The 72,089-nt window shown below is 40.2% G+C and overlaps 1 protein-coding gene and 2 long non-coding RNA genes across 3 annotated transcripts; 1 reads left to right on the top strand and 2 right to left on the bottom strand.

The window, feature by feature from the left end:
* Positions 1-10,118: 10,118 nt before the first annotated feature.
* Positions 10,119-10,660, bottom strand: LOC143746405 (uncharacterized). Its single transcript, XR_013206536.1, has 3 exons — positions 10,429-10,660; positions 10,302-10,356; positions 10,119-10,186 (listed from the first exon to the last, which is right to left on the bottom strand). It is a non-coding gene; the product is annotated as an uncharacterized LOC143746405 (long non-coding RNA).
* A 35,817-nt stretch (positions 10,661-46,477) lies between these two features.
* On the bottom strand, positions 46,478-53,070 carry chst15 (carbohydrate (N-acetylgalactosamine 4-sulfate 6-O) sulfotransferase 15). The gene is made up of 7 exons (XM_077239394.1): positions 52,651-53,070; positions 50,221-50,560; positions 49,829-49,972; positions 48,996-49,152; positions 48,668-48,824; positions 46,954-47,101; positions 46,478-46,793 (listed from the first exon to the last, which is right to left on the bottom strand). The coding sequence occupies exons 1-7, from the start codon at positions 53,068-53,070 to the stop codon at positions 46,609-46,611; spliced, it is 1,551 nt and encodes a 516-aa protein (XP_077095509.1). The 3' UTR covers positions 46,478-46,608.
* On the top strand, positions 46,699-52,816 carry LOC143746998 (uncharacterized). The gene is made up of 6 exons (XR_013206645.1): positions 46,699-46,822; positions 46,930-47,068; positions 48,206-48,407; positions 48,670-48,742; positions 50,244-50,389; positions 52,681-52,816. It is a non-coding gene; the product is annotated as an uncharacterized LOC143746998 (long non-coding RNA).
* Positions 53,071-72,089: the final 19,019 nt, after the last annotated feature.

Below are 72,089 nucleotides of genomic sequence, written 5' to 3'. Positions count from 1 at the left end.
GCCCTGGCCGCCCGATGGACTGTCAGCTTCGCCCTGGCCGCCCGATGGACTGTCAGCTTCGCCCTGGCCGCCCGATGGACTGTCAGCTTCGCCCTGGCCGCCCGATGGACTGTCAGCTTCGCCCTGGCCGCCCGATGGACTGTCAGCTTCGCCCTGGCCGCCCGATGGACTGTCAGCTTCGCCCTGGCCGCCCGATGGACCGTCTGCTTCGCCCTGGCCGCCGGCTAAACCATCACCCCCTGTTTCTGTTCCCTTCCATGGACCTGGCCCCCCATCCCTCCCCCTGATCCTCCACCGTTCCACCTCCCTCCTGGCCTCTTGTTTTGTTTGTTTTTTGTGGGTCTTGGAGCGTCTGGTAGCCGCTCCGTAGAGGGGGGGTTTTGTCACAGTGTCTGGTTTGTGTTCCCTGGGTTGCCACTAGAGGTCCTCGTTCTCACGGTGTCTTTCACGTTTGACTTCATTTCCCAGCATTCTGTCTGTCACTCATCAGTTCATTGCACTCAGCTGTTTCCCATCACCTTGTTAGTTTGAGTGTATATATACCCTGTCTGTTTTAGTGTTTGTCACGGAGTCGTTGTTATTCGTCACACCACCTTGTAGTCTGCCTGTTTCTGTTTTGTGCTTCTTGGATGGATATTATGGACTTTGACCCCCTGCCTGAACTGTTGTGAGTACGGATTACCCAATTAAATTACTGCTTTTGGAACTTACCTGTTTGTGTGTGTGTACCGTGACAAAAAGAAGAAGTAGGACAAGAAGAAAAGAATGCAAATGGGTTGAGGCCTGTAGTTGGCTTGAAAAGGAGCCGCTGCAGTATCATCATGAATTAATACTTCAGAAACCCCAAAATTAGTTACAAAAACTTTGGTAATTATTAGTACACTGAAATAAATTATTATAAAAGCATTGAGGAGGACAACCTCAGACAGCGAGCCCTGAATATTTTTTTCTTGTTTCCTATAGCGAAGTATTATAGCTGTTTTGCACGTTTAAAGAATTTGAACTAGGCCTACTTGAAGCTGAATTTTATAAAACACTGTGCTGAAAAATGGATTTTATTCCAAGCTAACAAAGTTTTATTATTATAACTTTTATTCATAGTTAAAGAGTAGATTTCAGTGGAAATACAATTTTTTGGAGACGGCCAAGGGATCTGCATTGTATTAGGTGACAATGACAAAAATTTCTCATACACATATTCATTTCTTATGTCTTTCTCATCTTTCTTAAAGCAAGTCTCCATTAATGAGATGGGTACTGTAGACCATATGGAGGGGCAAAACATCCAGAAGATGTTATTTAAAAACCACAAGTGGTGTGAACACAGGAAAATGTACCAAATGTTTGACCAGCCTGGATTTTTCCCTAAAATAATTAATTTCTCAGCAACCGCTCTGTGAGTAACAAATCAATTATAAATTTGTACATCTGTTGATATCATAGTCCGAATGTTTACATCTGTTGATGTCATAGTGTAGCATCTGGACCAATCAGACACACAACTATTCATTATATTCAGAGATTGACATCAACACCCGCCAACCCCGGTTTAATTTTTCAATTGTAGTCTTTTAAAAAGGCATCTGAAATAAACTAAGTGCATTTGTTTCTAATTGTTGGTGTTACACGGCTTGAATTTCGGCGAGGGATTGCGCGTGTTGGGCATAATTTTACTCATTCCCGCAGATTTTGTGCTCAAACACAAAGTGAGTGCACATAAAGACAAGTATATTGGCAATATAAAACAGTTTAATGGGTCCGTTCGTCAGGTCTTAAAACGACAGCAGCCTAATATACGAGCTGGCCAATTATGAGATAATATTAAAAATATCTATATGGTAGTTTTTCCCCTATGGTATTGATGTAGCAATTGTGGCCAATGAAAATTCTTAGTGGCTATTAACTTTGGAAAACCACTAACCACAGTGGCTGGTGATCAAAGTTAATGTCAAGCCCTGATTATATTTAATGAATAACCCAACAGACACCTCAAGACAGTAACAAGCAAAGGTCCAAGAAGGTGTTTTTTATTATTAAAAAAATTTGTTTTAATAAACCATATGTTCAACCAAAAAACCCTATCTGTTTTCATTAATTTAAGGGTCATGGTTATGATGATTATAATAATGATGATTGTTTAAATACCGTGAAACTGTGATATTTTCTTTTTGTGACACCTATATACATTTGGATGCTGCATTAAACAAGTTCTTAAAGGGAAAAAAAAATAATAATAAATCAACTCCATAGCTGATTCCAAGTGATCAAGGGCTTAGGACGTTCCAGTTCAGCCCATTGCAGTTTCCGCGAGTAGTGGGCACTCATGCAACGTAAGCAATTACGCACCTCTGAGTGAACGAGACGGAGGGAAGTTAGCCAGTGAAGGGCATGTCAATTTTGGACTGGAACGCAGCCCTAGACATTCACAGTTTAGTCACTCACAACTATTGAGTAATTATCTACTACTCATTTGAAACCGTTTACTCATTTTCCTAATGTTTGCAATTCCTAATGACTCTTTGCATTAAATTCAAACAAAAAAATTCCTAAACGATCCCCAATCACTATACATTATGAAATCATAAAAGTCTGCTTTTGAAACTTACAGGAATGCAAAGACCAGCTCTTCTTTATACATCAAAATGCTCTGTCTGAAGTAGTTGTTGGTCATGATGCAGTTTTATTAATCAAATGTGGATTCTAATTACTCAAATGTTATGTCTTTGATGATCTCCCTTTTTGAAAGTGCAGCTTTTAGATGAGATCTGTTTATATCCTGAGATATTTAACACAAATCAGTACATGTAATCATACCGATTTAAGCTGCATGTACCAAAAAGATGGATGGATGAATAACTATTAAAATACTGAGGTTTATACTGTTATGTCCTATACTGTAAATTTGACAAATGGATATTCTAATTGACATTATATTGGAAATCTTTGTTCAGGAATGAAGTGTTTGAGTTTATCTTGATTCTTTACTTAAGATTGGAAAAAGTTATATTTCCAAAGTTCTATTACCATGATGGGCTTTTGCACCGGAGGAACCTTATCATAGTACCCTCCCTAACCCCAACCATTGGCAGTAGTCCCCGGATTTTGGCGTGTTCGTACCACAGGAAGTAGGAACGATTTTAGTTCTAGGAACTCCTTTTGGAGGAACTAATTTAAGACCTTCTTCAGAGTAGGGTCTAAACCAGTACTATAGGAAGTACCAGTGACGTTAATGTACGCTGATTGGCCGAATACACACAAAAGACCAGCATCCACCATAAAAAAATTAAAAAAAAGTAAACGCATAGATTATAGCCTATATATTTACACCACAAACTAACTCTACGAACATTGACAACAGTGATAGATGTGCCTCTTAAACCTTTACGCTTAGGAGAAAGCGCTCTATGCTAGAACTACGTTTCTAGAACTACTCGGTGCGAAAGCCCGATGGTTAGGCTACCACATAGGATTCTGAGTAAGAATTTGTTTTTCTAATACAGCCCCAGAACAGTTCGATTTTTCCCAGTGTACCGAAGATATCTTTTATGTGAGCTACATTTTCATTGTCCACTGATTTTTCCTCTTAGGCTGCACAACTGCATGAATAATGAATTATATTGTCCTATGCAATTTCTAAACAGAAATTTTCACAATTTATGCAGAGAGATTTCAATCATCAACTTAAACTTCTCCAGTAACTTGGAGCACATTTGAATAATTCATTATAATATAATTCATCTCTGCAAAGAAATTCAGATTAAAATAAAAGTTTTGATTAAAATGTCAGACATCACCAGGGCTGGCCTTAAAAGAAACAAATGCTAATCTACACTGGCAGAGATTAAGTCTCATGTAACAGTCAACACAGGTGATCGATTAATTCTTGCTGACATGTAGCAGATCTGTGTGATGTTATCAGAGCTAAAATTTAGAGATTTTAATACATCTGGGCTTTTTAAATAAGTGCAAACTGCTAAATTATAAATGAATAAAATGCTTTTGATGGGGCTTTTTCTTTGTGGTCTGACCACGGCATCAAGGCATTTATATTGCTGGTACATTTGCATCCTTCCAGCAACTCTCCGAGAAATTCCATTTGCCTAGGTAACATTTTTTTAGATATCTTCAAGTTCGAAGTTTCGTTCGCAATCTTAGTCCCAACTTCCCAAATCTCCCAGAGGCCTCTCTAATTGACTCCTTTTTAATCCCATTGCCTACCATTAAGGGTGCCATTTCATGTTTATACAATCTTATCTATTCTTTGCAGCTTACCCCGCAGCATAAAATTAAAACCCAATGGGAGGAGGATCTAGGGGAGGGGATCTCGGAGGAGCTGTGGGATGCCATTTTGCGTCGGGTTCACTCCTTATCAATTTGTGCTAGACATGGTCTGACCCAGTGCAAAATTCTACATCGTACCCATTTCACTCGAGTTAGGCTTTCCAAAATCAATAATGATATCGATCCTATGTGCATTAGATGTCATCAGGCTCCAGCTACCCATGCCCATATGTTCTGGTCTTGCACTTCACTACATAATTTGTGGACGCAGATATTTAATTCTATTTCTGTTTGTACAAGGGTTCAATTTGATCCAACAGCATGTACCGCTTTGTTTGGGGTTTTACCTCCTACTTTGCAGCTTCCTAAATATAAAGCTGACTTTGTAGCCTTTATCTCCTTATTGGCTAGACCTTTGATTTTATTGAGGTGGAAGTCTCCTGCGCCTCCTTCTCACTCGTCTTGGATCAGGGACATCCTTCAGTTCGTGAAGTTGGAGAAAGTTAGGTGCTCGATAAATGGTTCTCTTGTAAAATTTAATAAAACTTGGGGTCCATTTTTTGCACATGTTGAGGGATTGATTTTCACAGCTATTCCAGAGTAGCCACCCTGATTGTCTTCTAATTGTGAATTTTTTTGTGTGAATTTGTAGCATGCTGGGATGTTTTTTATGTATCTCTCTGTAAGCGAACATATTGGGCTTTTATTTAGTAGTGGGTGACCATTTGGTATTTGTTTTTTTTTTGTTCTGTTTATTTGTTTTTGGGGGTTGTTTTATTTTATTTTTTATTTTATTTTTTTCCTTCTTGTTAGTTGTACTTGACACTGTTTTGACTCCCGAATTGTTATCTCTTGATTTTGTTATGTCACTGAAAAAATCAATAAACAAATGTTTAAAAAAAAAAGGATAAAATTTATACTGTTAAAATGCTGCTTTTTTTTCATGCTACAAGGCAATATACCACTGTGGCGAGCAGGACGAGGTCGAGCGCCGTGATAGAATGGCACGAGGCCGATGGCGTGATTACTAATGAGCGACATGTGCGCGACACCACTGGCCTTGCACCATTTTCTCACGGTCCTCGACCTCGTCCTGCTCGCCACAACCACACTTTCACAATGTAGAGCCTCGGGCAGTCTTTAGCAACAAAACATAAAATATTCTACAGTATGAATTATAGGCCTAGGACTTGGCCAGTGAACATACACAGACATACTGTCTGAAATGAATAAATGTCAAATGCCTGTCTATCCAACACCTCAAGTCAACAGGTTCAGCATTTTATCAATTAATTTATCTGCATGCTTCTTACACCTACATTTTGACATCTTTATATTAATTATTATTTTAGGATAGAATGCCAGTCTTTAAGTTGAAAATAGTCTTGAGAATATGTGTCCTTTAGTTGAACAGGATTGAAGAACATCATGAAGTCTCATGAAGTCAAAAACTGCTTTTGAGCCAATCAAACTAATCTGCGTCTGTCTTCAGTCTTCTCCCCCCCCACAGCGGCCAATGAATCAAATTCATACTCATTGTCTGAATGGATCACAAAATCATCTGAGGATGCCCTCCAGCCCAAAGTGCTCTCTGTCAAGCCTAAATTACCACTGTGGGCAGGGTGATAGTGGTGTGTGTGTGTGTGTGCGTGCGTGCGTGCGTGCGTGCGTGCGTGCGTGCGTGCGTGCGTGCGTGCGTGCGTGCGTGTGTGTGTGTGTGTGTGTGTGTACGTGCGTGCGTGCGTGTTTCCCTGCATTCTAGCACAAGGAGATCAGGCTAGAGGTGAAAACTGAAAACTTCAAACGTTTTCAAATATAAAAGCAAGTAAACATGCAAATTTGTATTTATTAATATTCTAAAATTTTAACATTTTTAACATTCTATTTTATTTTGTCTAAATAAAATAATCTAACTAAATGTAAGCATCACAACATTGTAATGCACAATGTAAAAAATGAATATTAATTTTGAGATTTGCATTTAGAGATGTAAAATGTAAGTGTTATCAAATTATTAGAGTTTTAAAGATAATGTTAGATGCTGTGGTTGGATTTTTCATTGTCCAACATTTTGATGGACAAGGTCCTAAAAAATCTGTCATTGTAATCTATTATTACACGTCATTTAATTTTCCTATTTTAATTATAATAAACATTTAGTAGTTTTTGTTTTCGTTGTCATTTTTAGTCATGAACTTACAGGCCAAGCTATGCATTTATTTATTTATGAATAAAACAGATGAACAGAGACTGCGTCACTTTTCATGTTTAACACCACACAAAGAAGATGAATGTTGTTGTTGTATTTATTTATTTTGCAGTGACAGCGGAGGCCACTAAAACACAATCTTTGTCCCCAAACAGGCAAATATGAACGATGCAACATTACAAAATATAATTACAATTAAAATAATAACAAAACAATGAACTGAACTAAACTCAATGAACTTTCTGTATCTAGATTACCTAAAATCTTCATCCTTATCCTCATTGACTTCAACTGGGTCCTCGCATGTACATAATCAAACGAATCAAGAAAAATTAAATAAACTGAAAATACTCCGTTAACTAAAAAGTAATAAATATACAAATTGGGGAAATGAGCATGCAATATTAAATTAAATAGCCAACATTGTCTGATATATATCCAATATCAAACAATATCGATACATTTTAAAACAATTGTGCATCCATGAATGCCCTGATATATTTAAAGCGAAATCGAAGCATGAACTGGTGTGGTGTAATTTTGAAATAGGGCTGCAACAAATTATTGTTCTGATAATCGATTAATCTAAAGATCGTAGATTAGTTGACCGATTAATCAGAAGGCTTTGATTAACTTTCAACTTTTGAAAAAAAATTTTTTAGTTTACACAACAAAAGGAAGCTTGATTTCAATCTTTGAATTAAATTGAAAAACGTAGCACAAATAAATACATGAAATAAAGAGAAAAGTTTAGGTCTAACAGTATTCAGAAATGCTAGAAACGGAAAAAAGCAATCAAATGTAAAATAACACGGAATAGTCTTTTAGTCCTGTATAATTTGAATACATAGGCTATTAATCCTGATCCCTTACAATTAATGATATCTTTTGTTGTTTTATATACAATAATGACAGACACATTTTAGGCTACTCTACCTTTAAGAGCTAGTGCACGGATCCAACGTTCACATGTTGCGTGTAAAGCGCAGTCCGCGCCACTTTCTCCTCTTTTAAAAAGGGCTCCCTGTTGCTATCATGCAATCATGAGCCACGTTCTCAATGAAGACGAAGACAAAAGGATGAACGCAAAAACACGTAACGGGAACGGCCCATACTGTTTTCATTATAGTATAACGGCCCATACTGTTAACATACACGTAGATAACACAAATGATGCGTTAGGGACTGCGTTTTCAGATTTATTAAACTCTTTTGGGGTCAAGCAAAACGTCAGTGGTCCCACTCATCGTCTAAATCATACACTAGACTTAATTATATCATATGGAACCAATCCAACTGATATAGATATTATACCGCAAAGTGACGATCTCACTGATCATCACATGGTAACTTGTATAATACGTACTGCTGAAATTTGTCATGTTGCGCCACGTTATCGACCAGGCAGAACAATCGTTCCAACCACTATAGATAGATTCTTAAATAGCTTACCTGATCTATCTCAGCTGCTCAGTGAACCCAAACAAACAGATGAACTAGAGGAAATGACTAGCAGTTTGAGCACCATTTTCTCTAGTACATTAGATATTGTTGCACCAATTAGATTAAAAAAGGTTAGAGAGAAAACTTGTAGCTAGGCCACATAAGGAAAGAATATTTTATATTGCTGTGAAGTATTTGTATAATTCTTACCAGACAGCTGTTCTTTTATAATTATTCTTCCTCGTTTGATTGCCCGGCCATGTGGTTGTGTTCCTGTTCTCTCACGCGAGAGTTTGTTCGCGGAGCTTCAGGGAATCCCCGTGACGTCAGTCTGATCAGCTGGAGTTATGACTTTCACTTCCGTTTAAAAGAGCCGGAAAGTCGGCGTTCGAGAGCAACGCTACTATTGCTCGTTTGGGACTAGCGATCGATCGCACCACACCTTTTGTTTTTGCTCGTCATTGACTGTGATTGTTGGACTCTCTTTGCGGAAATACACCAGTGGATTATTTCACCTTGGAGATCGCTTCACAGGACAGCGCTGTTACTCTTCCTGTGCACGGACTTTGAAAGGCTTACCGGTGAGGCCGATTCAACGCACACACTTACACTGAACTGGAACATACACACACACTCACCGGACTTATTGCCTATTCTGTATATATTTATTTTTGGTGCTTCTATTGAATACACTTTAAGGTATTATTCCATCTTGTTTGTTGTGTTTATGTTGTGAACAAATAGAACATTTCTATTCAAAGAAAATCATATAGAGGGTATAAACCGTAGTTTTTTTTGTGTATCCTGCCTTAATTAAGCTGAGTGTTACATATTGGTGGCCCGTACGGGGACCCTTTATTATTGTTCTTTGTGTGTGTTTTTTTTTTAAGATGGATGTAAGGAATACTGATACAGTGACAGAAGTTGTTAATACTGCTGATGACCTAGTTACTTTTGAAGATGGCCAGAATGATATGGAACTAACAAATGTTCAAGAGATTCCCAGGTCTTTTGTGACTAGACGTAATCCTACTGCTGAAATAACTTCAATGCTTAGTTCATTGTACATTTCTGATGCTGAACAATCTGATGATGATGATGATGATGAGAGTTGTACACAAAATGTTGAGAGGGTACAATCATTGCAATCAGAACTGACTCAATGTAAAGTTGATTTATTGGCCCTTGATAACAAAGTACATACTTTAGAACAAGATTTCAAACAGTCAATGGACAGTACATTGAATCGGGAAACCAGTTTCAGACAGGCTGTAGATACTAGCTTGGCAAGGTTGGAGGATTATTTTGCAGATGCGCTGGAAAAATTAGAAAAGGCTGTGACAAATTGTTTTCTGAGGAGAGATGCGAAATGGGAAAGTCAAATGAGAAAAATGAGGCTCACTAGCACCCCCACACTCACCAGATTACAGGCCTATTCTCCAGATTCCTCCCGATTTTCCACTGTCCCTCAACCACTTACCCCAACTCTAGTATCTAGAGAGAAAATTACCACTCATAAACCCCTCAATGATACTTATGACGTTCAACATCCGATGTATGATAGACACTCTAATGTGCTTACCTCCTCAGTAGTGGCAGGTTCATCCTCATTCTGTGCCCGACCTCCTATCCGCATCGAATTCCCCTCTTTTGGTGACTCCTGTGATACGGCGGAGGTGCTCAACTTTATCGAACAATGTGAGAACTTCCTGGAGATCCGGCCCCTTCCCAGTACTGAACTCCTAGGAACCTTGAGCACGGTGCTGAAGGGACCTGCTCTGAGCTGGTGGAAAGCGGAGAAGGTCAAGGTAATGGATTGGAAATCCTTCAAAAAGGCATTTATGGTTGCTTTTCTTTCAGATGATTACCTCTCAGAAGTGGAGGAAAAGCTGAGGACAATGGTTCAGCAGCCACAACAGCGCCTGAGGGACTTTGCATATGACTACAGGGCCCTATGTCTGAAATGGAAGCCAGAGATATCTGAGGAGGACTTAGTAAATCGAATACTTAACAACATCAACCCCAGGGTTGCGGGATGTATGAGGGGAACCGTCAACTCGGTTGAGCAGCTGGTGAAGGTTGGATCTATGGTGGAAAAGGATCACATGGGAGCCAAAGACTACTGGCAAAAAGTCAGTACTCAGAGCAGCAAAGAAAAGACCAACAAAAAATCTGCTGAACGTACCTTTCCAAAAAACCTGGCTGGAGTAACACTAGCACAACCCCATCCCCTGTCCTCTCTCCTGATGGTGCCTGTAAGGGTGAATGGCAAAGAAGTGAAGGCTGTATTAGACACAGGTAGCACTTACACTTTAATGCAAGAAAGCCTGTGGAAACAGTTGAAAGGTGAGATTCCCTCAGTTGTTACCTCCAGTCCACAGAGGTTCATAATGGCGGACGGCACGATTCACCAGTCCAGAGATCTGCAAAGGATTAAGATTCAATGGCATGACCAAGATTGCAGTTTGGATACTTATATCCTAAAAGACACTCACCTCGCATTTCCTCTTATTGCTGGTCTGGATTTCCTGAGGGACACTGGAGCGGTCCTAGAAGTGGGAAGAGGCCGATATGGGTTAAGATCTGAAAAAGGAAACAACTATTACCCTTTCTTGCCATCGCAGATTCCAACAGGTCCTGTGATCCCGGCTGGTCAAGATCTTCCTCATAGGGCTGCAAAGCTGAATTTATACTATGCCCTACCATCCACTGGTAGACTTCCAGAACTCTTGTCCATTTCCCCCGAGAGCACTACGTGGGACTCTGACAATCAGGAGGAGTTGTTGAAATTGAGCTCCGCCTGGCCACGCACCACCTCCAACAACCTGGGTAAAACCTCAATAGTACGACACAAAATCACATTATCTGATGACATACCCCTAAAATCCCGGGCATACAGAGTTTCTCCTCTTAAGAAGCAGATTATAGAGGAACAAGTAGATCAGATGTTGCGAGACAATATCATTGAACCTTCTTTCTCGCCGTGGTCTTCACCTGTGGTGCTTGTCCCCAAACCTGATGGCTCTCACAGGTTCTGCGTGGATTATAGGAGGCTGAACAGCAAGACAGTGGCTGACGCTTATCCAATGCCGTTAATTCACGACATCCTTGAATCCTTGGAAGGAGCCTCTTGGTTTAGTTCCTTGGACCTGAAGTCTGGATACTGGCAGGTGGAGATGGAGGACCAGAGTAAGGAAAAAACTGCTTTTATCTCCACCAAGGGGCTATTTCAATTCAAGTCAATGCCTTTTGGGCTCAGAAATGCCGCTGCTACCTTCCAGCGTCTGATGGAGAGAGTTTTGTCTGATTTGAGGGGGAAGATTTGTTTTGTTTATATTGACGACATCATCATCTATTCAAAGTCACTAGATCAACACGTTCAACATCTCAACATGGTTCTACATAGACTTACCCAAGCCAACCTGACGTTGAACATGAAGAAAAGCCACTTCTTCAAGCGACAGCTCAAATTCCTCGGCCATATAGTCTCTGAGAGGGGAGTGGAGATTGACCGAGAGAAGACCAGCGCTGTTGCAGAGTTCCCAATCCCGCACGATCTCAAAGCCTTGCAAAGATTTCTAGGATTGGCGGGGTGGTATCATAAATTTATAGCACACTTCGCGGACATTTCTGCACCATTGAACAACTTGAAAAAGAAAGGAGTCAAGTGGGAGTGGACCACAGAATGTCAAGCAAGTATGGATGCACTGAAGCTAGCTTTACAAAACTCACCGGTGTTAATACAACCCGACACCTCCAAAGACTTCCAAGTTCACACGGATGCTAGTGAGGTAGGACTGGGCGCCATCCTCACTCAACAGTCAGAGGAGGGAGAAAAGGTGGTGGCATATGCATCACGGACCTTAACTGGAGCAGAGAAGAATTACAGCACTTCAGAAAAGGAATGTCTAGCAGTGGTTTGGGCTGTTGAAAAGTGGAGACATTACTTGGAGGGAAGAGCCTTCAACGTCTTCACTGACCATGCGGCCCTAGCCTGGGCATTCAACTGCCCTAAAACCTCCTCACGCCTAACTCGCTGGACACTCCGCCTGCAACAGTTCAACTTCCAGGTCCATCACAGAAAAGGGTGCCTCAACATGGGACCTGACGCTTTATCCCGGGTCCAGGGTACGCCTGATGCTGATGTTGCCCCTTGTCTATCCATATCACACCATGCGTCTACATTACCGCACTCTCTGGAGGAGATTACTAAAGCTCAACAATTGGACAATACCATCACTGACCTGCAATCTAACATTCCCCCTCGATCAGTCAAGGATCAAGCCATCACCTTTGAAAACCTCCAAGGGGTGTGGTACCGCAAAGTTCCTATGAAGGATAAAGGAGAGAAGTATCAGTTGGTAGTACCACTATCATTAACCGCTGACTTCATGCACTACTACCATGATAATCCGCTTGGAGGTCATCTCGGACAGTTAAAGTCTCTGCTGAAAATCTTAGACGTGGCATGGTGGCCGTCCGTTAGGAAGGACGTGTGCCAATACGTCAAAAGCTGTGAGATCTGTCAGAAATACAAACCTAGCAATACAAAACCTTCTGGATTGATGCAGAGTACACAGATCACTGAACCTGGACACACGTTGGGGGTGGATCTAATGGGACCCTTCCCCGCCAGTAAACGACAGAACACATACCTCCTTGTCATTGTTGATTATTTCACGAAGTGGGTGGAAATGTTCCCTCTGAGAGACAGCAAGACCCAGAAAGTAGTGAAAATTCTACGAGAGGAGATCTTTACACGATGGGGGGTACCCAAATACCTGGTGTCCGATAGGGGTCCCCAATTTACGTCCAGTCTTCTGAGCGATCTGTGCAAAACATGGGGTTGTGTTCAGAAACTCACAACGAGTTATCACCCACAGTCAAACCTAACAGAAAGAATCAACCGGACAGTAAAAACTATGATTGCTGCATACGTGGGTCAACATCATCAGACCTGGGACCAGTGGCTACCAGAATTCCGCTATGCCATTAACACTGCCCAGCAAGAAACCACCGGAAAAACACCAACTGTGCTCATGCTGGGTAGACAAATTCTAGGACCACTGGAACGTCTTATCCACCGACCGCCTTCACCTGATCAAGCTGCATATTCCCTGGTAGAACGACAAAACATCATGATGGAAGAAGTGAGGAATAGAATGAGGATGAGCCAAGCCAAACAAGCTAGGTATTATAATTACCGTAGAAAAAATGCGCAGTTTCATACGGGTGACCTGGTTTGGATTAAAACCCATCCTCTCTCTAATTCAGCAAACAAATTCTCTGCCAAGCTAGCGCCCAAGTGGGAGGGTCCAGCTGAAATTAAAAGTAAAACAGGGCCAATAAATTACACTGTGTGCTGGGGCAACCCACCTAGAGTCGATATATTGAATGTGGTAAACCTGAAGCGCTATTATGGACGCTCTCCTCCGATGCCGCTGGCTGGGGGGGGGGGGGAATATGTAGCTAGGCCACATAAGGAAAGAATATTTTATATTGCTGTGAAGTATTTGTATAATTCTTACCAGACAGCTGTTCTTTTATAATTATTCTTCCTCGTTTGATTGCCCGGCCATGTGGTTGTGTTCCTGTTCTCTCACGCGAGAGTTTGTTCGCGGAGCTTCAGGGAATCCCCGTGACGTCAGTCTGATCAGCTGGAGTTATGACTTTCACTTCCGTTTAAAAGAGCCGGAAAGTCGGCGTTCGAGAGCAACGCTACTATTGCTCGTTTGGGACTAGCGATCGATCGCACCACACCTTTTGTTTTTGCTCGTCATTGACTGTGATTGTTGGACTCTCTTTGCGGAAATACACCAGTGGATTATTTCACCTTGGAGATCGCTTCACAGGACAGCGCTGTTACTCTTCCTGTGCACGGACTTTGAAAGGCTTACCGGTGAGGCCGATTCAACGCACACACTTACACTGAACTGGAACATACACACACACTCACCGGACTTATTGCCTATTCTGTATATATTTATTTTTGGTGCTTCTATTGAATACACTTTAAGGTATTATTCCATCTTGTTTGTTGTGTTTATGTTGTGAACAAATAGAACATTTCTATTCAAAGAAAATCATATAGAGGGTATAAACCGTAGTTTTTTTTGTGTATCCTGCCTTAATTAAGCTGAGTGTTACAAACTAAAGCACCTTGGTACAACAGTGCTACGCATGTTATCAAGAGAGAAACTCGTAACTTAGAGCGTAAATGGAAACAAACTAATTTAGAGGTCTTTAGATTCGCGTGGAAAGACAGTATGTCACGTTATAAAAAGGCTCTAAAAGCAGCCAGGGCTGAGCATCTCCACAAACTAATAGAAAATAACCAAAATAATCCAAGGTTTTTATTTAACACCGTGGCTAGACTAACAAATATACAGACATCACCAGAGCAAAATATTCCGTTACAGTATAGTAGTAATGATTTTATGAACTACTTTAATGAGAAAATAGAAAGCATCCGTAACACAATTGTAAATGTACACTCTTTTATGGTGTCTTATGATTCAGCCTCAATTATCGCCCCTCTGGAACAACTTCACCGCTTTACAACTATAGGACAGGAAGAGCTAAATAAACGTATCATTGCATCGAAACCAACAACATGTTTATTAGATCCAATACCCACTAAACTACTGAAAGAAGTGTTACCTGTAGTGGAAGAGCCTCTTCTCAATATTATTAACTCGTCTTTATCTTTAGGTCATGTTCCAAGAATATTCAAGCTGGCAGTAATAAAACCTCTCATTAAGAAACCGCAATTAGACCCAAATAACTTAGCAAATTACAGACCCATTTCAAATCTTCCATTTATGTCTAAAATACTAGAAAAAATTGTGTCCGCTCAATTGTGCTCTTTCTTGCAAGAAAATGAGATATATGAAAAATTCCAGTCAGGATTCAGACCGCATCATAGCACAGAAACTGCGCTAGTTAAAATTACAAATGATTTACTTTTAGCTTCTGACCAAGGCTGTATCTCAATACTAGTTCTACTCGATCTAAGCGCTGCGTTCGACACTATCGATCATAAAATACTCCTGGATCGACTACAAAACTACACTGGTGTTCAGGGACAGGCATTAAGCTGGTTTAGATCGTACTTATCAGACCGTTATCATTTTGTCTGTTTAAATGGGGAAAAATCAAAGATAACGTCAGTAGACTATGGAGTGCCGCAAGGATCGGTGTTAGGCCCTCTGCTATTCTCAATATATATGCTCCCACTTGGTAATATTATAAGAAAACATGCAATTAATTTCCACTGTTATGCTGATGACACTCAATTATATATTTCATCACGGCCAGATGAAAACACTAACTTATCAAATTTGACAGAGTGTCTCAAAGATATAAAATGCTGGATGACGCGTAATTTCCTGCTACTAAATTCAGATAAAACGGAGGTATTACTTATTGGTCCAAAAAACTACCCACAAACTCACTTACAATACAACTTTAATATAGAAGGATGTCCTGTTACTTTATCCACTACAGTAAAAGACCTGGGTGTTATACTAGACCGCAACTTGTCTTTCGAAAATCATATTTCATATGTTACAAGAACAGCCTTTTTCCACCTTAGAAACATTACAAAGCTACGTAACATGCTATCTGTTTCTGATGCAGAAAAGTTAGTTCTGAATTCATGACCTCGAGACTAGATTATTGTAATGCTATATTAGCTGGCTGTCCTGCATCCTCAATAAACAAGCTACAGTTAGTGCAAAATGCAGCTGCTAGAGTTCTTACTAGGTCAAGAAAATATGATCATATAACACCTATTTTATCATCTCTACACTGGTTACCTATCAAATTCCGTATCAATTACAAAGTACTATTACTGACCTATAAAGCCCTAAATGGTTTAGCTCCTGTGTATTTAATGGACCTTCTATCGCCCTACAATCCATCACGTTCTTTAAGATCACTAAATTCGAGGCTTCTGGTCATTCCTAGGATATCTAAGTCCACTAAAGGAGGAAGGGCGTTCTCACATTTAGCTCCAAAACTCTGGAATAGCCTTCCTGATATTGTTCGAAGCTCTGACTCGCTGTCCCAGTTTAAAACTAGATTAAAGACGCATCTCTTTAGCCAAGCATTTACATAATGCTTACCTTTTATACCACTGCTGAATCAGATCAAATGCATTTAATATTATAAAACTTGAAGAGTCTGTAGGTTATTTGTATAAGTGGCATAGTATTTACAGTCATTACGTTCCTGTGTATATTGCGTGAATGACGGGTGGTTGGGTAGATATTGTGTTTTGCGGTAGTTGGTATGCCATACGGAACCGTTGCCACTGAACCTGCTTTAACGACGACAGTGGGGCTCGACAGCCTTAGTCAAACGGGTCGGCGCGTATGGTTGGGTTGCGGAGAGATTGTGAGATTGTGGTTGGGTCTCAGCAGCAGGAGGGATGTAGAGGTCAGTAAGCAGGGCTGAGTTGAGTGGGGGACGGAGGGGGGTGACTCTGGGACGCAAGAATCACTGTCTTCATGTTTTTTATCATTTACGCCCGTGTTATGGAAATCATTATGAACAGCAGCTACGCTAATTATTTTCCCTTTTTGCTTTTCTGCTGTTATCTCGGGACGCGAGTCCCGAGAAAAACGGCGTTCGTCAGCTCCAGTTTGTATCCAGCCTTTCACAGAGACTTCAGATACGCCAATCACAAAGCCTGTGAAGAGACGACTCAACACCGGCGATATGGACCCTCTATGGTGGACGGCACTGATCCTCAACAACTCGTCTCAACACCGGCGTGATTACTTGGACTTCCAAAAGATGGAAATGGATAAATATTCTAAATGTTCCGATCCAATCTGACTTGTAATGCTGCCCGAATCATAAATCATGCACTGTTCCTTCGTTGGCCAGAGGAGAACTGGCCCTCCGACTGAGTCTGGTTTCTCCCAAGGTTTTTTTCTCCATTCTGTCACCTGATGGAGTTTTGGTTCCTTGCCACTGTTGCCTTGGCTTTTGGCTTGCTTAGTTGGGGACATTTAATATTCAATAATATTATTGATCTGCCTTGCTTAAGGTGGACGTTGACTCAATTTTCTTTTAGAAACAAACTCTGTTATATTATTTTCATGTTATCACTGTGAAGCTGCTTTGATACAATCTGTATTGTAAAAAGCGCTATATAAATAAAGGTGACTTGACTTGACTTGACTATAGTGTCACATGCATTTTCTTTTTGTGTTATTTTTTTAAGGCATAACCGATTGTGTTTGAGAGGATACTCCCCAAGACCGGAATTAAGACAATGTTGTGTGCTTTTGACCGTTAAAGCGCTATAATTCAAGAAAAATAACTCAGTTTTGTTACTCACGAGCTGTTTGTTATGCGGGTTAAAATCGCCTGAATGTTTAAATAGGTAAGACTTAAAAAGACGCACAAATTATAAACAATAGTGATGATGCAATGGCCCGATTGTGCAAGTGACATTTCCATCAAATGTCCCGACTCCTGAAACACGACAGTCTAGAGTCGCCGCCTGCAGTGCAGCGCGATTGGCTTGCCTTGTGTAACCTATTTTAAGAGACAGAGAAGACGCGGCATTGGCAGAGTCACTCACGCTGTTTGTGAAATCGCGTCTCGCAGAATGTTTTAAAATGACTAATTTGATCTTCTGTTAGGTTAAATTTACTCATAGGCCTACATGCTAGATTGAATGAATGTTTGCGGGAATTTCCCGCATTATAAACGCAAGACCTGCGGGAATGATTAAAATGATGCGCAATACCCGCAATCCCGCACCGAAATTCGAGCCCTGGTTCAAATATTGAGTTTATTACCTATTCTAAAAAACAACTTTTTACCCGGTGACTTTACCCGCTCCCACCAACGTTCCAACCTTGGCGTTCAAACCAACCTTGCAACACTAGGATTAACGTCCCGGTATATTAGAAAAAGGAAGTCTCGTGAGAAGCGAGAACGAGCGAGAAACATAAACTGCTTTATGGCAATTCGACATAAACACACACGCCGCCCTCAATGTGTATGATGTATTAACTATCAGTGTTGTGCAAGTTACTTCCAAACTGTAATACATTATATATTACTTGTTACTGTTATTTAAAAGTAATTCATTACCTTACAATATTACTGTCTCAGAATTGTAATGCGTTACATTACTCCTGTATTACTTTTGAGTTACTTTCACCAAAATAACTATACAGAAGTAGAACTTAACATTCTAAAATGACTAGGGCTGTAACGATATGCGATATGAAACCGAAATCGCAACCCTCAGATCCACAAACCTGCAGAATCGCGACACACCCCTTCCAACTCCCAGCGTTATACCGTCCAGATCCAATGCTACCACATCTTTAAATTATTATTAGTATTATTTGAAGTTAACTTAACATTATAAAATATGTAGACCTACACCACAAAACTAGTTGAGGATAAATTATTTAAAATTTGGGAATTCCAGCGTTATGGACATGACATTTGCAGACTTGCAGTCAAAACTTATATAATTATATAAATTCTCAGAAAATGCATTAATACCAAAATTTTGAAACGTCTGTTTATCCATAGGCTCCTCCCAGAAAGGAGTCCAGACATTAGAAAAATATCAGTCTACACATGCGTTTTATATTTAATATTAGGGAAATCGACAGTCATGTGTGACAAAAAAAAATCTTTAACTTTTAGGAGGCAACGATTTTTTTGTTGTTGTAATTCTGTGAAATACACTGCGCAAATCGGATGAAGAAGGGTTGGCTCTCCACAGAACATAAAATATTCATTTTATTTTATTTTTCGTGTTCGCATTTATGAGGAAAAAACAATGTTACAGACGTGACAGTTCTCCGTTCTAAAGCGGCACTAAAAGACTGCTTTAAAACTTTCACAGACACCTTACACAGAAGACACGAAGCCTTTCTTTAAAGTGAATTTCGTTTTGTATTAATTGTACGGACCTGAAAAATATATCTATATTGAAATGTCTACTTGTAAACAGAACAATTCAAAACGAAAGAAAACAGACTGCTCTCTGCTTATGAAATGAAATGTGCATTTCTCTCTGGTGCATTCACTAGCCTACTGCGAAGATCGCGAGTCAGCATCGTCAACTTCATCTTGACTTTATTAATAAACAATCAACATGTCTCCTTGCTATATTTGACATATTCATAATCATTGCTTTTGCCGGTTCTTTGTGACAGCTTTTAGGTGCTTTATCGGCAGCGCCGCCACCCTTACATGAACGCGTCACCACCGCATCAAAAACATGATTGCGTTATGAAAACATGAAAAATACCACATAAACATAGCCTAACTGTTTAGAAAGAAAATACAGAACAAATAGCCTAATGCGCTTACGTCCATCTCGCGAATGTAGTCTTCTTCATGCCATCTTCACCATTAGCCGCTTTTCCTCTGGCCAGCGTGAGCACACAGGCCGAAATCATACCTCACGGCACTCCTGTAAAAAATAAATCGCTATACAAATATATCAGACTCTGCCATTTAGTCTTTAATTACAGACTTGGACACCACACGTGGCTATTGACTGACCACGAACAGGTAATTTAGCCTACTTGCATCTTTCATTCGTTAATGTCTGGCGGTCTTGCTGTTTTTTTTTTGTTTGTTTGTTTTACAATTAAAACTAAAAGTCTGTTGTAACGCAAGCCTTACCGAACATGTACAGAGTAAAATATTACTGAAAATTGATTAGTAATGTCTTACACTACTGCGTTACAGCAAAACGTAATATGTTACTGTAATGCATTACTTTTGTAACGCGTTACTCCCAACACTGTTAACCACCTCGTTAGACATAGCTCCACACGATAAAGTTGGCCGGCTCCGATAATAACAAATGTACATGAGCAGCGGTAGAAAGGGGGAGGAGGGTGCCGCAAGTGAGGTTTTTACAACATTGTTGTGAAATATACGCCTCACAGCTGTAGGGAGAGCTCGTTGAGAAAACATGCGACAACAAAAGTGTAAATCAGCGAAGAAATAGCTAGGGGTGCCCAATGCCCCTTTAACTTCGAGCCAACTGAATAGACCAATCTCCTGCAGGTTCTCACAAGTCATCAATAGGCCAACTGCTACAATGACTGGTACTGTTTTTATTAGGACTGGCATTAGTGTTGTCACGATACTGGAATTTCCAACGTCGATGCGATACCATGAAAAATATTGATATTCGATACCACGGCCATGCAGCCATATATAGCAGGTATTGTTATACCGAGATGGGTATTTGTTAAGGTTTTAATGTTATTACTACTCTTACCGATACTGCTTATTGATCCGGTACTTTAACAGTATTCTTATCAGTTCTTTTTGTTATATTATATTGTTAAGTCCCTGCACATTTGATCATAAGAACGACAAAAAATATGCGTTACTCTATACTGCACAAAACTCTGCATTTGAACAGTCAATAGCAAACAGTTTAACAAATAATAAAACATTCTTACAGGCTCTGATTATTTAGGGCTGGACGATATGGCCAAATTTTATATCACGATATATTTCTTAATTTCGGTCGATACGATATAATTCCGATATCGATATGAACAATATAAAAGCCTCAGAAAAACTGCCAAGAACGCCCATAACAGATGTCTGTTCCTACAATCTTCTGAAAAATGAATTTGCCAAGTCTATGAAATCTGCTGGAGTATTTCGCTACTGCACCATAACAAACTACATGAAGCAATGAAATAACCCATCATAACAATAATATTCTCTTCTCAATACCTGCTACAAGACTATGAAAGCATATGGGTAGCAAAATTCCGTTTGAAATGTAATATGCAAAATGACAATGTAATATGTAAAATGGCAATGCATTTCTGTTTTTAAATTTACATTTGCCATAACATTTGTGCAACATTTGGTACACAAAATGGGGGAATTTTTTTCCGATTTAAATCCCATTTCCTGCATTTACATAAATTTAGGGACTAATGATGTTACAAAATCCAGGAAATAATTAAGTTGATTATAATGATAAATTCTGCCAAAAATAAAAGTAGGCTACTAAACTATGTATAACAAAAATATGTCTTACTGTTTTCAAGACTTGAGATAATCATTTTATAAAGTCAAAAATGTTCACCATTAATGTTTTGTGTGTAAATAAAACTGAAATATAGCCTACAGAAATTGAATAAGGTTATCAAATAGTCTGAACTGCATAAATTATAAATTAAATATAGATTAATCCTTATTAAAGCTACACACGTTCTTTAGACAACATCAGTGAGTAATTTGCTCTGTTCCCCTTTGTTCTTTGGTTAACTTAACTGACAGACAGAATTGGCTGCTGTCCCTTTAAGATCTGTCGATGATGAGAGGATCTTACGCATTTAATTTTCTCATTTAGGCTACTCTTAACTTTCATTTAGGATTTTATTTAACTCATTTAGACTGTTCTTGTGAGGATACAATTGACAAAACGGACATTTTGGCATAAATGTGTGTGTTATTATTCAAGCGCTAAAGAAAGAGAACTGGATTCTGCGCGTCGTGTGCGTGTGTGTGCGCGCGTCAGGACATTCACAGGGAGCGATACCTGCTCATTAGAACTTTCGGTGAGCTATTTTTAGAGTGTGGACACGATGTTCCTGGCCGCGGACGCGCGCATCGGCACATTCTATCTCCTGATCCTCGTTTGATGTGTTCCCGCTGCTAGTCGGACTCGGCAGTCACACTCCGGCACATTTTGCAGCACGCTGAAACACCGAAACACCACTGAATTTATATAAGAATTAGTCTTTCCTCTCTTATCAACTATTTCTGCGCTCATTCTGTGGCTGAAACTTGCCGCGTTGGAGATCCACTGCTCTGAGCAGTTGCTGCGTGTCTGTGGTGTACGTCATCAGGAAAGTAGCCAATTGTGTTCTGCTCTTTCTGACGGCTGCGCGCCTAACGTCAGTCAGTGACAAATGCTGCAATGTATATTGAAATATCGAAAATGTGTTTAAAAATCACATCACCGTTATCGAAAACAAAATTTTCGCGATATATATTGATATTAAATTATTGTCCAGGCTACGCTCTGATTTAGAAGCGCCAGATTGCCCTTGCAAAGTTGGAATTGCCCCATTTTTTAGAAATAGATAGGGTTGTCACGATAACGACTCGGTTAGCAATGTCGGGACCTGTAGGTTGTAAAACCTGATAAATGTGGACGGTGAGGCCCAGCCTGCCGCCGCACAAATATCCTCGATCGGTATCCCGCTCGACCACGCCCAGGAAGGAGCCACACTCCTGGTGGAGTGTGCTTTGACTCCCCAGGGGCATTGAAGTCCCTTGGCTTCATAAGCCAGAGCTATAGCCTCAACTATCCAGTGAGAGATTCTCTGCTTTGAAACGGCGGAACCCTTCGTACGGCCGCCAAAGCATACAGACAGTTGTTCTGTCTGTCTGAATGGGGCAGAACGCTCCAAATACACTCTGAGAGCCCTAACGGGGCAGAGTAGGTTAGCGTCGTGTTCGTCTGCTGGAGACGATAGCGCAGTTAGGGAGATAACCTGTGCTCTGAAGGGAGTGGTGAGCACTTTAGGAATATACCCATGTTTTGGCCTAAGGACGACCCTGCAGTCGTTAGGTCCGAATTCCAAGCAGGCAGCGCTTGCCGAAAGCGCGTGCAGATCGCCCACTCTCTTGACCGAGGTGAGTGCCAGCAAGAGCGCAGTTTTGAGCGAAAGCTGCTTAAGGTGCACGGTTCGGAGATGTTCGAACGGGGGCCCTTTAAGGGCGTCTAGGACAGTAGCTAGGTCCCAGATCGGCACTGAGGGGGGGCGTGAAGGGTTCATCCTCCTAGCGCCCCTTAGGAAACGAATAATTAGGTCGTTTCTTCCCAATGGACGTTCCATCACAGGGTCGTGTGACGCTGTGATGGCCGCCATATATATTTTGAGCGTGGAGGAGGAGCGGCCCGCCTCCAGAAGCCCTTGTAGAGAGTGAGTACGTTCGTAATCTCGCATGTTTCAGGGTTCAGGCCCTCGTCGTTACACCAGTCACTGAACACTTTCCATTTCTGGGCATATAAGCGTCTCGTGGAGGGCGCCCGCGCCTCAGCGATGGTTTTTAGCGCTCCACTCGTGAGGTTCCTGGGAACCCGTTGAGGGGCCATGCATGAAGGGCCCACAGATCGGGGCGGGGATGAAATATCATCCCGCTGGCCTGACTGAGGAGGTCTGGCCTCAGTGGAATCGGCCGTGGTGCAGATTGCATTTGCATCAATTCTGGAAACCATGTTTGGTTCTTCCAGAGTGGGGCTATCAGGAGCACTGCGTTTTTCTCCTCTCTGACCCGACTGATCACCTGTGGCAGCATCGCGATCGGGGGAAAAGCATATAAGGGGCGGCTCGGACAGCTCTGGGCGAGCGCGTCCGTGCTTTTCGTGAAGAAAAGAGAGCAGTGTGCATTCTCCTTGGAGGCGAAGAGGTCGACCTCCGCCTCGCCAAAGATTTTCCATAACTACTGAATCGTCAGCGGGTTGAGAGCCCATTCTCCTGGGAGAATCTTGTCTCTGGATAGCATGTCTGCCCCTTGGTTCAGCGCGCCTGGCACATGCGCTGCTCTCAGTGAGCGCAAGCTGTGCTGGGACCATAAGATGAGTCTCCTGGCCATTGAATGCATGGAGCTCGACCCGAGTCCACCCTGGCGATTTATGTACGACACTACCGTCATTTTGTCCGTCCGGACCAGGACATGTTCGTTTTTTAGATGTGGAAGCAGGGCTCTGAGAGCCAAAGCGACCGCTTTCATCTCCAGACAGTTTATGTGTAGGCGCTTCTCCGGGTTTGACCAAAAGCCGGAGACAGGCCTGCCCTCGTAAAGGGCCCCCCCAACCAATTTTGGAGGCATCTGTTGTGATCATCTTTCTCCTTGTGTTCAGACCCAGACTCACGCCTGACTGGTACCAGTCGGCGGCTTTCCAGTGCGTCAGGGCTTTTATACAGCCGTGGTTCGCTCTGATTAAAAGGTGGCCCGAACGCCACGTGTGAAGGACGCGGCTCTTGAGCCAGCGTTGGAGAGGACGCATATGCAACAATCCTAGCTGGAGTACGGCCGATGCTGAGGCCATGAGACCCAGCATCCTCTGAAACTGCTTGACGGGGGCGCGCGCGCCCGCCCTGAATGATGTTGCAAGGCGCCGGATGATGAGCGCGCGCTCTGATGAGAGACGAGCTGTCATTTGCAGGGGGAAACAGTTTCCACAGCACCCTTTTCTATTAATTTGCGCACCTCGGTGCGTAGAACATGCGAACACTCCTTTCTCACTTACGTTTCGACCACAGTCGTAAAACGTGGTGGTCTGCGAGCGAACTGGAGCAAGTATCCGTGCTTTATTATATTCAACACCCATTTCGGCATATCTGGAATGTTTTCCCATGCCGCTGCGTGTACAGATATGGGCTGAATACAGGCTAGGGGCGGGCCGCTGTGACGTAGGGACCCGGCCAGCGAATCGCCTGAGCTCCTAGCTCTCAGAGGCGCGGGCGCGCGCTGAGCAGCTGAGTCTGTAAGACTCGCAGCCTGAGCTGAAGTTGTGTTTGACACTGTAGGGACAGTGTTTATAATCCAGCCGCCTGTACGGGGATGATACTGCAAAATGTTTGAGATTTTGCAGAGAGAGTGGTCCGGCTTTTGCGAGACACGCACTCACTCTTCTCATTCCTGTGGCTAGGAAGGCTTTCGTGGCTCAGGGTTCAGCACAATCTTGGCCCGAGGACCCCGTCGCTCAGGAGGCGGCTTGCGGTTGTGGGAGCGCGAGCGGCGTCGAGCGTCAGTCTGACGCGCGGGCTGAGAGGCGGTGGGGGCTGCTCTAGCCCGCTGCGGCTGTGGCGGCCTCTGTCTGCTCTGCGATGAGCTGGAGCGTTTAGGCAGGAAATGGCGCATAGCTTGTGAAGCGTTCTGGGCCTCAGTGAAGCGTTCGGCGAAACCTTTAACTGCCGGTCCAAACAGCCCGTTGGTGGAGATAGGCGCGTCGAGAAACGGGGCCTTATCCGCGTCCTACATCTGCGTCAGAGTCAGCCACAAATGGCGCTCGAGAACAGTCAAATTAGCCATGCCGCTAATTGGCCAATAGACTGGGCGGTGGCCTTCGTGGCTCGCAGGGCTATGTCAGTCGCGCTGCGTAGGTCCTTGAAGGCTCCGGGTTCGGGGCCAGACTCGTCCAGGGAGCGGAGAAGCTTGGCTTGGAACACTTGAAGTACCGCCATTGAGTGAAGCGCTGACGCAGCTTGCCCGGCGGCGGCGTAGGCGCGACCAGCGAGAGCCGAAGTAGTGCGGCAGGGCTTCGAGGGGTGGGAAGCCTTGGCTTTCCATCCGGTGGGGGAGGGCGGGCAGAGATGATTGGCCACGGCCTCCTCGAGGGGCGGTGTTCCCTCGTAGCCTCTTTCCTTCACGCCGTCCACAGAGCAGAGCGCCGAAGAAAAAGAAGGCTTCAGACGCGCAGAGTGGGGGGCTTTCCATGATTTGGTGAGTTCGTCGTGAACTTCCGGGAAGAAAGGAGAAGGCCTTTGCCGAGGGGCCTGCTGGCGCCCCGGCAGAAACCACTCGTCCAGTCGGCTTCGGGTTGGTTCTTCGGGAGAAGACCAATCGAGCCCGAGGTCCTCCACGGCCTTCGAGAGGATGCGGACAATCTCTGTATCCATAGAGGAGCCCCCACTCGTACTAGTTAGCGTCGACGGGGCGGGGTCGAAAGTGGAGCCCGCCAGTCGTCAGATGCAGCGTCGATGGACAAAGAGTCATCTACTCCCCCGTCGTCCTCGGACGCGCCGAAAGTCACCAGGCCCACCGCTCTGCTAGAGGGGTGTGGGTCCGGCTGAGTGAACTGAACCGGCGGTGGGGAAGACAAGAGCGGCGGTGAAGCACGCGGAGACTGGCACGGCGTGACGTCACTGAGCTCAGGTTCAGGAAGCCTCTGTGAGCGGCGCTTTTTCTTAACACGAGGCTCAAACAGAGGGGTGTCGGCGATGGGCTCGCTCGCTCGCAGCGAAAGCGGCGAAGCGAGCCCGCAGTGCGGAGAGACCCAGGTCGTCACATTCCGGGCATCCGCCCTTGGTCAAAGCAGCTTCTGCGTGGTCCCGGCCCAGGCAGCGAGCGCAGATGATGTGACGATCCCCGTCCGGAAGAAGGTCTCTGCACGACGCCCAGGAAGGCATTTGAAACAATGCCTCAGAAATTTGCTCTTTTACAAATGTCGCGGGGCGAACAGATGTAAATACTTGCGTGTAGCGTGTAGCGCGCCGGATGGCTCAGTAGGATGGCGTTCGAAGGCGGCTGAAGATGCCGACGTCCTCGTAGCAATCCCGCTGGTATGCTTTTCCACGGCGGTGAAGGCTTTCAATAATCCGGAGGATTCAGCGAAGAAGGTGTTCGCTGAAGGAGATTAAATCTAAAGAACTCTCATGACGGGGCGCCCGATATATAGCTCTTGGCCACGCCCATCTTAGCGGGCTCTGACGCGCGCGGGCGCGAGGCACGCTCATTGGTCACGCATTCAGAGTCGCCCCGTCATTGGTTCGAGCAAGTTGCCGCAGCACAGCCAATGACCGAGCTCCTTCGCTCATTGCTGTCTGCTGTGCAGCTGCAATGCGTTTTACATAAAGACTTCAATATTCTCGAGAAAAGGAGTTTTCCCATAGCGTAAGCTTCTTACGCAATAGGAGAGACCTCTCGAAAGGGAACCGAAATATTGTAGTAGACAAGTCAAGTCAAGTAGTTGACAAGCCAACCGCAGAGGAATGCAAGTAACCGCAGCAACAGCGATATTCGCGTGTTCTTTTTTTCATAAGGATATACCCTTCTTGTTTTGTGCATGTGTATTGAATGCTAAATACCTTCACATAAGCGAAATCTTTGTTGCATCATCCTTTTACCATTAAGGGTATTTACCATGAATGGCGTCAGCGCTGGTCAATGCATTGAATCAATGCCATTGGTCTCTATTAAGTGAAGCATCAGCTTCAGCGTTACCCATGCAACGCATTGTTGGTCAGCTGAGCCTTGAAAAGTGGAGAAAAATTTAAATAATTAACACCATGTTTCATTTCATATATATCTTTTAATGAATCAGTATTTTTGAACGTGTTCGTTGAATGAGCGGTTTAATGACTCACTCAAAGACAGTCCCTTGTCCCTTACGGCGTAACAATGTAACTGCGCTGAGTGACAGCCTGTCTATGCGCAGAGATGAAGATGAAGATAGGCCTACTGGTGAAATATCAGCAGAAAGCCTCTTGTTAGGGCTGCACAATTAATCGAATTTCTAATTGCGATTACGGATGCCACGATTACGTAATCGTTCAAAGCCGCGATTACAAAAGAAAATCCAGTCTGCGTGTGTGTTTAGAGCATAATTATGTTATGAGAGGCGAATCACGGCTAATTCAGAAAACCCAGCACAATACGACATACCAGGCAGTGACGTAAGTATACGCTGAAATAAAAAGTCTTTCACCTCAGAAAAATGGACTTTACTGTCCTGTCAGCCGTTATACTGTGCTCGTAGCGCGCACTCTTCAATTGCACGCGCAAATGCGGCGGCGCGCTGTGTATCGCTTCAAAGTGCAAAAGAAAATACGAGCATGCAACGTCGTTACAATGTAAATTCACGAAATAAAAAATAAAAGTAAAATACCAATAAATCACGTGTTAGCTGAGAAGGTTGTTCTCACCTAATGTTTTTCTTTACTATTACTATTACTCTTCTTTACTACAGTCATTCTTACAATTTATGTGTATGTTAAGTAAAGGGGGACAGTACTTGTGTGTGTTAACAATTTTTGTGTAAACATGTATTATAATATGCCTATATATATTCAATGTAAATTGTGATAATCGTAATTAATAATAGCAATTACAATTTCAAGGGAATAATCGGCGATTATGATTTTTGTCATAATCGTGCAGCTCTACCTCTTGTTCAGTCAGATTCAAGGATCTGAACTAACTGTTATACATAAAAATAGCCCAACGAACATATTGTGGTTTATGTTCTGTTATGTGGACCCTTATTTTGGCATTCTTTTCTGTTTACTTCACTTCCTGTTTCAACGCTCTTTAGTTTCGGTTACATTGGTTACTGAATATGTCCTAATTTTTGTGCATGCTTACCACACCGTAACACTTATTTATATAGCAACAAATTAATATAAATAAATATAAATAAATAAATAAATGGCGATAATACTGCATATTGCGCTATTGAGCCACTCAAAATTACAGCAAGGGAAATTACTTCACCGCGACAGCCCTAGAAATAGCTTTTGTGCACAGCCAGCCTTTTACTTTCCCAAGTTCAGTCCTCCATAAAATGGGCTGCACACACAAACAGTGATTATAGCTTATGAAGGAATAAATATGGATATTTTTCTTACAAAAACGCATCGCTTTGGTTCAGAAGGCCTTTATTAACCCCCTTGAGCCATATGGATTACTTTTATGATGAATGGATGTGCTTTTTTGGTCTTCAAAATCTGAGGTACCATTCACTCCCGTTATAAAGCTTGTAAGAACCAGGATATTTTTTTATACAAATCCAATTGTGTTTGGGTGAACACTTTAAACTTTCCCACACTCTACTGGTTTGGCTTCGTTCACACTTCAAGCCGTTGTCTTCTTTTCTTGGATTGGATTCTTGGATTGGGAAGGGGTGAATTTTATTTTGATTTATTGCGCTACAGCATCTCACTCAAACCATGTAATTCCAAGCCCTTAAAATAGGTCTTATGAGATTAATAGACTATTCGTTTGTTGACAAAAAATATATATATTTTCGTGTAAGAAGAAAGCATGATGCACATATTTAAATATAATCTAAAAACTGCTCTCAAGAGCAAGGCTGGCGTCAGGAACGATTGCTAACAATAGGCCTAAACCTATACAAAGCTATTTCGAACTACTTTTTACCACTATAAGCAAAAAAAACTTTGCCATGAATATATCGGGGCCTTAACCCATTTGTACATTCAGCTGCAAAGCTGAATTCCACAAACATCAAAACCACTGAATGCCGCAAGAACGTCAAAGACAGGGTGCACCACCAAAGATGCACAGAGCATATGTTCTTATCTGCAATACAATACCCCAAAACACACCAGGCAGCCACACAAAACTTCACTTTTATCTACATTCCTTTGGTCATAGAGATATAAGCCCAGACCTGAAATCCATCTCCCTGAAACAATATGTTTTTCCCTCTGAGAGATTACAGCTAAAGACAAACAATGGATGAGTCATGCGCACATTTGTCTCTCCATCCACCCACAGAAATACGGCACCTCTTCATTTCTCAGAGGATTCTAGGAAGAGCATGTGAAAAGGAGGCAGACATAGTGTGAAATGTGTTTGAGAAAATGGAGCAGAGAGCCATGAATAATGTGTGTGGAGGGGTGTGTGTCTGCAATGTCATACTCCATCAGAGTGTGGCCACCTCATCGTGAGTCAAATCTAAGAGAGATATATTAATGATATGTCATTCAAAGAAAGGTTTAATATTATGCTTCACCAAAGCAGCCTTGTGTTCTGGTTCAGATGTGCATAGAGATTGTCATCTCTCACCAACAAATTGAGGATGTTTTGTGCAGTTTTGACTAGAAAATCTCGCCTACAATAACAAGAGGCTGTCAAAAACATCTCTGTGCAGTTCTGATGCGTGAACACTGCTGATGTGTATCTTCGGAAGTCCTAATTTCCTCGGCATACAAAAACCAAAAGGAGAAAAGGGCTCAACGTAAGAATTGCCTGACATTTTTAGGTCAACTAACTGAACATTAAAAGGCTCTGTATAGCAATAGTGAATTTACAAGGTACTGGGCATCATTATTGCAGAAGAACATAGGCTAAGCTTACAATGTTTTTGACCCTGTAAAGATTTTAAGATTTCTTCTTTTCTGTGTCTATTTAAGCACTCAGGGACCAGACATGCAAACTATAGTACAGTATTATGTGTCAGTTGAATTGCTTCATACATATTGTCAAAAATATAATTAATATTGCCTCATCCCCAGGGGTGGACTGGCCATCTGGCAGACTGGGCACTTTCCCGATGGGCCGACGTGCTTTTTGGGCCGATAAAAAAAAAACTCTATATATATAGAAATTTTTTCTGAACAGCCCATAAAACTCTTACATCGGTGACCCATTCATTTAGTTTTGTTTTGCTTAATTGGCGGTGATTAGGGTCTTTGTGCCGGTGTGTAATGCATTGGACAAAAAAAGTCAGCGTAGGTTGTTGTTTTTTTCACAGACTGGCCCATGAAACACATAGATCAGCGGCCCATTGGTTCTTTTCTTGATTGACACTGGGCTGGTCTAATCACATCTTTAAACACATTTTTGGGCTCTGAGTGAGCGTGCAGTGTCAGTGTGTATCTGTCAAAATAGTCAGGAGAGATGGAGAAGAAACGCAAGGAATGTGCAGAGAAAAAGCGTGAAAAAAAGAAACAGGCCCTTCAAGTGGCTGATGAGGATAGTGAGGAGGATATAAGAGAAATAAGTGAGTGTAGAAACTGCGGTAAGCAGAACTAGGCTACTTTCAGAACACTTAGGCAATGAGTGTAGGAACCCATTACCCAGCTACGCATTATTTCCACATCTGCATATTTGACAGACGATTACGCATTTTACTAGAATTATAATGAGACGTGTTTGTAAACCATGTTTTTCCCCCAAAATAAAAGCTTGATACAGTTTCCATCAAAATAAAATATGATGTGTTTATCTCTTTCAAGTATAGAAATTAGCCTAGTACAAAACTAATTATGAAAGTTTATTTTATTTTTCAGTGCATTTGTTTTACAATATATAGCTATTACTGTCATGGGATTAATATTATAACTATTATTATGTTGTAATGTAATGTTAACCCCCTTGATTGAGAATATTTGGCATTACTAACTGGTTTGGTTTCTGGTACAGTTGCTGAGGCACCACAAGGTTTCTGATATTTTAAATTGATCTTTTCTGCCCCCTAGTGGTGATAATGGTTGGAATTAAAACTGTAGGCTAAATCCTACCATAAAGAAGCACATCCTGCTTTTGCCAAGCAAGACATGTTCATCCTAGGTCAACATATTGTGTTGATCCTGGAACTACATTCCTGTCTAAAAATTAAGGTTCTGGCAAAATCCAAAGATTACAATTCTGTCGTCATTTACTCACCCTCAAGTTGTTTCAAACCTGTATGAATTTCTTTCTTCAGCTAAAAACAAAAGAAGATATTTTGAAAAATGTCTGTAACCGAACAGTTGATGGGCCCCATTGACTTCCAGAGTATTTTTTCCATACTCTGGAAGTCAATGGGGCCCCATCAACTGTTTGGTTACCCATACTTCAAAATATCTTTATTTGTGTCCAGCAGAAGAAAGATATTAGGCCTACAGCTTTGGAACAACTTGAGGGCGAGTAAATTATGACAGAATTTTCTGTTTTGGAACTATCCCTTAACTAGAACTCTAGGTCACCGAAAATGACAAAAATGCTAAACATAAAAAATGTAGAGGCAAAATAAATAAATATAAATAATAATATACACTGCCACGGCCAGGCCTATGGCCTACAATCTACAATTAGGTTGATTAGAATTCAGTGTAAAGATTACCTATTACAACAACAACATGAAAATAAGTAGATGAAAAAAATTCAACATGTCACAGTCTCAGTAAAAACTTTGCTGCCTTCCGTAGGAAATTTAACATAGCTCGTCGCATTCAACTGCAGGAATCATGGAGGACACAATTTTTGGGGGGAAATGAGGAAACCCTATATTAAAGCCAAAATTATATTTAGAATTACATTCATTGTCATTCACCGTGCTATTTTGATAGTCAGCTTGATGACGATTCTGGAATTTCGGTCAAATGCAGCCTGCAGGCTATTTTCGTTTAGTAGGAGGCTATACCCAGAGCCATATAGAGAGAGAGTTGCGACAACGGAAGTTCGAAATGCTTGGTTGTCAAATCGATGGAGTTAAGAGAGCAGAACTGTGATTTTTGGTAGTTTGTAGACAATAAATGCGTTGGTTTACAATATGTATATAATACATTGACATTTGGATGTAGTATGTGTATGTAGTTACAGCAATATTGTTTTTAAAATATAAAAATCTGCTAATATTTAATGTTTATTGTGGTCAACCAGCGTTGCCTGCCTTTGTTAACATATTTTCTGGCTAACTTTACCTTGGTTAAAGACCGTTTTGGAGTTGTTTTGAAGTATTTTTGTGTTCTTAAACGTGAATGTTATTTAAGGGTTATCACGTAATGTTCACTATGGTTTCACAAGGACAGGAGACTTGCAGGAAACACGTGATTGTCTTAAAAAGCCATTGCAAACAAGTAAAATTTCATTCATCTTAATGTTTACAATGCTTATGCACTTATTACTATATAAATGAAAATGAATACATAATATATTTTATAGTCCTGTTATATCTTAACCCCCCAAAAATGTCAGGTTGTGCAACTGTCCGCACAAATGAACAGACTAAAATACTAATTTAAATGGAATAAAAAAATAAAAATTAAATGCTATGGCATCATTTTAACCGTTCATATAAACAAATTGTATAAATTTCAGTAGATTTATAGCTGTTGAGATAATTGAAAACCTTTTGTCAAGCAATTTGCATGTCAGAATGGCACAACTGCAAACATGGCTCTCTTATTATGGTAATTACAGTATGCATGATAATGTATTGTCCAGAGGAGCCTTAATGATCCTTCTAGATCTCTATCAAATACTGGTAAAAACTGATTTCAAGTATGAGTAGGTTGGTACACTTTCAGGTGAACTTAAACACTTAGATATGTTCACAACTGAAACTTGTTTAAATAGCCTACATTATTCATGACACAAAAATATACATTACATCAGTTTTGAAAATATTTAAAAAAAAACATTTATTTGTTTATTTGTCAATGACCTATATATATATATATACACTTTTGCACTGATTTAGCACAAAGGGATTTATAATGTCTAATAAACTGCACGTCAAGCATGTTGTCGGTCCTTTCCTCTATGTTGTTCTTGTATACTGTCCGACACAGAGAGCAGAAATATGCTCAAGTCAGGAGCAATCTAAATAGAACTAAACATTTTGTGCTAATCATACTTAGGTGTATCTGCACTTTTTCACAAAGACCAACACTGGGAAGTTTAATGTTTATTAAAAATAAGGAGCAAGTAAAGTAAAGAGCGGAGACTGAAGGTGAGGGTAGCCTACAGCGTCAGTGCAGGAGTCTTCAGGATCCACTGAATCCCCTTGTGCTTCTTGTGTTGTTGAAAGAGATAAAGGAAACAAAAACGGGATAAATTGTATATAGTAGTCAGTATATAATACAGTTATGGTATTTATAATACCCCATTTAGCCTAGTGTGATTTGATCTAGAAAATGGCTTGCTGCCGTTTTAAGCATGGTTTTTAATCTTACTTAAACTTCCATCTCCCTTTCCCATCAATAGCCTACTAATCAGCTGAGCTGAAACATAGACAGGTAATAGTCAACAGAAACAAAATGAATAAAAAACTCCAACCATAATTTTTTGCTTACTCAAATATGAAATCTAAAATAAGGATTTTTTTCCCGTTATTGAACATTTAATATGGAATGAAACCGATATTCTCATTTTATCAATTATAACTATCACACTCCCCAATTTTATATTTAACCCCTGTTTAGAAGTCTTTCCCTCTTATTACACAACAAAGGATAAACATACATTAATAGAACGGGTTTAACCATTAATAGGCTGTTCATGGTTTGTTATGCGGTATTAACTTTATCCAAAGACCTTTATTTTACCTGATAACGTCCCCTAAAACTACTAATTTAGAGAGCAATCATCAACTAGCATGCTGTAATAGATAAGTTAATTTGATTTAGATGTACTGATAATAAGCAATCTTATTCTTTAAACGTCTTACCTTTTAAAAGTGCATTACAAACGGTCTGTTCTGCTGTAACTCTACCGCGCTGCTGCTACTTCCGGGAACTATTGAGAAGCTCCGCGAGCCGCCATTGCAGTAAAAAAACCGTTCCATTGAAGTCAATGGAGTTGTCGCAACTCTCATATGGCTCTGGCTATACCGAGCTCAAATGACTATTTCATATTTTAAATATGGATTAGTTACTTTGATGACAAGTGCAGCAATCGTTCTCCCCAACTGCCATATGTCCCGCCTAATTTAAATCGGGTAGACTACCAAAATTAGCCCCAATCTACCCAGTGGAAAAAACAACTTGATGTCCAATGTCCAACTTGATGTTTATGTCCAATTTTTAACGAGGAAACTCGATAAAATCGACGTTCACCCCAAAATCAACATACATTAAATTTTAGGCTACAGCCTACTCACCTGTCAGTCAAGTAGCCTACGTTGGAATGGCAATGTCTAAAGTTCAAGGTAGTCCTATAGTTGTAATCCATAAGATTTATGAAACATATTCCACAACTTCTGAAGCCATACATTTGAGCAACCAATAGAAATGTCAGTTGTGGTTCAAAATGCATAGCTCTCAAATGCGGCAATGCATTTAAATTATACGTCGCAGCGTGAATTCTGTATGCCATATTATAGTAACTAAAAATCAAATGAGTAGAACGTCCAAACACGCAGTAGCAGTACTCACGAATAGTTTTTGTCAAGATGCCCAGTGAAGTCCACGAGGCCGTACAGGACTGACGACCGCCGCCCTTGCGGCCACGACGTCACTTGGACTGTCGCCTTTTTCGCCATTACTTTTGGCTTGCTTAGTTGGGGTCCGGAACTCTTTTACTAACTCTTTGAAACTTCTTAAAACAAACTGTCTCAAAACGTATATAAAATTAATTATTTGCAAAAAATAATGACAAAACTGAGAAATCAGAAACATAATAAGAACAAGGGTTCAACAATGACAATTATTGTTGAAAACTGTAAAAATATTATTATTATTTCTCAACTGTCTCAATACAGTGTAACTGTCCTCAAAATCTTTTTTATTATTATTATTGTAACAGACTTTGTTGGATTGTACATGACAGAATCCAACAAAGTCTGTTACTATAATACAGGTAATGTTATGGCGCTCGTTGTATGTGTGTATGCAATCTATTTTCCCCTCAGGGCTTGCCGTAGATAGGAATTGGTCGTGCGCACTTGGTACTGGGGTGTCGCGGGTTTTTGGAGTTAGTAATCTAATGTGTGGGATAATAAAGTGGAGAAGAGTTCAAACTGCTATGTTTATTATTTATTCAAACTGCTAACCTTACACTAGAAGGTTAAGTTCCCCTGCGGCTATTTTCTTCAACTTAAACCGATACCGTGACTATGCGCAGTTGCGCACGAATTGTCTATGCACTCGCGAGGTGACTAGATTATGCGCATGACTTAAACGCTGGCAGACACAGCAGCAGTTGTTGGCAGGTATATTGATCATGAAATCAGAATTTTCTTGTCTTGAATTATTCATTCATTCATTCATATTCATTCATTCATTTATGTCACTTGTTTAAGTCATCTAAAAAAAACAAAAATTTAAACTCGATTGGGCGGGCCCCTGGTGGCCATTAATATTTAACAATATTATTACAACATTATTTTCCTGTTATCTCTGTAAAGCTGCTTTGAAACAATCAATGATGAGTTCAGTTATTCACTTTGGTGGATCATTTGTAACTGAACTCATCATTGTTTTTAATTTGAGTACAAAATAATGGTTTATGTGAGTAGGCTATTGTAATGTGAAAGAAACAATATTATATAACTAAAATATGAATATTGAGGATAGAAAGAGCATATGCAGAAAAAAAGTGTAAGAATAATAATATGTTGTTTATTTATGATGAACTATGCCTTTCACACCTGACGTTCTAAATTGTTCAAAGCGTTTACTGATTGTTAAAAGGCAGCTGTCTAACTCTACATGACGAACGGGAACATGGTTTGTGTAACATTAGTAACACATCATTATCTTTTTGATAATGTAGTTAAGCAAAAGGCTTGAATCATATTAATAATTGTTGTGTGTCCGACATTGTTAAGAGTGATACCATCGTGCAGCATTTAGGCAATGGCGCCGCCAGGGGTGGCCGTGGCCACCCCTTGCCGACTCCTGGCCACCCCACTGGCCACCCCAATGGCCAGTATAAATATTTTAGTAGCATCAGTTATGTATTTCATAAATAAGTCAAAAATATTCTTTAGTAAAAGAAGACGGGGAATTATGTGTCGTGACGTGCTTTTTAAGTGCCAAATGGTTACAGTATACTGTTACAGCAGCTTTTTGATGTGTCTTTGCCACGTTTCGACAAGCAGGGATGCAAACAGCGCGCTTTTCGGCGCCTTCCGCTTTTTTCACGTCAGTTTGGGTGACAAAGTCATCTGAAGTCATTCCATAGCTTAATGTGAGGGACAGAAGTCTATTTACATCATTAAAGTAATACGGAAACTCGTTTTCCCTCCTCTGCGGCTGTCAATCATTCTCCATTCATATTCAAACAGCCCGCGCGCCTCTTGGATGCACGGTAAAACTCTCTCCAATATGATATATTCACATTATATTGCATGATCTGTAGATAAAAGGCTGTAGATTTGCATAAAATTACTTTATTTTGTTGGAGTTTGTTGCTGTTTTTAAACGACTCACTACCGTGTGCTTGCTAGATCACACACATTAAGGACTATGAATCGGCATCAAACGCACAATAACTGGAATTTAAAACTGTGAAACAAAGGAACAAATCGCACTAGGATTTGTGCGCTCGACATTTCTTCGCTTTGTGACGTGAACTTTTAAATGCGCACTTATGCAGCGCAGTGCTGCACACTGTGACTCCATGTTGCTTTGAGCACATCATTCTGCACCCGCGAATCCCGCGATGCGCATACACGCTCTGTTTTTCATGTTATCATGGGTTTGCGCACTGAAATATTATTAAAAGCCAATATATTTTGTTATACCTAGCCTGCTCAATACATTTAAAATAAGCATAATTTAATTGTATATTATTTCTTTGTAGTGTAGGCTATATATGAAGAGTTCAGATGCAAAAGCCTCTAAGTGCCATTTGAAATTTTCTAGAATGATAATTTTTATCAAGCTTGAATATTTAAGTTCAGTAATTTCACTTAAATGACAATTAATAGGTAATCTTCATTGCCATTTAAGTGAAATTACTTAACTTAAATATACAAGCTTGATAAAAATTATCACTCAGAACATTTCAAACGGCACTTAGAGGCTTTTGCATCTGAACTCTTCATATGCACTTCTGAATTCTTGACATTAATATATAAATATAAAATTGTGAAATGTATGATTGCCTGATTGAATTTTATAAGAGAACTAATAGTAATTTGTTTTTATTAACATATTTAGATTTTATAAAATTACTGTGCAGATTTTTTCAAGAATTACTTTTTGCTGCTGATTTTTACACTCATTAAGTTTATTAAAAATTCATAATACATTTATGTAATATTTAAAGGTGTTAATTGTAATCTTACACTGCAAAATAATAACTTAAAAAGGATTAAATTCATCACAATTATGTAAGTATCTCGAAATTTGCCGCGGGGCGAGGGCCCTTATATATATCATATCTATATAATATATATCATTATATATAATATAATATATATTAGTAGGGCCCTACTAATATCATTAGTAACATTAAATATAACACAATAAACCAAAGTATATCAGTAGGAGTTTCCTTAAGACTTTCTGATCGTTTTCTACAGGCCGGTTTACTACAACAGTAGAATAAAATTCTGAAATTATGGTTTATAATTTTGGTGTGCCACCCCAAGATTTTAAGTGGCCCCATCTGGCCACCCCTATGAAAAATTTCTGGAGGCGCCACTGCATTTAGGCTACTTCAGTCAAGTTGACCGAGTAGCCCTAGATCTCTTAGCTGGTGTGAGTGAGTGGAGGTGGGGCTAATTTGCATATTCATTGATCCTATGAAAAAGGCTAAATGAAACAAGGGTGTAGAGTTACAGTTAATCTAGAGCTTTTTTCACAGCAAATAAATGTTTAAATTAAATTGGTGATCAAAGATGAGTTTTATGGGAGAAAATTGACTACAGGGGGACTTAAAAAGTTGCTCAGCCCCACTTTGGACCTTAAAGGGTTAGTTCACCCAAAAATGAAAATTAAGTCATTAATTACTCACCCCCATGCTGTACCAACCCCGTAAGACCTTCGTTCATCTTCGGAACACAAATGAAGATATTTTTGATTAAATCTGAGAGGTGGATCACTGCTACATATAGGATGCCAGAGGGAATGAAACTTGACGGCCCAGAAAGTCATTAAAGAAAATGTTTAAATAATCCATGTGCCTACAGTGGCTCAACTATAAGTTTATCAAGCGACGAGACTACTTTTTTCCCGAAAAAAAAAAACATAATAACGACTTTATTCGACTATTCCTTTTCATTCCTTGTGGGCCTGAGACGAGAGTTCAAGAGATTTCCACGACGCATGCGCGAGAAATGAACAAGAAGTATTAGAAGAAGAACGTTCTCTTCTCAGTTCTCGCGCATGCGTCGTGGAAATCTCTTGAACTCTCGTCTCAGGCCCACAAGGAATGAAAAGGAATAGTCGAATAAAGTCGTTATTATGTTTTTTTTTTCGGGAAAAAAGTATTCTCGTCGCTTGATAAACTTATAGTTGAGCCACTGTAGGCACATGGATTATTTAAACATTTTCTTTAATGACTTTCTGGGCCGTCAAGTTTCATTCCCTCTGGCATCCTATATAGCAGTGATCCACCTCTCAGATTTAATCAAAAATATCTTCATTTGTGTTCCGAAGATGAACGAAGGTCTTACGGGGTTGGTACAGCATGGGGGTGAGTAATTAATGACTTAATTTTCATTTTTGGGTGAACTAACCCTTTAAGTGGTTCAACGTTGAGAAGCTGAACACGTAGTGCCATCCGATACCTGAGCACTGAAGGATTTGGAGATAGAGCAGAACTATACAAAATATATGTAAGTGAATGCAAGTGTGTATGTATTGGGAAAAAAGAAAAAGAGAAAAAAAGATCTTAAATAATCCCTGACTACATAACAGCACAGTAGGTGGCGATATGCACACAGGATGTGATGCGCCAAAAAAACAAGAAGAAGAAAGTGGATTTGGTGAAGGACAGCAAAGAGCATCATGTGAACCAAAAAATGTATGTTCCCTTGCTCCTCCATCCTCCAGCCCTATCCAAAAATCATCATCTGATATCATGAAGGACATAGCATTTTATTAAATGCACTGAAGAGGTGAGAAATTACTTTTCTCCATTGATTGCCATTCGAAAGTAAACATATAGGTCTGGTTTCACAGACAGTGCTTAGATTAAGCCAGGATTAAGCTCTAGTTTAATTAGGGCATCTAAGTAGCTGTTATAAATGTGAAAACATTACTGGTCTGCATCTTGAGACAAAACAATGGCACTGAAGTTTCAAGTTGCTTTCGGTTAAAACAGCTCAAACATGCATTTTAGTCTGGGACTAGGCTTAAGCCTTGTCTGTGAAACTAGGGGATTGCCAATTATACAAAAATAAATTGCAAGCAGCATAAAGCCTAAAGCTAAATTACAAATATTTCATTATTTTTAGTAGATTTTCACCAGTGACCATTTATAAAAGCTTTTAATATTCACAGTCTTTGTTAGGGTACTTTATTAATAATCTTACATCAACATTTCTGAAATATAGCATATGAGTGATAAATTATTGTAATCTATTGACAGCCTTGGAAAGTGTTGTATTAATATTAGTTTCTATGTATGTTATCAGTGACTTTAATGATTTATGATTCATTTTACCATCACCGGTTCTTCTGACAAATTATTGCGTTTTAGAGAAAAACTATTAAAAAACACTATTTATTGCAATTCAATCAGAAAATATCAAAGTTGAATCAAGGAGGAATTAATCTATTCTTGACCTAATCTCTGTACAGTCACAATAACAGAATATAGCTGCAAGCAGCAATTATCGGTGTAAATTGCAAAGAAGACAATAAGACATGCCAACATGGCTGGGAGTGTCACACCAACTGCAACAATGAGAAATTAAAGACATTTAAAGATGATTTTAGGCAAAATGGCTGGAAAATCATATATACAGTAACTAAAAATATGATTTAATGGATTATCAAGACACATACCAAGTTTTGTAATGGTGCACCAATGCATTTGTAAAGTGTTGCATTTAATATCATGATATTATATTGTAATTAATGGCAATGTCCTTTTTTGTTCTATTATAGTTGAGTGGGGGACGGAGGGGGGTGACTCTGGGACGCCAGAGTCACTGTCGAGCCCTCTTGAGGTGTCGTGGGCTAGTCGACGAAACACTGAGGACGGAAGGTGCCTACTTGAAGACCCTAGAGATGTCCCCTACTCTGCTCAATCCAGACGGTTGTCATGAGGGGACCGCACTGTGGTTGCAGTCGTTGTGTGTGCAAATACACTGCAGCTATTAACACCAGACAGAAGGAGATTCACATCACCATTTGGAAAGAAGCGTAAATGGATGGAGAAGCATAGGTTACTGTAAAGCTACGTCTTAGTTGGTGCTTATCTTGGCGAAAGCCGAGTACAAATGAGCATGAAGTTTTAACATCTACTCTCTTGTAATGGAAATCATGAAGATCTGGATACGTCCAGTGACTGCGGTGAATAGTGCTGCTGGCAACAAGGGAAAGACCTTGCGACAGCCTGGAGAGACAGCCGACAGGAGGAAAGAGACCCCAATGGGGCTGGTAAGGGTTAGTTACCCTTGTCGGCAGTATCCAGCTCTGTGTTTACAGGATAATAGAGACACCCGCCCAACGCTTCTGAGAAATTAAAGAGGAAAATACCCCTAGAGTCTGCGAGAGCAAGGGAGGAACATGACTCAATGTTGGAAAACATGGTTAACGACTTTGGAATGGAAACGAATATGAGTATGGAGAGTAATTCACAAAAGACTAGTTCAGGTTCTGCAGTTAGCAAAGTCGTTCAACTCCAAGCTTGTGTCTGTGGCTGGAGAAGGTGACAACGGTCAGGGGTTTGAAGATTCATCAAGGGAAAATGAAATGCTTGAGAGAGAAGGGACAAGGGCCTCGCATTGATCAGTACTTCTTACGAAGTCAGTCAAGTCAGTCGAATGAAATCCAGCGACAGGAAGCAAACCACAGTTTGCAGGATATCAGCAGCCCCTTTCATAGAGGAGAGGAGGGTTTGCACAGTTAGTGATGAACACATTGATACTTGTGAACCCGGTCAGATTAACCAGCAAAAGAGAGAAAAGAACCTCAACGGGCATAGGCCTGGAGTTAGGTGGCCAAGAGCTTGTGAGAAAACTGCATGGGACACGGTAAACACAGATCTATGCTTTGCATTGGAAAGATTAACTGGTACAGTTGAAAAGTAGCTGGACAAATTTGGGGACATCATTTACGTATATGGAAGGGAGAGGTTTGGTGTGGAAAAAAGGAAGGAAAAAGTACAAACTACTCCTGGAATGTCTAGATGGCAGCAGAAAATTGAAGGGTTAGTTAGAGAAAGGAGGCAGCTGAGGAAGCAATGGAAAAGAGCAGAACAAGGTCAGAAGGAGGGACTCAATCTCTAACAAAGGGCCATAAAAGATAAGCTTGCAACATTACGCAGAGCTGAGCGCCTACGGAAACGCTACAAAAAGAAGGAGCGTGCGAGGGCTAATTTGTATAAAGACCCATTCAAATTCGTAAAGAAGTTATTCACCAGTGAGAAGAATGGCACTTTAAAGCATCTAGGGTAGAACTAAAGAGATATTTTGAGGAAACGCATACAGATGCAAAAAGGTATGAGCCTATGTCAATTCCGTCAGACATCCCACCTATCAATCCGCCAGAATACCAAATGGAGGTCTGTGCACCTAAGTGGAAAGAGATAGAGCAGGCTGTGAGAAAGGCAAGGGCTTCATCATCTCCAGGGCCTAATGGAGTTCCGTACAGAGTGTACAAGAGCGCATCAGGAGTTCTACGAATTCTGTGGAAATTGATAAAAGTGGCATGGCTTTTTTTTTTTTTAAAAAAGCAGGTTGTACCTAGAGCATGGCGCAGAGCAGGTGGAGTCTTTATACCTAAAGAAAAAGATGCTACAAGCATCAGTCAGTTTCGTCCTATTTCACTATTAAACGTTGAAGGTAAGATTTTCTTCAGCATTATTGCTCAGAGATTGTCAACCTACCTATTAAAGAATGGCTTCATTGACACTTCAGTTCAAAAAGCGGGCATTCCAGGGTTCTCAGGATGCTTAGAACACATCAATGTTATCTGGCAACGAATTCAATCAGCTAAAAAGGAGAGGAAGGAGCTCCATGTGACATTTCTTTTGGCTAATGCATATGGTTCAGTGCCACATGAGCTTGTTTGGGCAGCATTCGATTTTTTCAGGGTACCGATGTCGGTAACAAATTTAGTGAAAGTCTATTTTGGAGATTTGCAATTTAGTTTCTCAACTCCAGAATTCAGCACTACATGGCAATGCTTAGAGGTTGGAATAATGGCAGGATGAACAATTTCTCCACTGGCTTTTACCATGGCAATGGAAGTAATCATTAAGGCATCAAAATGGGTAGTAGGAGGAAAGCGCTTGGCTTCTTGGATTCGACTACCACCAATCAGAGCATACATGGATGACATGACAACCATGACTACAACAGTAGCCTGCACTAATCGGTTATAGGGTAAGTTAACCGATAACATTGAATGGGCACGAATGCAATTTAAGCCCTCTAAATCAAGGGGCATCTCGAAAATTAAAGGCAAGGTGGTAGATAAAACATTCTTCGTTAATGGTGAGGCGATACCAACAGTTTCTGAGAAGCCAGTGAAGAGTCTTGGGAGATGGTACGATGGGTATCTAAAGGACACAGTTCGAGTGGGAGAAGTTAGACGACAAGCAGTGGAAGGGTTGAAGAGCATAAACAGCTGCGCTCTACCAGGGAAACTAAAACTCTGGTGCTTTCAGTTTGGTCTACTGCCGAGGTTGCTGTTGCCACTGACTGTGTATGAGGTTTCTTTGACAAAAGTGGATAAGCTGGAAGCGTTAATAGGTTCATATATCAGGAAATGGTTGGGAGTTCCACGCTGCCTCAGCAGAGAGGGACTTTATAGTAAAGGAATATTGCAGCTGCCAGTCTCTGCTTTAACCAAGGATTTTAAGTGCGCCAAGGTCAGACTGGAAATGACCTTAGTAGAGTCACGCGACAAATGTCTAAGGGAGGTAGCACCTGTGTTAAAAACTGGTAAAAAGTGGGCAGCAAGGAAATCTGGAAGAGGCAAAGGCAGCCCTTCAAATTGGTGATATCGTGGGGCAGGTACAGCATGGAAGAGGGGGTTTTGGGCTCAGTTTAGCTCCTCCTAAATGGCACAAGGCAGCCCCAGCTCAAAGGAGGAAGCTCGTAGTCAACGAGGTGCGAAAGCAGGAGGAGAGGATGAGGTGTATAAAGGCCATTTCCCAGGCCAAGCAGGGAGAGTGGATGAGATGGGAGAGTGTGGAACAACGCAAGATGGGCTGGCAAGACCTTTGGTCAATGGAAGAGAGTAGGATCAGTTTCCTTATCAGGTCAACATATGATGTTCTCCCATCACCACAGAACCTAAACCTCTGGGTAGGAGAGGATCCCTCTTGTCCTTTGTGTTCATCACCTGCCACATTAAGGCACATTTTGACAGGATGTAAGGTGGCTCTTAGCCAAGGTCGGTTTACTTGGCGCCATGACCAAGTACTCCGATGTTTGGCTTTAGCATTGGAGGACAAGCGTAACATGAACAATAAGTTGTCACCTGTTCTAGCAAAACATTACACACAGAAGACAATATTCCTCCGCCCAGGCGAGCAACCACCAAGAAAAGGTGTTAAAACCAATTCTCGCTCAGAACAACTGGAAGCTGCTAGGGACCGGAAAATGCTGGCTGATCTTGATCAACGGCTTATTTTTCCACCTGAGATTGCCACCACTAACCTCCGACCAGATATTGTTTTGTGGTCTGGATCAGCACGCGTTGTTCAGCTGATAGAGTTAACAGTGCCATGGGAGGATGCTGTAGATGAGGCATATGAGAGGAAGAAACTGCGGTGTGCTCAGCTGGCTACTGAAGCAGAACAGCTAGGATGGAGAGTCCGGGTTTTTCCAGTGGAAGTGGGTTGTTGAGGATTTGTGGCAAACTCCACAACCCGGTTCCTCAGAGACCTCGGATTCAGTGGCCAAGAGTTGCGTCGCACAGTAAAGAACTTATCTGAAGCAGCAGAGAGGAGTAGCAACTGGCTGTGGTCGAGACGGAAAGAGTCTGGCTGGCTGTGTACAGGCCGCCATGCAACGGTTTCAAAAATTCTTGAAAATTTGGTGAGTCTGTTGGTTTATTTGTATAGTTTGCATAGTAATTACAGTTATTACGTTCCTGTGTATTTTGCGTGAATGAGGATTGGTGTTTGGACAGATATTGTGTTTTGCGGTAGTATGCCATACGGAACCGTTGCCACTGACCGCTTTAACGTCCGGAGTGGGGCTCGACAGCCTTAGTCAAATGGGTTGGCGCGTATGGTCGGGTTGTGGAGAGGTTGTGAGAGATTGTGGTTAGGTCAAAGGAGCACCCTCATCAGCAGGAGGGATGTAAAGGTCAGTAAGCTGGGCTGAGTTGGGTGGGGGACGGAGGGGGGTGACTCTGGGACGCACGCCAGAGTTACTGTCGAACCCTCTTGAGGTGTCGTGGGCTAGTCGACGAAACACTGAGGACAGAAGGTGCCCACTTTAAGACCCTAGAGATGTCCCTTACTCTGCTCAATCCAGACGGTTGTCATGAGGGACCGCACTGTGGTTGCAGCAGTTGTGTGTGCAAATACACTGCAGCTATTAACACCAGACAGAAGGAGATTAACATCACCCTTTGGAAAGAAGCGTAAATGGATGGAGAAGCATAGGTTACTGTAAAGCTACGTCTAAGTTGGTGCTTATCTTGGCAAAAGCAGAGTACAAATCAGCATGAAGTTTTAACATCTACTCTCATGTAATGGAAATCATAGCGCAGTTCCACCACTTTTTTTATGTGTTCTCAGAGTGAGCCCATACATGCGTGTCAAATTTGGTGAAAATATCTCATTTTGTTTTCGAGTTATAGACATTTGTGTGAGAGCATAAAAAATTACCCATGGGTGACTTTGATTGGATTTTTTTGCCACTTACAATAAAAATTTTGACATTTGGGCATTAGCAATTGGCCAACGAACTATGTTCCCGAACTTCCTACGGTGGTTACCTCGATCGGTCTAACGGTTTCGAAGATATTGGCAAATGTTTTTTAAGCGCTAATTTACAACATTGCGCTTTAAGCTTACGCTTAAAATTTTAATTTTTTGTATATCCGGACCAGTAGGTGGCACTGCGCCGAAACGCAGCATGTTGCCTCAGGTCATGCTTTTGATGACATGTACCAAGTTTTGTCTGAATGCGATAAAGTGTTGCAGAGATACAGCCTTACGTCTGTTTTTGCAAGCGCTACGTAAAATTAGTTTGTGCAGTATTCAAGAACGGTTTGACAAATCAACTTGAATTTCATAACTTTTTGTCCCCATGGTCTGAAGATGATCTGGTTCCATTTTTGTGAAAATCGGAGCAACCGTCTAAGACGAGTTCGAAAAAGTATTTTTTTTTTGATATTCAAAATGGCGGAAAGATGTACATGATGAAAAATTATGTCATAGGATGCAATCGAATCGCATTGATGAATGCATTTTGTTTCTAGCACTTATGGTTCAAAAGTTATTAGCATAAACATGAGTTAAACTTTGGACAGTTGGTGGCGCTAGAGGGATTGAGTTAGAGACTCCAAATTTGCTATGGTGACTGTTCAGACTGTCCTCTATCAGTGTGCCAAATTTCATAACTTTCCCGCAACTGGTTCTGCCATAGACTTCCATACGGAAGAAGAAGAAGAAGAACGCAAACGATTTCACGAGGTGCTTGCGCACTTTCAGTGCTTGGCCCCTAATTACAACATTAAAATTACATTTCAGTGACACCAGATGTCATTCACCCAGTACAATGTCCAGGATGGCTTTTGTGCTCTTTTTCCACAATCCTTTATATTGTCTTGTTTTATATTGAATATTAGGTGACGTTCTGACTTTTCAGGCAACAATTGGCCCTCTCATATTTTCCATAGAGCTAAACTCTTAAAGATTAAAGCTATAACAGCCAAAACATTGACAGTACTGTTTTATTATTTGTTGTTGTTTTTAGTGTATATTTTTATGTTATGCTGCCTTTTCTGTTTATGTATCCTTTAATTTTGTTTAAAAAAAACTTCCAGATCCATATAACGGATACATTAAATAAATCGTCTATTAATTTCTCAGTGGTCATACTGACTAAATAAATTGTTAATTTCTCAGTGGTCATTGGAACCAAATACTCTCAGAGTATCAAATTGCAATAATGAAAGTGTCCAGCAGCACCAATAACCAAAGAAAATAAATAAATAAATAAATAAAGTCAGTGGTATCACTATATAGAAGAAGTTTGCTTTAATTAAAATTTTTGCCAAGGTGATACCAGCCACCCTGTACCAGCCTAGAGTTTAATTTGTGTCACTTTTAGTTATTACAATAATCCATGTCTGTTTATTCCCTCTTCCTCAGGGTTACGTCCAGAGAAAGGCAGGGTCCTTCAGAACCTGTGTCAGGCGCTGGTTAAAAGGCCTGTAGAAGTTCTGCAGGATCTCCTTGGTTATGGGCAGCATTGGGCCTAGATTTCGATTGGCTGGTCGTCTGGTGTTTGAGGCGGGACTCTTTGTGATGTCTGCTTCCTTCTGCATAGTAAGGGGACCTGAAGGGTTGATGAAGCACAAACACACGGTCAGTGAAATAATAGATACTTGCACTTATTTGCACATGATGACAAATTTATGAAGACTTCAGAGGTTAAACAAACATACCCACATTATCATACTTTATGTATGTAGAAGCATGAAAACTACGAAACTCACCCAACTGAAGAAATTCAAAGACTCTCCGCATAGTGATTTTCCGGTTGGCAGCATGATCCTCCAGTCGTAGGATGAGAATTTGCTCTCTACTGAAAACATTCAGCCAGTCCAGCAGGTACATGACATACAGCCCCACCTGAAGCCTCACCTACAAATACAGAGGAGAAATACAGTGCCAAACTCTTCGGAATTCATGACAGCCACGATTAAATATACCAATTGTGCTAGGTATTGACAGGTAGCTCAAAAAGATTCAGAAATAGACAGTAAAAGGCACAGTTCCCAACATAGACCCAACAATACCAGTATAGTGTTAGTAATGCATACACAAAATAGACACATTTACAGTAGAAAAATCTTTTGTCAGTCTCAACCTATTGTCCCTACTTCTGCTGTATATATTACAACACTGCTTGTTTTCAAACATTTTTATTACTGGAAATTGAGACTGTTTTTGTTCTGTTTTGAATGTCTTATGTTCTTCAACATAGTATATATATATACAATAGATGAGTTTGTTGAAGTGAATGAATTAGTGTCTTATGTTCACCAACAGAGGGACCCAAAGGTTCAGTATAACAAAACACAAGACAGTCCTTAATTTTTTCAGTTTTATAACAGAATTTTATGTATTGCTATATATCATATGGTGATATAGTTACTGTGTCTTTTCACTTCTGATATGTATTTAATAAATTCTATTATAATATAAGGAGTAGGCAACATTCTTACCTATTTTGATTGAGTAGGAATTCCAAGTTGAGACAAATTACAACTAATTTTATTATTGAATTCCTTGATGGGTTGATTAAAAAAAAATTCAGCCATCCAAAAAAAAATTACACCACGCAACTGTTTTCAGAAAACATTATACCAATAAATATTGGAATCTATCTATTGTTGTTTGCCTCCATTTTGAAGAGTATGGAGATCAGGGAATTATGGTGCACAAAATGATAATTAATTTAGTTATAATGAAATAATCATTCAAATGATACCTCAGTTCAGATTCTGTTTGGAATATAATAGACATTCTTAATTCGATTCTGATTGGTGTACAACCCTCTATTTGTATTATATCGCATCCAATTTTCTAGACTATGCAGAAATGATGCAGCAATCCAGTTTTTTTCTGGTCAAACATAAATCAAACATTCGTGACTTTAATCCCCAGATCAGTGCAGAAAAACAATGTTCTTTTCAAAACACATTTAAATTTCTCTATAACTGCTTTCATTTCACCTTCCAACAGCTTTCTCCAGAGGTGAAGATCATCTAGTGGCTGCACAACTTTGGGGAAGAGCCAGAACAGCTCATCCCATATCTTATCTACACAGCTGCACCTGGTGGCTGAACCAATTACATCATATCACACTGAACAAAATCTGACTCTGACTCACACCAGCCGCCTTTGAGCCCCATCCCTAATGAGAATTACCAACTGTGATGCTTTGGTGAGACACATCCATCTATCGTTCAGAAGATAACATTTTAATGAGCTAAAGGAATCATTTTAGGAACTTGACAGCCCCTGTTCCCAATTCACTTTCAATGCGTCGTTACTACATCTCTTTTCAATCACACAGGTTTGGAACGACATGAGGTTGAGTAAATGATGAAATTTTCATTTTTAGGAGTACTATCCCTTTAAGATAGCAATGTCATATTAAATATTTACATGTGAGGTAATGATTATGATTCATATTGCACTCACAGGCATCAGGTTGTTGAGAGTGGTGTTGTAAATGCAGGAACGGATGGACCTCTCAGCCAAACAGCCCTCAAACAGGTGCAGCGATTCTGATACTCCCTCATGAAAATCCTCCACAGATTTATTAGCCATGCCAAAGTATAGATAGTCTGAGTAAAGCCTGCTCTCTCACACAAATACACACAGTGCACAGACAAACACAATAAAAGGTAAGAGGGCAATCTAAAGAGCATCTCTCACACAGTAGTCTAATACTGGTTATAATATCTGAACAAAGTGATGCTGTTAAATATACTGTAAATATATAAATATTTGAAAATTGGATTAGTACCTCTCTACTGGGTCTCTGAGCATCACAATGAATTTGGCATCTGGTTGGACAGCATGAATCAAGTCTTGCACCAGAAAAGGAGGCTCCACCTCCGTTCCATTGTCGTAAAAATAAACCCAAGCATTATTGTCCCACATTGTGGATGCGCTCGCTTCACCTGTCAATCAAAAAATGTGTACGAGATTACTAGTAAAAGTTTACAATCCTGCTTGATCCCAACCAACTTGATATTTCATTAGAAGACAGGGATAATCTGATAAATGATATTAGTGTTTGTTTTTGACTGCGCTGTTTTTTGCTGATTTAATTTCTCATGCCTCTAATGTTATTTTAATACCTCTGGTATGAGTCATAACAAGAGGAAAGACCTTGACTATAACATCTGGCACCTCTAATGAGAAAGTCTGGGTTTATAGACGATGTGAATTTAATTGGAGAACTTTCAGCAGCCTCAAAAACTATACAATACCTAAAACTGGGGTTTGTGAGTTGATGGGAAGCTAGTAATTCATTAAATTATAAAAATATAAAATTAAAATGAATAATCTTAAAATAAAAACAAATCAAAATAAAGCACTTACTAAAAAATTAAATATTTATTTGTTCATGTACCTGCATGTCATTTGACTATTAACCAACATCAGAGAAACATGAACATGTCATTGTGTTATTAAATATTTGAAATATTAACTTAAATTTTCAGGGGGTACTTCAAGTAAATATTTTAGGTCAGAGAGGTTCGGCTTACAAATAGTTTTGGTATCCCTGTCTTAAAGAAAGGGCCTAAACAAGTAACTTAACCTAAAACACGATTGAAACGCAATAATTATTACCGGTTATGATGTTGACTTTTTTGTGGCTTTTAGAGGAGTTGCTCATCAAGTGATCTTGAATCTGATTGGCTGCTTGGTCAAAAAGATCCAGGTAGTCATTCAGGGGATAGGGGTTCTGAAAAGCATTGCCTGACCTGATGATACCTTAAACCAGGGGAAAACAAAGTACAATTATTTCAAAGCTTGCAAACAGAATTAAATGGCATCTGTTCTGTAGCTGTAAAATTTTTGTCATAAAATAAATGTGATAGAACCCAATTATCTGTCTAAGCAGATGCTTTGCATTGTAAGAAAATGGGAGTGTTGAACATTTTCCTGACACAAAGACCAACCAGCATCATGAATTCACATTTTAAACTGATGGTCGAATTATCTTTTTTTGTGAAACTTACCAAACCTCTTTCGTGTCCACCAGTGTGGTTCCTTCATCGTGCTGAAATGGACCTCTGGATGTAGCCGTAAACGGTCGTAGAGATCTGTGGTGCCACACTTGGGCTGGCCGATGATGTAAAAGTAGGGCAGGCAGCGCAGGCGGAAATGTCTTCCTGCATGCTGATGCAGGTGAGCTGGAAACGCTCTGCGCAGGTGGTCATATATTGCTTGGAAGCGCTTTGAGTAAAGGGCATACAGGTTTTTCCCATATGTATCGGCTGTGATATTCCCAAAGAATTCTTCATACCAGCAGGGGTTCTTGAGATTGGGAAGAAATATTCGAGGAATTGCAGTGAATATCTGTGGACGAGAAAGACCAGAAGACTTATGATAGTAAACTAAGATTTGACAGAGTGTAGCTTGCACATGTTTATCTGTGAAGGTGTGTATCTGCTTTATACAATACCGTTCAAAAGTTTGGGGTCGGTTAGATTTTATTGATCTTTATTGAGATTTAATTAAGAAATGAATACATTTATTCTGTACGAGGCATTAAATTGATCATAAGTGACAGTAAAAACATTTATCAGGTTATAAAAGATTTCTTTTTCAAATAAATGCTGTTTGAGCTTTCTAGTTCAACTCATGGAATACTGACATTTCCTTTGATTTTTAAAACTCTCTATGTAAATTAAGTTTCCCACCCATTTTTATAAAAATGATACGGCATTATCATTAGCTATGAAATTGTTTTTGGTTTGGTATGATATTATTTACAGTGCTGGTCAGAATTATTTGCCCCCTTGGCAAATATGATCAAAGATGGCTGAAAAAGGTAATTCTGCATTCTTTATCCTTTTGATATTTTATTTTTAAAAATTAGCAAAAATATAACCTTTCATTGAAGTAAAAGAATTGAAAGTGGGGGGGAAATCACATTATGAAATAAATGTTTTTCTCCAAAACACGTTGGGAACAATTATTTGCCCCCTTTTATTGAATACTATTTGCAACCTCCTTTTTCCAGGATAACAGCTCTTAGTCTTCTCCTATAATCCCAGATGAGTTTGGAGAACACCTGACAAGAGATCAGAGACCATTCCTCCATGCAGAATCTCTCCAGATCCTGCAGATTCCCAGATCCATGTTGGCGCTGCTTCTCTTCAGTTCAGCCCATTATAAGATTTTGCAGAGGTTGTCAGGTTTTGATTTTTTATCTGTTGGTATTTGATCGAATCCACGATCCCATTTATCTGAACAAGATGTCCAGGACTTCTGGCAGAAAATTAGGCCCTCAGCATTAAAGATACAGCAGAGAATTTCATTGTACACATGGGGTACTGTTTTATCCCTGTGTGCACCAAACCCATCTTAAGTGTTTGCTGCCAAAAAAGCTATTTTTTTTGTTTCGTCTGACCATAGAACGTCTGACCCGTTTGAAGTTCCAGTAGTGTCAGTTACTTTTCAAACGTTCAATGTACAGATGAAACAGGCAGCAAACACTTAATATGGGTTTGGTTCATACAGGGATAAAAAAAGTACCCCATGTGTAAAATGAAATACTGTATCTTTAATGCTGTGGGCCAAATTTTCTGCCAGAGGTCCTGGACATCTTTTCAGATACATGGGATCATGGATTTGATAAAATACCAACAGATAAAAAAAAATCCTAACCTGAAATCAAAATCAAAAACAAGCCATTTTGGATCTTCCAACAGGACAGTGATCCAAAAACAAATATCAAAATCAAAACAAAAATGGGTCACGGAGCACAAAATCTGCAATGGCCAGCCCAGCCCCTGACCTGAACCCTATAGAAAATGAGTGGGCTGAACTGAAGAGAAGCGGCGCCAGCATGGATCTGGGAATCTGCAGGATCTAGAGAGATTCTCTATGGACGAATGGTTTCAGATCTCTTGTCAGGTGTTCTCCAAACTCATCCGGGAGCTGTTATCTTGGAAAAAGGAGGTTGCAAAAAGTATTTAACAAAAGGGGGCAAATAATTGTTCCCAATGTGTTTTGGAGAAAAACATTTTTTTTTCATAATGTGATTTCCCCCCACCCCCACACTTTCAATTATTTTACTTTAATAAAAGGTTACTTTTTTGTATTTTTTTTAAATAAAATATCAAAGGGATAAACAATGCAGATTTTTTTTTTACAGCCATCTTTGATCATATATACCAAGGGGGCAAATAACTCTGACCAGCACTGTAGTAGGGATGCACCTAAACTTTAAGTTTTGATATTAGAAGTCTATTCTTTAAAACACAAACTCGCTCTGACATGAGCTCTAACAAGCGTTAAACTTTAATATTGCTACTCTTTACTTGTAATTCGAGATAATGATCTAAATCTTAAAATGTATTGAAGCAACAATGTTTTTCTTCTTTTTTTTTAAATCAAGTATATTTTGCAATTATATAGCAATGTAACACAAATGCACATACGTTTGCCTCTTTCTCTCTCACTTCTCCCAGGTCAGGCACTCTTCTACGACTGAAATCCACTTTGGCTACAATCCTCCTCACCACTTCTCTCACAACTGTGTTGTCAGTAGTGAAAGACAGATTAAGGGGTTGCTGTGCCAGATGAGACACTACAGTAAGGTGATACGGTGACGGCGTTAAAAAGAGCCCTTTCTGGTCCCTCGTCAAGATGTAAGACGCCATGATTAGAACGATGACTGCAAGTCCAAAAAGGAAGCTTAAGATTTTGATTTTCCGTACAGACCAGAGTGTCCATGCTTGATGTTGTGCTCTGTTGTTCTCTATGAAAGTCCATATACTCATAGACCTGTTGTTGGGCTTGTTTTTGCAGTATTCCAGTTTTTCATCAAAGGCATTTAGAAAGCTATGCTTGTGGTCCATTTTTGTATTATGTTAGTTGTGTTCACTTTGCATATAAAGCGAATCCCATTGATGTGAGTTATTGTACGAGGTCTGCTCCATCATACCGTTCAGTGCACCATAGCCCAAAAGAGCGGTGTTTTGCCAATGAAATCAACATCTTTCATGGAGCAGATGCTATATGGCTTCAGGTTACTGTTTATAATGGGATGTTTGTGGGCAGGAAGACAGACAGTAGAATGAGCAGGCCTTCCCGCACGCGTGGCGAGGGGCAAGACGATTGGAGCACTCCTTCAATTTAGCTGCCACAAATGACACAGCGGCAGCGGGGTTGACAGCACACCAGCACAAACACAGTGCAGATTTGGTTGTCAAGGTCACAAATGCCCCAACAGAAGCTCAGATAACAGAAAGGTCTGTTCCTGCAAGACAAAAAAGAGCAATAAACCGTAAATACACAAAGATGGTTCATTAATTTGAATCTGAAGCAGTGGATGTTGGTAATACTCTGTTTCTGTCTCTTACATATGCCAGTAACTCTGTGACGGGGTTTGGATAAGCATCAGAGAAAGGATGGCTGGAACATCATATAGGCCACAGACTGTGTGGCATATGGTGTGGGTGTGGGTGTGTGGGTATGTATGTATGGCTGCACAGTGTATGTGTGTTTTGGAGAGTTTAGGGCGTAATCCGTTTAGACATGATAGCCTCAGGACAGGCCTAATTAAGAACACAGTAGACCAGCTGCAAGCTAATAGATAAATTTATTTGACAACCTCCACTCTTTCTCTTTCTCTGTGTCTCTCTTACTTATGGTTTCTGCCATTCCTGGCAATGATACAAATGATACAAGAAATGTGTTGTGAAATTGAAGCAGAAATTCAGAGAAAAGAGATGGAAAAACAGGGAGGTTTGAGGGGGTCTGACCTGCTCTTTTTAAGGCCTGAACACAAAGAAAAAACAAAAGGTTTGGTGTCTTAGAAGTATCTATATATGCAGTATTTATATTAAGTATTTATGCATACAAGTATACATTATTTACACTTCTGTTTAATAGTTTGGGGTTGGTAAGATTTTTTTTTAAACATTAAGGAAGTCTCTTATGCTCACTAAGGCTGCATTTATTTGATCAAAATGGTGTAAAACTGTAATATTGTAAATGATAGTAAAGTTTAAAATAACTGTTTACTATCTTAATAGATTTAAAAATGTAATTTATTCCTGTAATGGCAGAGCTAAATTATCAATCTAATATGCTGATTTGCCGTTCTGCTTAATATTTTTGTGGAAACTGATACTATTTTTTTCCAAATCATCCTTTGATGAAAAGAGTTCAAAAGAAGAGGATTTATGAAACATACATTTTCTTTACTGTCACTTTTGATCCACCCTTGCTGAATAAAGTATGCATTTCTTTCTTTCAAAAAATCTTTCTGATCACAGAATTTTGAACAGTAGTGTATATCTCAAGAGGGTTTATCAAATAACCAGTTTCAGTAACCACAAAATTTTAGTTATGATAAATAGACAGAAATCGCATTCACCTGAGGAAGTAGTGTTTAAGTAGTGATACAGATGAAACCGTAGTGATTAAGCTGAGGAGGACGTAGTGGCTCTAAATGCAGTAGTAACTTTATTACACAAAACAAAAGGCCACAGTAAACACCAGACAAAGAACAACTGATACTGAGGACTATATATACTGAATAAACTAATGATCTAAATCAGGAACAGGTGTGTGAAATCAATGAATAACCACGACCACCAAAAAAAAACATATTTAGTATCCAAGACAACCAAGGAAACAATGAGGTACAAACTAAAAGTGCATGAAAACAAAAACAAAACAACAACTAAACAGCAAGACGCTTCATAACCATGAAATGAATTATTAGATAAAACATTGAAAAAATATAATGTATGTATATATGTACAATATGTACTTCATTATAATGTAGGTCTACATATCACCAATATTTCACAATAATTTACCTAAAAAATTATAAAAATATATATCATGCAATATTAATGAATGTTATTTTAGGGGAATATCATTATTATGATAATAGTTTGTTTTGGGTTTTCTTTGCTAAAACTTATGGCTTCATTCTTGATAAATGTGTGCAAGTGAATATTTAGGACCAGCATGCTCTAATTATGCATCTTCCTTGTAATTGTGTGTTTGTATTAAACTCAAGGACACTTCTTTGCAAATCTCTTGCTACAAATTTTGGAAGAGATCATCGGGCTGGTTGGGGAAAAACACAAAACTGAACAACAAAGCATTTCTCCTCAATGTAGACCTAATGGCTTGTTTATTGCTGAATATGCGGGGTTGAAAATTCTAGAGCAGGGCTTTTTAAAAAAAAAAATGTTTTGCCTTGTTTTAGTTTCTTCCTTTTATTTTGGCAAATTAAAGGGCCTCCAGGATCCTCTGGTGGAAGGTTTGCCTTCATCATTTCATCAGACAGTTCAGGGCTGTTATTTACTGCCTAATTGTGGTTAAATTTACCTTGGGGAGATCATTAACAGAAATGTGACTCTACCGAAGCTCACACAGACCACAGTGATCCATGCTGAACTAATAAATAGATGTGGGTCTCATAAATTATAGACAATTTCCTATTTGTGCACGAAATGGTTTGTATAACGTTCAGAGAGAGAGAGAGAGAGAGAAACAATTCACAAGGTATAAATGATCACAGCGAAAAAAAATGATTTACAGAAAATGTGTGAAAAATAATTAATCTTTAAACATAGAACACAGTGTTCCTTTGCTACACCATTTTAGTTCAAAAGAAATAAGATCATCCATATATTTATAAAAATTAAAATCAAACAACACTCTAGACTTTATAAGAGTTGAAAACAACACAGTAACATTTTGTCCAGGCCTTTGTTCAATCTTATTTTTCCTACTTGAATAGATAGCTAATTTAGCTTGACCCGAGATAAAATTTACTAATTGACAATCAATTAGTCTTTTCTGCACATATTTAGCACCCAAAACAAACATTTCCTTGGAAAAAGTTTCATTAAAAGCAGGGTTCTCAAGTTTTATCAAAAGCTTGGAGTGAGATCGGGGTGGTGATGGCGCAGTGGATAAGACACATGCCTTTGGTGTGAGAGACCCGGGTTTGAATCCACTGTGATACACCAATGTGTCCCTGAGCAAGACACTTAACCCCTAGTTGCTCCAGAGGCGTGCGACCTCTGAAATATAGCAATTGTAAGTCGCTTTGGATAAAAGCGTCAGCTAAATGAATAAATGTAAATGTAGATCACATGTGGTTAGGGGAGGAGCTCCGCCCCCACCCCCTAATTTTACCCATTGTTCATAATTAACCAGCACAAACTGAAATGTTAACAATTGGTAAATCTGATAAATGACAGAGCAATTCATCACATTAAATATACTCCTTAATGTTATATTTCAAAATTACAAATATACAAAAATTAAAAAAATATAACAAATTGTAAATATGTTTTGACAGGATATAAAATATTAGCCAGAGCACTCTGCTTTAATACATGTAGCCTTAATGTAACTAGAAAGACTATTAATGCAGTATATAATATATAATTTAAAATAAAATGAAGAAATACATCGTCATTCCTTCCCATACCCACTAACATTTCCCTTAGTTTCAGATAACGTAAGCTAGCCAAACTGAGCCAAAGCTTCTGTCCTGGTTGCAAAGTAGTTGTAGAGTCTTTGAATTTTCGGTCAACTTCCGTGTGTTCGCGCATCTATGTTGCCTAGTAACGAACGCAATCTGGCCGAGATATGTGCTGGCGGCAGGAAACTTACACTTTGTGTGCCTGCGCCTCATATATAACGTTATATATAAAGCTTGCAGGAACACTTGGTTGGCATTGCCTTTTCAGCGTGAGAAATACACAGTGTGGCGTGTGAGCGTGTGAACTGGTTGAATTGCGTGTGTCTCACGGCCAATTCGTGAGACTTGAGAACCCTGTTAAAAGCATCAAGAAGACTTCTTAATACATCAAATAAGGGCTTTAATCTAGAGCACTCTACAAATGCATGAAAAACGGTCTCTCTTTTAAAACAAAAAGGACATTCAGAGCTCACCTCAGGATTTTAAACAGAAATAAAAGCATTGACAACTTTTTCTCCATGGATAACCCTCCATTGTATATCTCCTACTCTCTTCGTTAATGGTGGATTCAATCTGAGAGCTGGATCACTCCTCCATAGGCTTCAAAGGGATTGAAACTTGTTCTCCCGAAAAGTTATTAAAGATATCGTTAAAATAGTCCAAGTGACTACAGTGGCTGAAACATTAAGTTTATCAAACGACGAGAATACTTTTTGTGCGCAAAAACAAAAAAAATAACGACTTTATTTAAACTATTCATTCCCTTCTCTGTGGGCCTGTAGTCAGTTAACGTAGTGTGATTGCGTAGAGCTACGTCACGCGTAGACTCACTATTGGCCGACGCTGGTCATGTGGGTGATGCGTGTTAACTATTACACTAGTTAACTGACTCGAGGCCAACAGAGAAGGAAATAGTTGAATATTTGAAATAAAGTCGTTATTTTAGTTTTTTTTGCACACAAAAAGTAAAAGTCCACAGTAGTCACTTGGATTATTTTAACGATGTCTTTAATAACTTTTCGGGGAACAAGTTCCAATCCCTTAGAAGCCTATGGAGGAGTGATCCAGCTCTCAGATTTAATCAAAATTAATTTGTGTTCCGAAGATGAACGAAGGTCTTACGGGGTTGTAACAACATGAGGGTGAGTAATTACTGACAGAATTTTCATTTTTGGGTGAACTATCACTTTAACACAAAGACTTCCCGGGTTTTAAAAACAAACCCATACAATCATCTTTGGGAGACAAGTATATATTCGGAAAAGGGTCTTCAGCATTAGGGGTCTCTACTCCTGTACAATAGTCTGTTAATAACGGTCTCTCTTCATTTGTAAAAGCAGACTGCCACTATCAGTTGAGCAACTATACGAGTTGAAAAAATTCCCAAATGAGATGCTGTTTGCTCAGTGTTCATGAAATTAGGTCCAGCCACATTTAGCAGAAGTCTTAAGGTAGTGATCTTGGATTTGCAAAGGATGTCATTTAGTCCAGGAAAACTACGTTCAACTGCAAAAAATATCTAAACGAGCTCCATGTATTATGGGTTATACAACCAGAAGAGTGATTTCGTGTATGGTACGGTGTCCTTTGTTGATTAAAAAGACTGGCAAAAAATTGGTATATTGGAGGCATCCAGTTTTAAGGGGCCTAACAAAAAGAGAGATTTATCCATCTGTAGGCCTCCCAGACTCTGTAAAATAGCACATTTATCAGTTTATCAGTCCCTGTCTACCTTCTTCTTTAGACAAAAATAAAATAATCTTAGTAATCTAGTGTAATTTATCCCAGAAAAGGTCCACCAGTAAGGCTTGAATTTCAGTCATCATTTTCACAGGTGGATCTATACATGCCAGCTTATACCAGAGAGAGGATGCAATTAAATTATTGATAATTAAAGTACGCCCTTTATAGGTCATGTTTGGGGCCAGCCATTTCCATTTGGCTAATTGACCTTTAATTTTTTCAACAATCCCTTCCCAATTTTCCTGTACAGTGTCCTCGTCTCCTAAAAAGACCCCCAAGTATTTTAAACCCCCTTTACTCCAAAGTAAACCAGTAGGAATGCTTAGTTCCTCTCCTGTCCACTTTCCACATACAAAAGCTTTAATTTAGTTCCTGTTTATTTTAGCAGAAGATAAAGCTCTAAAATCTTCATGTAATTTCTTTAAAATCTCTATATCTTTTTGACCATTGACTATTACAATCACATCATCAGTGTAAGCGGATAAATTAACGTTACAGTTAAAACCAGGTATATTTAACCCAGTCAAATTTACTCTTATCTGCTGCAATAATGGTTCTATGGCTAATGAATAAAGCATTCCTGACAGCAAACATCCTTGCCTGACACCTCTACCAACCTTGAAAGGAGTGCATAAGCCACTGTTCACTTTCAGCACACTCACAACATCAGTATACAGCATCTTAACCATTTCCACAAAATCTTGGCAGAAATCAAAAGCTGCTAAGGTTTGCCATAGGTAATTATGTCCAACTCGATCAAACGCTTTCTCTTGATCCAGAGAAAGCAACGCACAATCTAAATTAAACAACTTGGAGACCACTAGAATATCCCACACTAAAGAAATATTATCAAAAATTTACCTACCAGGTATGCAGTAACTCTGGTCCGGATGAATAACTTGCTCCATTGCCTCTGCCATTCTATTTGCCAAAATTTTAGAGAGCACTTTGTAATCTGTGCAAAGCAGCGACACATTTCTTAATATCAGTCAGTCTACTTTTTTGGGAGGAGTGTAAGAACTGCTCTACGGCAGCTCAATGGCAGACGCCCTTCAGCCAAGCTTTCATTGCGCACCGCGAGCAAATCCTCTCCCAACACTGTCCAGAAAGACTTATAAAAGTCTACAGGAAGACCATCGATGCCAGGAGCCTTCCCGGACTCCATGCCCTGAAGGGTCTTGTACAACTCCTCTAGGCTAATGGCCTTACGGAGTTTCGTGTTGGCATCCTCAGACACCTGTGCCAAGTTTTCAAAAAAAATATTGTCAGTGTCAGGCTCTGCAACACATTCACAGCTATACAGCTTTTCATAAAAACTGCTCTCTTTCTAATATCAATGGGGTCAGATAATAACATACCGGATTCAGAGCGCAGTGTGTGAATTAATCTTTTCTGTCCATTCTTTTTTCCAAATTAAAGAAAGATTTTGTTGGAACATCCATTTGGTCAATATTCTGAAAACGGGACCAAACCAGAGCTCTTTGCACCTTAACCCCTAAAAGATCACCAAGTTGAGTTTTGTAAGTTGTAAGTTTTGTTTTCATTGTAAGAGTTTCCAAAACATGTTTTCCCCCAGTTGATTCAGCTAACTCTTGTAGTTTGACTATTGATGTCTCCAAGTTCTTCAAAGATTTCGATAACTGTACAGTATATTTCAAGTATGCTGTTGACAAAACTGTTTCATTTGAACTTTACCAAAATCCCACCACTGCCTCAATGAATGGAATGTATTCATTGTAGCTCTGAACGTTATTAGGAACACCTGTTCAATTTTTCATTAATGCAATTATCTAATCAACCAATCACATGGCAGTTGCTTCAATGCATTTAGGGGTGTGGTCCTGGTCAAGACAATCTCCTGAACTCCAAACTGAATGTCAGAATGGGAAAGAAAGGTGATTTAAGCAATTTTGAGCGTGGTATGGTTGTTGGTGCCAGATGGGCCGGTCTGAGTATTTCACAATCTGCTCAGTTACTGGGATTTTCATGCACAACCATTTCTAGGGTTTACAAGGAATGGTGTGAAAAGGGAAAAACATCCAGTATGCGGCAGTCCTGAGGGCGAAAATGAGAGGTCAGAGGAGAATGGGCTGACTGATTCAAGCTGATAGAAGAGCAACTTTGACCGAGGTATGCAGCAAAGCATTTTTGAAGCCACAACACGCACAACCTTGAGGCGGATGGGCTACAACAGCAGAAGAACCCACCGGGTACCACTCATCTCCACTACAAACAAGAAAAAGAGGCTGCAAGAGCTCACCAAAATTGGACGGTTGAAGACTGGAAAAATGTTGCCTGGTCTGATGAGTCTCGATTTCTGTTGAGTCATTCGGATGGTAGAGTCAGAATTTGGTGTAAACAGAATGAGAACATGGATCCATCATCCCTTGTTAGCACTGTGCAGACTGGTGGTGATGGTGTAATGGTGTGGGGGATGTTTTCTTCGCAAACTTTATGCCCCTTAGTGCCAATTGGGCATCGTTTAAATGCCACGGCCTACCTGAGCATTGTTTCTGACCATGTCCATCCCTTTATGGCCACCATGTACCCATCCTCTGATGGCTCATTCCAGCAGGATAATGCACCATGTCACAGAGCTCGAATCATTTCAAATTGGTTTCTTGAACATGACAATGAGTTCACTGTATTAAAATGGCCCCCAGAGTCAACAGATCTCAACCCAATAGAGCATCTTTGGGATGTGGTGGAACAGGAGCTTCGTGCCCTGGATGTGCATCCCACAAATCTCCATCAACTGCAAGATGCTATCCTATCAATATGGGCCAACATTTCTAAAGAATGCTTCAGGCACCTTGTTGAATCAATGCCACGTAGAATTAAGGCAGTTCTGAAGGCGAAAGGGGGTCCAACACAGTATTAGTATGGTGTTCCTAATAATCCTTTAGGTGAGTGTATTCAAAAATGTCCTTAATTTTTATCATTTAGCAAAGAACTGTTAAAATGCCAATAAGCAGTTTTTGGTCTAATAAAGTTCAAAATAAAACAACACACCACCATGCTATGATCAGAAAAACTATCAGGGACAATAAAACATTTGCTAAAAATACCACATTGATGTTTACAACCATAAAATCTATCCAACCTAGCAAGAGAAAACACATTGTCACGGGTATGAGACCAAGTATATTGTCTTAGACTACCATTAACACGTTTCCATATATCACACAACTCATTCGTTTTAATTACTTGGATAAGTCTCTTCCGAGATGGCTCATGGGGCTCTATGTGATTCATATCAATAGTTTGTTCAGTGCAATTAAAATCCCCTCCCATAAACAAAAACTCTTCATTGTCACAATTTTGCAGTGTTAAATTGAGAGTATTCAAAAACGGCATTTCAACTCCTGAGGTTGGGACATAAGCACAAATAAAAACAAGAAATGATTTTCAAATAAAGCTTTTAAAAGTCTGCCCTTTATAATCTCTTCAACCTCATATGAAACTGGTTTGAAGTTTTTAGAAAATAAAACAGCAATTCCTCCACTGTAAACAGTGTTGTGACTTAGAAGAGAGATGCCATCCCATTCTCTTTCCAATCTGCAGCGTTCTTGGAATCATTGTGAGTTTCTTGAAGAAAAATAATGTCTATTTTTTTCTGTTTAGACATAAAATTACTCTTTTTTTTCAAATCTCTTGCTCCATTTACATTCACTGAGGCAACACTAACTTCACCCATAAAGAACAAAACAACAAACAACAAAAACAAACCACTGATTATCATTAAATTAGCTTTTACCACCTCCATCATTTTGTTTATTTCAGTAGGATTGAATTTTCTCACTAGCTTCTTTAACCTGTAAATTTCTTTGTTGGAAATAAAAAACATTCAGCCAGACACCTTGTCTTTTCAATAAACTGTTTAAGGTCAGGAAAATATTCGTTCACTCGTACCAATCTTCTATTTTTTGTTTCTTTAAGAAACAGTTTTAGGCTATATCTTCCACTTCATAATTGCTACTCACGCATTCACTCTGTGAAAGAGAGAGGCTATATCTGATTCACTGTCGCTCTCGGTGTCTCCCTGGTCTTCACGTTTGTTGTGGTTGTTAACCAGTTCTTCATTGTTATCTGTCATCGTAATACCGTTGTAATAGCCTCGGGTTCAGCTCGTTCTGCCGCGATCGCGTCTGGCTCTGTACTGTCAGTGTGTGGTTGATTTGTCGCGGGTGGGACGACTACATAATTTGCTCTGTTGCTGTTTCTCTTTTATCAGGGCAATCGCGAATCAAATGTCCCACTTTGCTGCAACCGAAACATTTAATTTTCCCTGTTGTTGCAAATAGCCTACTACATAAGTCATATCGATACGGAAGTATAGGTCTAATTAAGCGTCATCTTTCACAATCATGTAGGCGAATCGTCTAAATTAAACGTTTTAACAATGGAGATCCACTGCCAATCGGTATTTTTTTTATCGGAGACACAATTTGCCGTAACGGGAAAGAGATTGTGTTAATAGCTGGTCACTAATAAACGGAGGAACATTAGATAATTTCACTTTTTTAGATAGTATTGATAAAGGTAGAACAGTTGTAAACAAACCATCAATAATGATCCCACGCTCAACTAACTCATTTTCTTTGTCTACATTATTTAGAAATATGACATTAGCATTGTTCATTTTTGAGGCTGACAAAATGCACTCATGGCCCACAACTTCACCTGTAGCCAAACAACAATCCTCCACACTCACGGCAGCCGCCACCTTCAATGCATGACGCCGCGTGCGTGTGTTCAAAACGCTCGAATCCAGAACCGCAGGTAGCCTATGCAATGCAGACTACTTTCTTCAAATACAGGTAGCACACAGCCCGGATTAACACACCAAAAAAACTATTCTTAGTAACTAAAACAGACAAACAAAGAAGAAAAAATAGGAAAATAGCTGAGGGTGAAATACTAGTTCTATGTAGGCCTACGGCAGCCACGAAATTACATTCACACTCAAACAACGCTCAAAAACGCTCAGCAATCGCTCACGCATGCGCACGCAGAGAATGAGAAAGAGTTTAATAGACAGAGAAATGGGGGGAGATTAATGAAAGAAAATGAGAAGGAAGGTAGTCAAAGGAGGACATGTGTGTTCCCATGGAGATGAAGGCAGGTGTCATTGATCAGTGTTGCTATGGAAAAATAGACACTGGGAGTGTTTGTATGTGTACGCTGACCTTAAATGACATCCTAGAGACAGATTGTGCTTCTGAAAGAAAGCAGCAGAGAAGCCTGATATAGAGGTGGATATTATATACAGCAATGCTGAAGTCAAAAGTATAATTAAAGCTAAAATTAATGAAAAATTACAGTTTTTATGGGATAATGAACAGTCTGGGAGACACCTGTATAGTATTCAAGGAAAAGTGGGAAAGAACAGGAATACATACAGAAGTAAGCGAGAAGAAGATGAGATGTCCAGAATGAGGCTAGGACATACAGGATTAAATAGAACTTTATTTATAATGAAAAAGCATGGTGATGGAATATGTGAATATTGCAATAGCCAAGAGACAGTAGATCATGTAATTATGTATTGTCCTAAATACCATCAAGCCAAACAAAGATTGATTTCACAACTTGGTGAGAACCAGATGACATTAAATTTATATGATATACTGCAAAGAGGTGAATTTGGTGAATTTGTTTCCCATTTTTGTTTTCTTTTTTGAAGATAACTGGGTTATTAAAAAGAATTTAAGGAAGTGTAGGTTGACCTCTTGATCCACTCTCCAGTCCAGATGGTTGCCGGTTGCCAACCACCATAGAAAAAGAAGAAGAAGAAGAAGAAGAAGAAGAAGAAGAAGAAGAAGAAGAAGTAGAAGAAGAAGAAGATTGTGCGTCTGAGTCAGATTGATTGAAAATAAGTGAGGTCTCGCTATCTGTGCCGAAAATAAGAGTTTGAGGTAAAGCGTAGCAACCAGGACCTCCATCACTGTCAGCGTGGGTGTTTATTTTAAGCACAAGCGTTACATTTCTGATGACTTTAGCATGGGGTTGGGCTGCGTGTGCTGCCACTTTAAATATATTTCAGAATAACAAACCCAGCTCTAAGTGTGGGGAGGTGAGGCATTTGCGAGCATGTTTTCATTATGGATCTGACTGAAGTAGAGGAGGAACCCGAACATAGAGAGGATGCGTTAGTGTTGAAATGAGCACTCGCTGCAGGAACACCGCAGCAGTCTACAGCTCAATGATTCATTACTGAGAAGTTCCATCATTATACCTGTCAATCAAAACCACAAGTGAGGAGCTCTACAAAGTGCGTGCTTATTGATGCTTTTGATGTTGTTTATGCAAAGCCGACACAATTCAAGGGTCCTTACATGTTAAAGGGATAGTTCACCCAAAAATGAAAATTCTGTTATCATTTACAAAGTTATGCGTTTTAGTGTGTAATTTGTGCACAAATAAGTGTCTTCTTTTTTTAAAGTAATGATTTTCAGTTTGGAAATTTTGAAGGCATGGTTCACAGGTGAATGATAAAGATGATGAACAATGAATGTAAGAATGACATTGCAACAAACGATGGTCATTCATTCATAATTCATAATTTACACGAAACACTGTTATCCTGTCAATTATATGTGTTTTAACTCCAGATAATTTATTTATTAGCCACTTCCCTACAAGTATCCGAAAAACAGTATGTGACAAAAGAAGTACGTCTGATTTCACAGTACTCATAAAACATTAGGCAAAAAGTACACCGCTGGCTAGCCCCCTGATAGTGGGTGAAAAGAGGAGCCGAGTGCATAAGTCTTCTCCGCCAGTACACAGTACCACCAAGACTCTCGCAGTGCCTTCTCGCGGCCACACATGGTAACTGGGTACCTCGTAGTCCCAGGCTAAACTGCAGGGGATCTCTGAGCAACAGTGAGCCCCAGAGATGTGGTGTGCAGGCCCACCATATGGGGGACACGCCCTGACGCCCGTCAACCACTGCCCCAGCTAATGTGGGTTAGCCTCTTGAGGCAAGGCTAAGGGAGTATACCCTAACAGGAAAGCAATGCTATGGCAGCGCGCATTAGGCGGGCCTAAACAGAGCTAGGTCCCTGGAGCCTCCTGCAGCCAGGATGAGGAGCTGGTCGTCCCACCCATGCCACCAGACCTACCTCATCATGGTGAAGTTAGTGCTACTAGGAGAGCGCACCCACTTTAGCACTTTAAAAAATTCTTTGCGCAGGTTTCCACCTCTGACCAATGGTGAATATTACCTGGAACTACTTATGGTTGAAGTCTGGCGGCGATGGGGTGTCTGACGACGGGGGCAGGTTTGAATAGACTGGGAGCTCACAGGGACTGCACTGCTCACCTCAAGCTGAGGAAGGGCCTAGAAAAGGTGGCCTAAAAAATGCCCACTCAACTCACACCTGGGCAGGAAACCGCGCCTGTCGGGTCATTCCACTTCTGTGGACGAAACAAAAGAAATAAATCCTACAACCTTAAACTGGCAACATGGAACAAAAGAACCCTCTTGGACTCCTTGGGCTTATGAATTCATCCCACAGCAATTGAGGGATGCTATCATTGTTCCCATATATAAAAGCAAAGGGGATAGGGCCATGTGTGACAACCATAGTGGCATATCACTTCTTGCTGTGGTAGGCAAGGTCCTGGCCAAGGTGATACTACAAAGACTGATCAATGACATCACAGAATCTATGCTACCCGAGTCACAGTGCGGGTTTAGAAAGAACAGGAGCACAGTCGACATGGTCTTCATAACCCGGCAACTCCAGGAAAAGTGCAGGGAGCAACATAAAGACCTGTTTATGGCTTTTGTTGACCTTTCCAAAGCCTTCGACGCTGTGCAGCGAGATCTCTTGTGGGAAGTCCTCCTCCGGTTCGGATGCTCCACTAAGTTTGTCAACCTCATCCGTCAGTTTCATGATGGAATGATTGCTAGGGTGACAATAGGCGGGCAACAGTCTAGCCCTTTCCCTGCGCACAGTGGTAAGGCAGGGGTGTGTACTGGCACCAGTGCTTTTTAACATCTTCCTCATATGTGTCACCCAGCTTCTCTAAAAGGAGATTGAAGACAACAGTGGGGTGACAGTATCGTACAGGCTGGATGGTAACCTCTTTAATATCAGGAGACTGCAGGCAACCACCAAACTGCACAGAGTGAGGATACTTGAGCTGCAGTATGCCGATGACTGCACTCTTGTATCTCACTCTTCACAAGGCCTTGCAGATGGCAAATGGTTTGAATTTTTTTTCTAATGCGATGACATTCCAAATTTTAAAGTGTTATCTATCTATCTATCTATGCATTCTTGATTTTATATGTGAGTGAGTTTGTGTGAAATTACAATCCACCTCTCCAGCTCAAAGAAGACACAGAAAGCAAAACGTTCGCTATCATCTCTTCGTGAGTTAATCTATATTCTCCTCTAATACCACACACTCAAACACAAACACGCATACAGACTAACAAGTTCACATTCCATTTGTGCAGTGTCAATAGAGGGAAAACATGCAGGGATAACATCTATTCCACAGTCAGTACAAGTGAGAGGAAATGAATGAATGCGGCAGCCAATGGAGACGGATAATGAAGCTCAGTGGAGCCGAGTCTGAAATGGCATCAGTCAGTCACTTATATTAGTATACTGATAACATCAATCTGAATAATATTCAATGGATGCACTTAGTTAAATATTCATTGAAGTCACCTATTCAAAGCATTGTGACAGTGTCAAATTTCTCTGTTAATACACTCACTCTTTTTCTTTTTTTTCTTTTTCCCAAACTTTTTATAGACTCTCATTGTGAAAGGATAATCAGGCTTAGATACCTGTTTGGTTAGCTGTACATGTTTACACACAATGATTTTTATGTGTTAAAGATGAGCTGAAATATCAACATATATCCAAAAATGCTCAACAAAAACATTTGGACAACTACAGTACATAGCAAGGTCAAAGAGGTAAAAATTTCTTCTATTTTGGTGAAGATATTCTTCTACTTTAAAAAAAAATAATAACAAACAGCTTAACAATCCGAGTAAAAAGTTGCATTGAAAAATAAACACAAAAAGCTTATTCTGTTTGCCCTTTTTTTTTCCTTTCTTTTTTTACCAATTTATTTCCGGGTTAAAGTAAAAAATAAAAATAAAAAATAAAAATCCAAGCTTTTCAATGTGGTCTCATGCATGAAATTTGTTTCCCAACTGACAAAGACAGTGTTGATTTAATGGCTTGCAAATTAAATTGAAAAGAAAGACACAAGAAATTATAAATAAAGGCTTTGGGTACAAGGATGTGACATCTGACAAACACAACCCAGAAAAAGCTAAGAGAGTGACAGTTCAATTAATAGTCACACTGTGGAAAAACCTCAGATGTTCTAGTTCCCTTGTCAACACTAGGCAGCATTTGAAAATGTCTCTATTTAAAGATATATAAAAATTCATTTTTAAATTAAGTCTAAATGTGAATGCAGGTGGTTTGTTATGGTGATAAAGTAGGATATGTGTAAATAGGTTAAAAATAGGTTAATATAATTTACTCATATTACAACATAACAAAAATGCTTTCCATGTGTTTTCCCTATAACAAAGTTTTAATGTTTGATTGTAATCATAATGCAAAACCTGATACTTATCTAGGATAATATCTAAACCTTGAAAAAAGTAGCCTTTTAGAATGTCTAAATATAGCTAAATGCAAAACCTAATAAAAGAAATGATGTCTAAAAAACAACTATAGAGAATCCAAAAGCCTTATATATGTATATAGCGAGCTATACAGGTGGTTACACCATGACATTACACAAGTTTTTTTTTGGCACTATTCTCTTTAAAAAAAAGATCTTTTGGCTTCTGACTTGATAAGTGCCCCTTTTTTATATACATATTTAGTTTATGTTTAAATTTGCCCCGTGACATCAATTCTCAATCGATTCTCAGCGTGTGCCTGACAACTTATTCTTAATATCCCCCAAAAATGTCTGTGCGACTGAATGTTTTTGCCTGTTGTGTCTTGCCGTAAAGGGACAGTTCACCCAAAATGATGTTGTTCCAAACCAGTATGACTTGCTTATTTATTAAACAAAAAAAGAAATTATTTTCAAAAATGTCTCAAAATGGTTCTGTGCGCACTGTGCCATCTATTACTATTTTTCATTTTTCTTACAGATAAAGTGTGCAGTATATAATGGATTACATTCAGTGATGATTTTGTTTGCTAAATGTAATTTTGAATAAAACAATTGCTTAGAAATACATTTGTATCACATTAATCCATTCGAGCAGCACTGGGTACATCTATGTGTTCTCTGTTCTCAATGTCTCCGTTTTATCATAGTGACGGCAGCTGGTGCATAACCTGAATCAGATTAATACTTGTCATTCAGTCATGTTAATTTGCAGACACAGTTTCCATAATTAATTTGAGACTTGACAAATTACTTTGCAGGTGCAATGTAATTGTTTGCATTGACACTGCCCTTGATTGTGCACTTGTATAGAGACACGCAAAGGAACATCAAGGAACATCTACACTAACTGACAAGATATCCTATTTTGTATCAATGATTTTTGTGTGCTGTTAAGTTTGCATGTTTTTTATTTATGCAAACCTTTACTAAATCAGGGCCTATATTATTATATTTGTCACCATGTGACACAAAATTATAGTAGCACTGTGCACTTGGTATTTATCTTTGCAGTAGGTCAGTAAAGCCTGAGCTTTTCTCATTAAAATGCTATTTGTCTATTCCTAAGCTGATAAATTCAAGGGCATAAATAATACAGAAGTTATTATTAGCAACATCTTTTATAAATTGGGACCCATCTGGCAGACAGATGTGCTTATGGGTGATGTTATATGAACTCCTGCTGAAGCAGGCCTTTCTCGGTGCCCCTTTATTCCCTCTGTGATACTCCAGCATGCATATATGTGATGACAGGCTCATGTTCAGTTGAGCAGATTTGTTCTGCGCTTTGAAGAAGATGTTTGCTTCTCGGTGCTTGAAACATGGGGCATGTTGTTTTTTGTTGATTTCAGGCTGTCAGTGCATTGATGGAAGGCTTTCTTGTCTTATTCAGTGCAGCGTGTGTAGCACCAAAGCAAGGAAGCTGGGGAGAACTGTTTATGTAATCCACGCTGAAAAGAGCAGTAGCGCAGAAGAAAAGAAGTGTAATTAAACAACAGAGATGAGAGAAAGAGAAGTTCCCTCAGGTGCTTCACTCAGCAGCTTATGTGAATAAACACTTCTTAAATTGAAAGACAGAAACCAGACAGACAGAAAGAAAGAAAAAAAGAAAGAAAGAAAGAAAGAAAGAAAGAAAGAAAGAAAGGGATTGAACCATCTTTATCAAGATGATTGCACATTTATACATCAGTATCTTTCACATTATTTTAGAATTAATTAAATTCAGATTTTAATTTCTTAGATTTGCGACTTTATCAGAATTGCGAGTTTATATCTAAAAATTCAGACTTTATAACTTACAATTGTGAATTTATAACCATAATTCTGGGAAAAAGTTAGAGGTCGCAAAAAAAAGTTAGAATTACCTTTTTTATTTTTTATTCAGTGGCAGAAACAAGCTTACATACAGATATAATAACCATTTAAAAAAATATATAAAATTAAACAAATATATATATATGAATTAAATAACTAATATAATTAGTTTTATTTTTTTTTATCAAAAAGACAAAAGAAAACTTCAGAATTATTAGAATCAAATTATGCAGATACCCCTGGTGTTACTAATTTACTTACTCTACTACTAGAGATGGACATTTTTGTAACATCTTCTACTTCCCCGTTGTCACGAATCTGGTCCACACTTCTGGTCAATCACCACCAGAGGTCACCAAATCACAGCAATGGCCTCTCAGCCTGTCATTTCACAGTCAAAGGAACCGTAGATGAGCACTGTACCAGTCCTGTTAGTGAACCTTGCTTGATTCTTGATGCTAACCCTGTAGAACCTCCAGAGGTGGTGGCGTCTGCCGCAGAACTTTTGGAGGTGTCCGTTTATGAATCCTTGTCCAGCCCTGTTAAGGATCCAGAGACTGTTCAAGTCACATCTGCCGATCCAGAGACTGTTCAAGTCACATCTGCCGATCCAGAGACTGTTCAAGTCACGTCTGCCGATCCAGAGATTGTTCAAGTCACGTCTGCCGATCCAGAGACTGTTCAAGTCACGTCTGCCGATCCAGATACTGTTCAAGTCACGTCTGCCGATCCAGAGACTGTTCAAGTCACGTCAGCCAATCCAGAGACTGTTCAAGTCACGTCTGCCTATCCAGAGACTGTTCAAGTCACGTCTGCCGATCCAGAGACTGTTCAAGTCACGCCTGCCGATCCAGAGACTGTTCAAGTCACACCTGAACCTGAGCGTTCAGCTGAGCCGGTATCTGCTCATGAGCCAATGTTTGTTTCTGTGTTTGTGTCTGTCCTTGTGTCTGTTCCTGAGCCTGAGCCGGTGTCTGTTCCTGAGCCGGTGTCTGTTCCTGAGCCCTGGGCGCCCGAAGGGTCTTCACCGCCCTGGCCGCCCGATGGACAGTCTTCACCGCCCTGGCCGCCCGATGGACTGTCTTCACCGCCCTGGCCCCCCGATGGACTGTCTTCACCGCCCTGGCCGCCCGAAGGGTCTTCACCGCCCTGGCCGCCCGAAGGGTCTTAGCCGCCCTGGCCGCCCGATGGACTGTCTTCTCCGCCCTGGCCGCCTGATGGACTGTCTTCTCCGCCGTGGCCGCCCGAGGGGTCGTCTGTGCCCTGGTCCTCTGCGCAACCTGCTCCGCCCTGGTCCCCTGTGCAGCCTGCTCCGCCCTGGTCCCCTGCACAACCTTCTCTGCCCTGGTCCCGTTCCCCTGCAAAGACTTGGCCCTCCTTCCCTCCCTCAAGACCACCTCCGCTCCACCACCCTCCTAACTATTGTGTTTTTTTTCACTATTTTTGTTTTATACAAAGGGGCGTCGGGAGCCGCCCATGGGGGGGGGGCTATGTCACGAATCTGCTCCACACTTCCGGTCAATCACCACCAGAGGTCACCAAATCACAGCATGGACTCTTGCACTTCACTACAATCCCCATCATTCATTGCACTGACAACTCACACAGATGATTCCACTAATCACGCTCTCACCTGAGAACTATCACACACTTTCTCACACTCTTTATAAGCCTTGGATTTTCTCTCCCTGAGGCCGAGTATTGTTTTGCGTTTAGCACTCCCCTAGTGCTAGCTTCTTACTCTGTGTCATGCCTCTGCCATACCTGTTTGCTGTTAATGGACCTTGCCTGTATTAAGACTATGTTTTTGGAATAAAGCCTTGCATATGGATCCGCACGTCTCTCATCTTGTTCGCCCTGTTACACCCGTGGTCATGTGTTCAACTACGTGTTTCCTGACAATGCTATTGTGTGCTTGACGGGCAACTCAGGACACCTCTTTCCAGACCTTTTATGTCCCAGATACCCACACAGTACAACAATAGATCCAAGTTCCTCTTGCCATTTAATCAATAGCCTGTTCTTTGTTACCATCCTCAAGGAAAATTCACAAGGATTATATGTAGCAAATGTCAGCAGTGCAGTTGTGCATAAAAATGCTAAGTCACGCATATTCTGTCAGATAACAGCCACTTGAATTTATCTCATAAATAAATGATGTATTAGACTGGATTTTTAATTAGATCTGCT

The sequence above is a fragment of the Siphateles boraxobius genome, unplaced genomic scaffold (genome assembly GCF_051911475.1).
Source record: "Siphateles boraxobius isolate OS27281-9 unplaced genomic scaffold, OSU_SipBor_1 22, whole genome shotgun sequence".
Taxonomy (NCBI): Eukaryota; Metazoa; Chordata; class Actinopteri; order Cypriniformes; family Leuciscidae; genus Siphateles; species Siphateles boraxobius.
The sequence above is the reverse complement of the archived record's forward strand: the minus strand, read 5'-3'. Positions and strand labels throughout refer to the sequence as shown.

Coding starts and splice junctions, on each gene's coding strand:
- chst15 (XM_077239394.1), bottom strand. CDS start 53,070: ATGGACCACAAGCATAGCTTTCTAAATGCCTTTGATGAAAAACTGGAA. Junction 49,973..50,220: donor GTGGACACGAAAGAGGTTTG/GTAAGTTTCACA, acceptor CCCTGGTTTAAG/GTATCATCAGGTCAGGCAAT. Junction 48,825..48,995: donor CTCAGAGACCCAGTAGAGAG/GTACTAATCCAA, acceptor GTGAGAGAGCAG/GCTTTACTCAGACTATCTAT.